The sequence below is a fragment of the Barbus barbus genome, assembly GCF_936440315.1.
Source record: "Barbus barbus genome assembly, chromosome: 42".
Taxonomy (NCBI): Eukaryota; Metazoa; Chordata; class Actinopteri; order Cypriniformes; family Cyprinidae; genus Barbus; species Barbus barbus.
The window spans coordinates 5,078,395-5,150,483 of record NC_136720.1 but is presented as its reverse complement, the minus strand read 5'-3'; the positions used below and the strand labels follow the sequence as shown (position 1 = coordinate 5,150,483).

At 37.7% G+C, this 72,089-nt stretch overlaps 1 protein-coding gene and 1 long non-coding RNA gene across 2 annotated transcripts in view; one reads left to right on the top strand and one right to left on the bottom strand.

The window, feature by feature from the left end:
• Positions 1-13,473: 13,473 nt before the first annotated feature.
• LOC306861352 (uncharacterized protein) lies at positions 13,474-30,133 on the top strand. Its single transcript, XM_079403570.1, has 4 exons — positions 13,474-13,533; positions 14,000-14,201; positions 22,371-23,281; positions 29,028-30,133. The coding sequence occupies exons 2-3, from the start codon at positions 14,036-14,038 to the stop codon at positions 23,228-23,230; spliced, it is 1,026 nt and encodes a 341-aa protein (XP_079259696.1). The 5' UTR covers positions 13,474-13,533; positions 14,000-14,035; the 3' UTR covers positions 23,231-23,281; positions 29,028-30,133.
• Positions 30,134-66,111: 35,978 nt separating this feature from the next.
• Positions 66,112-72,089, bottom strand: part of LOC306861075 — a 7,463-nt gene continuing 1,485 nt past the window's right edge. Inside the window, exons 3-4 of the long non-coding RNA XR_013783445.1 lie at positions 69,663-70,079; positions 66,112-68,372 (exon numbers count right to left, since the gene is read on the bottom strand). This is a non-coding gene — a long non-coding RNA (uncharacterized lncRNA). The remainder of the gene's footprint in view (positions 68,373-69,662; positions 70,080-72,089) is intronic.

Sequence of the window (72,089 nt, the reverse complement as noted above, 5' to 3'; positions counted from 1 at the left end):
GCGGTTCGTTTGTGGTGAGAAAGCAATCCAACCCAACGGACCAATGAATCAAGCGTTATCATAATTCATAACGGGAAATATGTTATATAAAAAGCAGCAGTCAGTGTCTTTTGTGTCTAGCAGGCGAGCGCTTTGAGTTCCCAGAAAAGCCAAGTCAAGTCAAGTCAACTTTATTTATATAGCGTTTTTTACAATGTAAATTGTGTCAAAGCAACTGCACAATATCAAAAAAGGAAAATAGTGTGTCAATAATGTAAAATGAAAAGATAAAAAAAAGTGCTATATAAATGTAACAAATTATTATTTTGTTAATGCAAGTGAGAATTTGTGAAAAACTTTGATTTTGTTAGTGAGAATATTTGTTATTGCAGTTGAAAACCAAATAGCACCTCTTCATATTAAAATGTTGTGGAATTAATTACTCTTGTAATTGCTCTCCGCGCATTACAAGAATGCTGTCCTGACGAAGCCTCGATTCCCTCTGGCTGTAACTGCATTTTATATATATCTCTCACTTGCATTCACATATATATATATATATATATATATATATATATATTTAAAGTCGTGACGTATTGTCAAGTATGGTGACCCATACTCGAAATTGGTGCTCTGCGTTTAACCCATCCAAGTGCACACACACAGCAGTGAGTAGTGAACAAATGCACACACACACACACACACACACACACACACACACACACCGTGAACACACACCCGGAGCAGTGGGCAGCCATGCTGCAGCGCCCGGGGAGCAATTGGGGGTTCGGTGCCTTGCTCAAGGGCACCTCAGTCGTGGTATTGAGGGTGGAGAGAGCGCTGTACATTCACTCCCCCCACCTACAACCCGAACCCACAACCTTTCGATTACGAGTCCAACTCTCTAACCATTAGGCCACGACTTCCCACGACTTCCCACGATATATATATATATATAAAATTATATTTATATTATATTAGAGAGGAATGACAGCTACATTCGTTTTGCGTTTGCCAGGACAGCTATAAAGCCGCAAGAAGCCCGCTGAGCAAACTTGTCAATCCATCTTGATGAATGACGCAGAGGAACGTAAACAACGAGCTTTACTCACATGTGACTTGCATAAACACAGTTTGGTACGCTTTGCGATGTTGCCGTGTGAAAGCGAACCGAACCAAGAAGAAAATGCAACAATGTAACAAATGAATCCCTGTTTCGGAACAAAGCAAACGTTCTACATGTCTGAAAGCACCCTAAGGCACACCTGTGCAATAATCATGCTGTCTAATCAGCATCTTGATATGCCACACCTGTGAGGTGGATGGATTATCTCGGCAAAGGAGAAGTGCTCACTAACACAGATTTAGACAGATTTGTGAACAATATTTGAGAGAAATAGACCTTTTGTGTACATAGAAAAAGTCTTAGATCTTTGAGTTCAGCTCATGAACAATGGGGGCAAAAACAAAAGTGTTGCGTTTATAATTTTGTTCAGTGTGTGTATGTATGTATGTATATATATATATATATATATATATATAATATATATCATCATGCACACATACACACACATATATTCAGATTGACGGGTTATCGGTCCATACACAACTAGAGATGTTTCTGTGTCTGTAAAGGCATCTCTCTCACTGACTACTTCGTCCCGATCAGATTCAAAATGGTCAAAACATGATCTACATATATATGATCTACATATATTTAGGGTTGAGAACCAGAAGGGCGTAAGTGACATTTCACCAACTTTACAGGAGAGCCAAAACAAACAATTTTACCACAGTTTGATCTGACTTTGTGTACTGATTTCAATTGTTTATAATACAAATTTGTACACTCATGGATGACAGTACTTTTGACAGTAGAAAGAGCTCATTAAGAGCTTTCATTTGATGTATATGTCTCTATTTCACCAAAAATGTCACTTACGCCCTTCTGGTTTTCAACCCTCGATATCTACATTTTCTCTGATCCTTCCATATCTACATTTTCTCTGATCCTTCCATTTATGCCGATTGTCTTGTATTCGGACCCGCAAGACCCGGAAGTCCCGTAACTCATTCAGGACATGCGCTAGGGCTTTCCTTACCATAATATATAATATATGAAGAAAGGCTTCTTCTCCTGCTATTGTTGTTTGCACTGCTTGCCACATGTACAGTTTATCTCTCTGTCGGCGATGAGGGATTCACATGTGATAAATGGAGGGAAATAGTTAGGCTGACAGAGAAGATTTTAGAACTAGAGACACGCATCCAAACTTTAGTTGAAGATAGTAAGAATGTGAGGGCTTGGATGCGACTAGCTCAGGGAGTCCTGTACATTGTTCGGTTCCGGCATTAGAGCCCATGCAGCAGGGCAACTGGGTCTAGTCGAGGGTCAAAACACCGCTCTTCCGTTCCGATCAGAACATCAAACAGGTTCTCCCCACTCAGTGAGGCACCCACTGAGAAACCTGATGAAAGTGCTCTAGTTATTGGCGATTCTATTATACGGAACGTGAAAACAGAGACACCAGCCACCATAGTCCATTGTTTACAGGGAGCCAGAGCGCCTGATATCTTGGCAAATTTAAAAGTGCTGGCTAATGCTAAACGTAAATTCAGTAAGATTGGCGCTAATGATGTTCGATTTCACCAGTCGGAGATCACTAAAAATAATGTTAAAGAGGTGTGTGAACTTGCAAGTACGATGTCAGACACTGTAATATGCTCTGGCCCGCTCCCTGCTTACCGGGGTGATGAGATGCATAGCAGACTGTCGTCACTCAATGGCTGATGTCTAAGTGGTGCCCGCAGAATAACAGACTTTATAGACAATTGGACGAGTTTTTGGGGCAGACCTGACCTGTTGAAAAGAGATGGTCTTTATCCCTCCTGGGGTGATGCCGATCTTCTCTCTAGAAATATGGCACATAGTCTTAGAGTTCGTATTTGACTAACTGGGGCCCAGGTCAGGAAGCAGACAGACTGGCTAAACCGACCGTCTGCTAGCCGCCTCACGTCACAGAAGTCAGTTAATTCTCAGCACATAGAGACTCCTTCACCTAGATATCACACTATAGAGACTGTGTCTGTTCTCCGGACTAGAAAATACAGAAAACATCCAAACCAAATTAAGAGTAACAATTTAATTGATGTTCACAAATAAAACATGTTTACAATACAGAGAAACAATTGATAAAAGGTTGGCTTACTGAATATCAGGTCCCTTTCTACAAAAGCACTTTTTGTAAATGATTTGATCAATGATAATAATCAGATTTGCTCTGTTTGACAGAAACATGGCTAAAACCAGATGAATACATTACTTTAAATGAGTCCACCCCCCAAGGTTATTGCTATAAAAATGAGCCACGTCCAAAAGGTAAAGGGGGAGGTGTTGCTACAATTTATAGCAATATTCTCAGTATTTCTCAGAGGGCAGGCTTTAAGTATAACTCGTTTGAAGTTATGGTGCTGCGTATAACATTATCTAGAGAAAAAAGTATTCATGATAAATCCCCTGTGATGTTTGTACTGGCTACTGTATACAGGCCACCAGGGCACCATACAGACTTTATTAAAGAATTTGCTGATTTTCTATCTGAGTTAGTACTGGCTGCAGATAAAGTCTTAATTGTTGGCTTAATTGATATTTTAATACCCATGTCGATAATGAAAAAGATGCATTAGGATCAGCATTCAGAGACATTCTGAACTCTATTGGGGTTAGACAACACGCTTCAGGACCTACTTATTGTCGAAATCATACTCTAGATTTAATACTGTCACATGGAATTGATGTTAGTGGTGTTGAAATTCTGCAGCAAAGCGAAGATATCTCAGATCATTATCTAGTCTTGTAACAAGGAGTAGAATTTACAGTTTTAGCTATATGGAGTTTACACAAGTATGGTAGAACCATTACTTCTACCACAAAAGACTGCTTTGTAAGTAATCTTCCTGAATTATCTCAATTCCTCAGCATATCCAATAGCTCAGAACAACTTGATGATGTAACAGAAACTATGGACTCTCTCTTTTCTAGCACTTTAGATACAGTTGCTCCTTTACGCTTAAGGAAGATCAAAGAAAACAGTCTGACTCCGTGGTATAACGAGCACACTCGCACCCTAAAGAGAGCAGCCTGGAAAATGGAGCCCAGCTGGAGGAAAACAAAACTACAGGTATTTTGTATAGCTTGGCGGGAAAGTACCCTATCCTACAGAAAAGCATTAAAAACTGCTAGATCTGATTACTTTTTGTCTCTTCTAGAAGAAAACAAACATAACCCCCGGTATTTAATTAAATTAACGAAAAATAAAGCATCAACAGGTGTTGGCATTTTCCGAGAGCACAGCAGTAATGACTTTATGAACTACTTTACTTCCAAGATCGATACTATCAGCGATAAAATTGTAATCATGCAGCCGTCAGCTACAGTAACGCATCAGATAGTGCACTATAGATCCCCTGAGGAACAATTCCACTCATTCTCTATTATAGGAGAGGAAAGATTTGATAAACTTAGTTGAATCATCTAAACCAGTGGTCTCAAACTCAGTTCCTGGAGGGCCACAGCTCTTCAGAGTTTAGCTCCAACCAGCTCCAAATCACACCTGCTTGGAAGTTTCTAGTGATCCTGAAGACCTTGATTAGCTGGATCAGGTGTGTTTGGTTAGGGTTGGAGCTAAACTGTGCAGAGCTGTGGCCCTCCAGGATTGAGTTTGAGACCAATGATCTAAACCAACAACATGTATGTTAGAGCCTATTCCAGTTAAACTACTAAAAGAGCTGCTTCCAGAAGTCATAGATCCTCTTTTGGCAATTATTAATTCATCATTGCCATTAGGATATGTCCCCAAAACCTTCAAATTGGCTGTTATTAAGCCTCTCATTAAAACACCACAACTTGACCCCAAAGATCTAGTTAATTACAGACCGATCTCAAATCTCCCTTTTCTGCCAAAGATACTAGAAAAGGTAGCATCCTCACAATTATATTCCTTCTTAGAGAAAAATGGTATCTGTGAGGAATTCCAGTCAGGATTTAGACCGTATAATAATACTGAGACTGCTCTCATTAGAGTTACAAATGACCTGCTTCTATCATCTGATCGTGGTTGTATCTCTTTATTAGTTCTACTGGATCTTAGCGCTGCGTTCGACACTATCGACTACAACATTCTTTTAAATAGACTAGAACACTTTGTTGGCATTAGTGGAAGTGCATTAGCATGGTTCAAATCATACTTATCTGAACGCCATAAGTTCGTAGCAGTGAATGAAGAGGTATCATATCGATCACAAGTGCAGTACGGAGTACCTCAAGGCTCAGTACTAGGGCCGTCACTTTTTACGCTTTACATGTTACCCTTGGGAAATATTATCAGGAGACATGGTGTTAGCTTTCACTGTTATGCTGATGATACTCAGCTCTATATTTCTTCACGGCCTGGTGAAACACACCAAATTGAGAAACTAACGGAATGCATAGTCGATATAAAAAACTGGATGACGAGTAACTTCTTACTGCTAAATTCTTAAAAAACAGAGGTGTTAATTATCAGACCTAAGAACCCCACATGTAATAACCTAGAACACTATCTAACACTTGATGGCTGCTCTGTCATTTCTTCTTCATCTGTTAGGAACCTAGGTGTGCTGTTTGATAGCAATCTTTCAATTGAAAGCCATGTTTCTAGCATCTGTAAAACTGCATTTTTCTATCTCAAAAACATATCTAAATTGCGACCTATGCTCTCAACGTCAAATGCAGAAATGCTAATTCATGCGTTTATGACCTCAAGGTTAGACTATTGTAATGCTTTATTGGGTGGTTGTTCTGCACGAACAAACTACAGTTGGTCCAAAATGTAGCAGCTAGAGTCCTTACTAGATCCAGGAAGTATGACCATATTAGCCCGGTTCTGTCAACACTGCACTGGCTCCCCATCAAACATCGTATAGATTTTAAAATCGTGTTAATTACTTATAAAGCCCTGAATGGCTTAGCTCCTCAGTACTTGAGCAAGCTCTTATCACATTATAGTCCTCCACGTCTGCTGCGTTCTCAAAACCCTGGCCGTTTGATAATACCTAGAATATCAAAATCGACTGCGGGCGGCAGATCCTTTTCCTATTTAGCACCCAAACTCCGGAACAATCTATCTAACACTGTTCGGGAGGCAGACACACTCTGTCAGTTTAAATCTAGATTAAAGACGCATTTCATTAACCTGGCTTACACATAACACACTAATACACTTCTATTATTCAAATCCGTTAAAGGATTGTTAGGCTGCATTAATTAGATCAACCGGAACCGGGAACACTCAACACACAATGTACTTGTTACATCGTAAGAAGAATGGCATCTACGCTAATATTTGCCTGTTTCTTTCTTATTCTGTTTCTCAGTCCGTGTCCGGATCAGATGGTGGATCAGTGCCGGGAGATGATGTCTGCGGCCCTGATTGTCGACTTAAAATACAATAAAAATACAAATAAAATAGCTAAAAATATAATAAAATACCTAACTACATAATACTATTATTGTTTTAATAAATTTTTCATTAAAACAATAAGTACACAATGAATAAACAATAATATCCTGGCCAGAGGAGAACTGGCCCCCCGACTGAGCCTGGTTTCTCCCAAGGTTTTTTCTCCATTCTGTCACAGAGGGAGTTTTGGTTCCTTGCCGCTGTTGCCTCTGGCTTGCTCAGTTGGGGACACTTGATTTCTAGTGATTATCGTCAATTTGATTTCGCAGATACTATTTAAACTAAACTGATCTAGACAATGACACCACTGAATTCAATAATGAAATGCCTTTAACTGAAAATGTAATGTTTAATCTTATTATTATACATTACTGACACTCTATCCTCCTATTTGATACTGTTAAGTGCTTTGACACAATCTGTATTGTTAAAAGCGCTATATAAATAAAGGTGACTTGACTTGACTATAGCACCTAAAGCAGTATAGTACGGACTTTCCTCCATCTCATCCGTTCTCTTTTTTCAGTCTCTCCTGACACTTTGCTGCATACAGGGTTTGTGTAACCTGCGTTGGTCCTGTTAGCAGCACATAAAGCAAAACTTTTATTCAAATTCTGAATTATTTATAGCAGAAAGCGAGTAAAAAGTGCTTCTATATGATCACTAAAAAGCTGTCACTCACTTCAATTTATTGCAGTCTCACCATGTTCCGTTAAAATCAATGAAGCTCTGAAATGCAAATAATATCTTATTTATATCGTGTCTACGTGTGGCGTTTAGCATTGAGTGAATTATGATTGTCTCACGCTGAATGCTTGAGAGTTGACAGCCCTAGATTATGTATTTATACCTGTATTACTATCGTAATATATTATTATATCTTATATTGACCATTTGCATACACAAGCATTATCCGACTCGCTCCGCAGGTTTACAAGCCACTTTTTTCCTGCGTTTTTCAGTCAATTTCTTGACTTTTCCCTCCTTATGAACAACACATTTCGTACATGATAAAAGCTCCTTGTGTTTTCTCGGTTTGACCGATTTGAACATTCATAAACAACGCAAAACTACCATTCAGGGCTTTATAGGTAATTAGCAAGATCTTAAACTGTATACCATGTTTAATAGGGAGCCAGTGCAGTGTTGACAGAACCGGGCTAATATGGTCATACCTCCTGGTTCTAGTAAGAACTCTAGCTGCTGCATTTTGAACCAGCTGGAGTTTGTATATACCACCCAATAAAACATTACAATAATCTAGCCCCGAGGTCATGAATGCATGTATTGTTTCTGCATTTGACATTGCAAATAGGTTGTAATTTAGATATTTTTTTAACATGGAAAAATGCAGTTTTACAAATACTAGAAACATGTTTTTCGAAGGAAAGATTGCTATCAAAAAGTACGCCTAGGTTCCTAACCGAATTTTCAGAACATTTTACATTTACAATTTACTTTTTGACTATTCTCTCAGTTTTAGCAGAATATATTCACTTTGGATTTTGTATCAATTTGCGATCTTTTCTTTTAATTTTAATATCTGCCATTTTAATCATTTGTAATTGTTACCACTTATGATTTATGATAATTGTTTTTAATAAAATATAATTTCAGGGAAAGACTTTGTCTGCTAGGATCTCTCTTGCATCATTTAATCACTACATTTCTAGCATACTTCCTAAATACATGTTTATTTTCTATCTAAGGCATATCAATAAATTTGTTAATGGGTGATTCTCTGAATTGGGTGCCTTTTGGGTCATACCTTTTTTTTTTATATACCTTAAATAGTTATATTTCTGATAATTTCATGTGATAGTGGATTAGTCAAACCTTTAAGAAAATACATTTTCCCACCTCAGGCATGAAATTCTAATCGATATTGAGTGTTTTTTCTTACTGAAAGTTGTTTTGGAGTTCAACCCCGTCACAGACCACTTGGACCCTGTTTAAATATGATTTAAAAAGATTTTCAAGTAAATTTTTGTAGAAGCTTTTCAATGAGATGTCCCTTGTTTGATATCATTTATTGCATGTAGAATTTTATTTTTAAATACTCACCATTTGAATATCAAATCAGGTCATGAAAACTGCATCTAACATTGGTCTTCATATCTTATCACAAAATATGCATTAACATTAGGATTTAATTAGGCTTTCATATTTTTTCCGACTGTCCTGTAAATTCTGCACACAGCAAAACAAACATTGACCTAATTTGTCTTCTTATCACGAAAATATTAATAAAAACTGTCAAATAACAGGGTTGAACTCTGCATAACGGGGTTGAAAATGATAACAGGGTTGAAGTGATGATCATTATTTCAATATAGTATGGATTTCTTACCTGTAAAATTAATGATATCACATTCAATAACATTTCATTTTATTAAAGTTGGCAAAAACAAACAAACATTTTAGTAAGTATTTAACATTAAATCAAAAGCATTAAGCATTAATTAATCCCTAACATCAATCAATCTTTCCATTTGGTCCAAAAAAATCCCTTATAAACACAACATAGGCTATGGAAAACTACCTTGCTGGGATCTCATTTTGATTAAAACTTGTTTTTAGTGCTTAACATTAAATTCGTGAGTTTTTAACATTAACATGAACTTTGAAAACAGGACTGTAAGATGTCCATTAATTCATTCTTTATTCAGAAAGCCTGGCCCAAACATCTTTTTGAATTTCCATGTGCCGTGTTGTCACAGGCTTAGGAGGTGGGATGAGCTCAAGCACATCATCAAAAACATACCAAAGCACATCCTCACGAGCAGGCCAAAAGAACCTGTTTGGCCCGACACGGTGCATGCATTTTACTTGCACATGCGTTTCATCCATCGCAAGTATTATTCCTGGGAACAAATCTTTATCATAAGTGAGCACACACCACTGCCCTAGCACCTCTGGGTCTTCCCAATGGATTCGTGTCTGCCTCTGTGACACGGCATCTGGCACCTTCTTAACAAAGCAGAAATTATTTGTGTTCCAACACTCGCATTGTAACTGCTTCTGGGTCGAGCACATACAGCTGACATCACGAGACAGTATCTCTCCTGGAGCAAGAGTTACCACCTGATGTATACGCATGGTTGCTGGGACTGCTGGTAAGTTTGATGGCATCCTCTCAAGTGCCTGCTCAACAGTACAATAGTGTTCTCGTTATAATGTTATATACAATGAGGTCAATAAGTATTTTATCACCCTGTGATTTTGCAAATTCTCTTACTTAGAAATCATGGAGGGGTCTACAATTTTCAGCATAGGTGCATTTCCACTGTGAGAGACAGAATCTAAAAATAAAAATCCAGAAAATCACATTGTATGATTTTTTAACAATTTATTTGTGAATTACTGTGTCAAATAAGTATTTATTATTTAAGTATTTATTTATTATATTTATATTAAGTATTTATGTACCAAGGGTGAAATTGTGTCTCTTTCCCTGAAGTCTGGGTGTTTTCTGAAATATTAGTACTTTGGTTTTGTTAGGATTAATAGTCAGGGCCCAGGTCTGACAGAACTTGTGCAGGATGTCCAGGTTCTGCTGTAGACCCTCTTCTGTTGGAGACAGCAGAACCAGATCATCTGCAAACAGCAAGAACTTAATGTTGGAGTCATGTAGTGTGAGGCCAGGTGCTGCTGATTGTTCCAGGAGTTTTGCCAATTCATTAATGTAGATATTGAAGAGGGTCGGTGAGAGTGGACAGCCCTGCCCTTGAGTGAAGAACTCTGTTCGTTTATTTCCAGTTTTAATTGCGCATTGATTGTTTGAATACATTGTTTTTATAATATTGTATGTTTTACCCCCAATACCTGATTCTAGAAGTTTTGACAGCAGACCTTCATGTCAAATTGAATCAAAGGCCTTTTGGAAATCTACAAAGCAAGCAAATATGTTGGTTTTGTTTTGGTTAATGTATTTGTCGATCGGGGTGTTTAGGGTGAAGATGTGGTCTGTTGTTCTATAATTTGGTAAGAATCCAATCTGGCTTTTGCTGAGGACATTGTGCTCTGTAAGGAAGTGTACAAGTCTTGTGTTGATGATCTTGCAGAACAGCTTCCCCAGATTACTGCTTACACAGATGCCTCTGTAATTGTTTGGGTCTGATTTGTCTCCACTCTTGAATATGGGCGTTATGAGTCCTCGGTTCCAGCTTTCAGGGAAATGACCAACACTCAGAACCAAGTTGAACAGTTTTAGTAGAGCCGATCTTAATTTGTGCTCTGTGTTCTTGAGCATTTCGTTGAGGATGCCATCTGGACCACTTGCTTTTTTGTTTTTTAGGGCCTGGATTTGATAAATCAGTTCATTTTCTGTAATGGGGTAGTCTAATGGGTTTTGATATTTACCAATTGTATGTTCCATATGAATCATTTTTTCATATTTTTGGGTTTGTTCTGGGGTCATTATAATTTCACTATAAAGTTGTTTAAAGTGATTTTTCCAGGTGTCTCCGTTTTGTATGGCTGCTTGTTCATGATGTTTTTTACGCAGGTAATTCCAGTTGTCCCAGAAATTGTTTGAATTTGTGGATTCCTCAATAGTTTTTAGCTGATTTTTGATGTACTGTTCTCTCTTTTTTCTGAGTGTACTTTTATACTGTTTAAGTTCTTCACAATATTGATGGCGTAAATCTGCATTGTTTGGTTGTCTATGTTTTTGATTTGATAATTGTCTTAATTTTTTCCTTATGGTTTTACAGCCTAAATCAAACCATTTTTCAATTTCCTGTTCTGACCATCTCTGCAGCCTATACTTTTTGACAATCTTTCCCACAGTAACCTTGGCTAAGATTTGCTTATCTTTTTCATTTCTGGCATTCTGGTATTTTCTCTTGATGTCAGAAATGAGTGCTTCATGAAGTAGTAATGTTTTTCTGATTCTGCTGTTCACAGGACAGTTCTTCACCAGTTCACGGACTTTGGATCTTGGAGAATCATTTTGTTTTGCTGATCGCTGAAGCCTCTTTTTGTACTTTTCTTTAAGTTTCCTCTCCTTTGTGAGTGCATGTTGGAGTTGTGCTATCTCTTTGTGCAGTTTGTATCTTGCTCTTCGGGATTGTTTCTTTCCCTCCAAATAATTAATAAATAATTCCCAAAACTACAGCCAACATTTAAAATCTCACATGGACAAACCCCTATATACACTTACAGATACAGTATACACTTACTCTCTTCTAACACACACTAACTTACACTCAACTTCATCTAATCTAAATTAACTCCTTACAGCTGACCTCGAGGACCCAGATCTAGGTTGCTCTGCATTTTGATCATCCGGACTTTGTGGAGGGGTATCGCTATTCCTCAAAGCTTCCCTCTTCTTCTGTCTTTTTTTTAGCATCCCTCCACATCTTTCGCTTATGTCGTTTAGCTCTGTCACCCAGATTGCTTATTTTTTTCTTTTTCCCTATCTCTGTGTCCCTTTTCCACCTTTCACGCTCACTCCTGAGATATATTTCCCTTCTCTCTGCGTCTGCATCCCTTCTTGCTCTGTACTGTCTTTGCCTCTCTGCTGCTGTTTTTGCCATTGGGATGTCTGAAAATATTGAACATAAAATACCATAATTGATTATTTCTGACAGTTCACATTACAATACAACAAGTCTACAATTGAGTAATCTACTAAGAAGTGTCAAACTTTCAACCCTGTCACAACGATTCAACCCTGTTATAATAAAAAATGCGACGGGGTTGAAGTTTTTGGCTAACAGTAGCTAAAACAGTTAGCTTAGCTAAGACAGTAGCACCACATGGCATTTAGGACATCATAAAATTTTAATGTTTTGCAAAACTATTATTTAATTCTTCTTAAACCGTTGTTTACTATCATTTAGTCATATAACAGAGTTGAAATGTTGAGCCTGACAATCTTAATCTGACAGTGAAAAACATGAAATATAGGTAAGAAAAGATACTGACACTTGCCTTTCTTTGCAGCATGTTCTTCAAGAGACTTGTGTGATGTCACTGCCTGGATGTGATGCCACAGGGATTGATCCATTATTTTTATAGGGGGGTAAATAGTATGGCGTGACGGGGTTGAAAACAAACTGGAGGACGTGTATAAATATTGCAATTTCATATATAATTAATGCATTTTTATATATATATGTATATTTTAGTTAAAGTAGACCAACATATGATTATATTAGCAGCAACATTTTGGTATAAATTGCACTTTTTATTTGTTTGATATTCAATGAAAATGTAATGATGGTTAGTGAGGACATGCAAACATGCTTGTTGTCTACTACTTAGGCAACCCATTATATTTAAATTAAAATAAAAAAAGCAATTGTGTTGCATTATAATGCAAAGGCACCTGGTTCTATTAATTGAAAGCGTTAAAATGCATTTTGTGATTTCCTTCAATTGAAAATCTTTGAAGTAAGTTTGGGGGACTTGAAGGGCACCCAATTCAGAGAATCACCCTAATGCTCTTTTCCTTGAAAAAACAAAATTAAAATAAAAGACAAATTTGTTAACTGTGTTTTCATGAAAATTATGTTTGTAAATCAATTTCCAATAACTGAAATCTGAGAGCTTACTAGGTAACATATTATAATCACATTTTAGAACATATTACAAATTTTAATAATCTGGGGAAATGTAAATCACAATTCATTAACATTTACAAGAAATAGTTTGAATAATTTTAATAAAGGATTTTCATTCAGACGATCACAATCAACTGTTTATACTCACTGTCATGGACCTTTAATGAAATCCACTTTAACCAAATAAAGCTGAAATCTGATATATTGTCTTTATATTCTGAGATGGATTAAGATGAATACATTGACATAAGGATTGTGTTGCAGTTAATAAATTAAATTGATAAAGCTCTCTGCAACCTGGATGTTTTGGGCTTTTGATAGCTCTGCAATTTCATCACTTCAATTCATCCTCTACCGTATTAAACTTGTTTTCTAATGTGAAATTAATATGGTTTTAGCGAAAAAGACTTTTATTTTGGTCTGGTGATGTGACGTCATAAGGCTGCGCCGCGCGCCCTTGTCTGTGGTTCTGCTGAAGAAAGGTGTGTGCTTTTTAACTATTTAAAGTGTTTCAATCAACTGAATTGTATATAAAACATTGAAATTAATTATTAACTAGAGTAACACTGCTTTATCTAGTGATATTAATGAAGGGTAGGCTATTTTATGCGTTTCATGAATCAGTTTATTTTGAAACTCAGTCAATTGCACAATTATTAATTGTTTTGACTCGAGAACAACAAACATACATGTGTAATGACAACTTTTAACTGCAAATGTTTTCATGAAAATGAAATATAACCTACAAATCAGTAAATACCAAATAATACAACATTAATACATTTCATTAAATTGAATGCTAGTTGTTGTTGTTGGTCACATCAGGTCATTTACTGTAACTGATTCCTTTAGTAGTGTGCAGAGAGATTTAGTTTGCTTTTCTTACGGCTTTTGAAAATGCAGTTTGTATTTGATTTTTCTTTCTGTTTGTTCTCGTCTTAAACACAGATAACCCCAAGAGATCCACGAGACACTGTTATAAAGATGGAGTTTATTAAAGAGGAGAGTGAAGACATTGAAGAAACATTCAATGTTAAACATGAAGATGCTGAGGAACAAACAAAGATATCATTTATTAAAGAGGAGAGTGAAGAGATGAAGATTGAAGAGACATTCAGAGTCAAACATGAAGATACTGAGGAACAAACAGGTTGGTTTTATTATCAAAGCTGAACTCACTTATTTGAATTCTACAGAAAAGGAATTATATTTTTGAAGAATGTCATGAGTGTTGTAATAAAATGAGAGAATGAGCTTTATTGGCCAGGTATGTTTACACACACGAGGAATTTGTTATAGCGACAGAAGCTCCACAGTGCAGCAGAGAGACAGATAACAAAATAATATACAATACAAATAGGCAATGTACAAAATAGCAAAACACAATATATAATAGACAATTATGCATGTACAGGTCTGATATGTGCAAATTTTGAAATGGGGAAAAAAAAGTATGTGTGGTGATTAAATAATGTATAATAGTGTTGTGTGTTCCACGTTTAGTGTCGAGTGTCCATGAGATGGATTGCCTGAAGGAAGAAAGTCATTCTGGCTGACAGAGCTCTGTAGTGTCGACCAGACGGTAACAGTTCAAAGAGGGAGTGTGCTGGATTTGAGGGATCCAGAGTGATTTTACCAGCCCTTTTGCTCACTTTGGATTAGAGGTCTTCTCGGGTCCTAAAATCCGTACCCGAACCGACCCAAATAACTTCTTACCCGAACCCGACGTGCATAATTTTTTTAAAAAGATAAACCCGACCCGAATGAAATTAGACCCAAGTCCAGGCCAACCCGACCGCATTGACGTATGCACAGCCTGCACCCCCGCATCGGTCCGGAAAAATCCCGGGATCCTGCTGACTGATTTGGTCGCTGCTCCGTTACTTTCATTCAGTTTATTTACTTATTTATTAGCCTATTACTTTATATCTTTGCCTGCCTGATGAATACATGTTATTTCTGAGTTTGGCTTTCAATTGTAACTAGTGGATTTGAAATATAAACGTGATAGTTTCATAAAAATTTAATCGATAGGTTAATAAGTCATGGATTTGCTTGTCTGCAACGTTATTTACCTGATCTCTGGTGAAGGGCTTCTGCACACAAAAAAGAAAAGCCTTGCATTGACACGTAGCGTAAAGAAGTGAGTGGATCTCTTATCTATAAGATGGATTTCTGAGGTTACAAACTTATAATTTATGTAGTGCTGTCAAAATTAGCGCGTTAACGCAGGTGATTAATTTTTTCAGTTTAACGCGTTAAAAATATTTAACGGCGTTAACACAGGGGCGGGGCTAGTGTTGGCCACCCCACTCACAACTGCTGCCTCTGTCTCTTTTTTCTTGCTAATTTAGTCACAGAACGTCTTTACGAGCATTTCAAATAGGAGATGTTTCAGACGCGTGCTTCAACTTCACTTCAGCGTCAGGAGTGAGTCAAAGGAGCGCGGAAACTGTACTGTACTGAACAAAGGCGCTGCCGCACGCTGTAGCCTTTATCGTTTCATATCAAAGCGCGAAAGAAACGATGTGCATGCAATGTCGTGGTCAGTTAAGTCATGAAGGTGATTAAAACTGCCTTAAAACTGTGCTTGCGTGAAATATATGAGTCACATTTAAGAACATGTCTCTGAAATGGTTTTCAAAACTGTCCTGCACTTTCTCACTCATCTAACACACTCGTCAGATCATTAATAGAGACTTTAAGACCTGAAGTGGGTCAGAAAATGTAAAGTGAGTGTAAAGAGAGAAAACACGATGCGTGTCCGATCCGCCTCGGCAGCTCTTAAAGAAAAAGCAGCCAAAATAACCTATTAACCCAGCTGCTGTGATGTCTGTTCATCAAAGAACAAAAAAAAAAAGGAAATCAATAACTTTATAGCTTTAAGGACTCATCTGTATTTAATTTAGAATTTAGTGTTTGATAACTTTATTCAATTTCTGTATATTTCCTACTTGCTGAAGGGGATAGGTAGCTAAATATGACATTGGTTATACTGTGTTTATGAGAAAATTGTTTAAAGTTCACTTAAATAAGAAGTTATTTTTATTAGTCTAATAAATATTCAAATTGATGGCTTTCAATTATACTGTAATGTTGAATGGCAATAGTCAATGGTTAAATATCAGGGAAAAAAATATTATTTTATAGAGACATCAATATTGGTGTCAGTGATACTGGCCTTCATTCATTAAAAAGATGCCATTAATCAAATATAAAAAATATACCGTCTTTGTTGTTTCTACATTAATTTGAAGATTAAATGTGAAATTATTGCAATATAAAAGTAGATTTAAAAAGTTTAATGTTAGGTGGGATTAATCGCGATTAATTTCAGGAAAAAATTGTGATTAATTAGTTAATTTTTTTTAATCGATTGACAGCACTAAATTTATGTAATAAATACAAAAGAATTCGGGTCTAATCGGGTACATTTGGGAAAATCACATTTATTTTAATTACCTGAGACCCGAGGCTGCTAATACCGAACCCGACCTGTGTCCGAGGCACTTGTAGAAGTTTTGGACCCGAACCTGTTCGGGTCTCAGGTCGGACCTCGGGTTTTCGGATCCAAGTGGACCCGTGAAGACCTCTACTCTGGATGAGTACAGTTCTTGGAGAGTGGGGAGGGTTTTGTAGCAATGATTCGCTCAGCAGTCCGGACTACCCTCCGCATCTTCTGAGGTCAGATTTGGTAGCTGAGCTGAACCAGACAGTTATTGAAGTGCAGAGGACGGATTCAATGATGGCAGAGTAGAACGGTTTTAGCAGCTCCTGTGGCAGGTCCAACTTCCAACTTGTCCCGAAGTCCACGATCATCTCCACAGTTTTGAGCATGTTAAGCTCCAGGTTATTAAAGGTGCCATAGAATGAAAAACTGTCTTTACCCTGGCATATTTAAATAATAACAGTTCTGTACATGGAAATGACATACAGTGAGCCTCAAACACCATAGTTTCCTCCTTCATATGTAAATCTCGTGATTAAAAAAGACCACTGAAAAACAGGCGAATCAGAACATAACACCGACTGTGACGCAACAGTCGGGATCACTACGCCCCCAACATTTGCATAAACCCGCCCTTGTTCTAAGCCGCCGAACCATCAGAAGCTCTGCAGGTATTGTAAATAAACAAGCGCGGACAACAGCGAAAATAACAAAATAAATGTTATGTTCCAGGCCGTGCAGGGGGTGTGAAGTGCAGGGATGGGTTGGTGTCTGTATTCAGAAAGGCACAGAAAGCAAATAACGCGAGCCACTAAAGGGACATGGTTAGCTCCTTGCTAGCGGTAGCCTGTTACAGTACATAAGATTTCACTCTCAGTAAGGAGAGATGAGGATGATGGCGAATGACTTACAGATCCTGAGCACCACTGACAAGCATCTGATCTTGTGAAATGTGTGGTAAGTACTGTTGCTTCATAATGTAAACATAGTTTGTGTGATCGCGTCTCTTGAAAGTGAAACTATAACGCGATCGATGGATCGTTCAAAAGCAGTTTCAATGCCTCGCATATTAATAACGGCTCCCTGATGCCCGCGTTTTTAAGAGAACAATTTAAAATACTGTATCAATGCATTCTATGGCACCTTTAAGACTGCACCACAGAGTCTTTAGAGGTGCAGTCGTTGGTGTAGAGGGAGAAGAGCAGTGGGGAGAGAACGCAGCCCTGAGGACCTCCAGTGCTGATGGTGCGGGTGCTGGATGAGAATTTTCCCAGCCTCACTAGCTGCTGCCTGTCTGTCAGGAAGCTGTTGATCCACTGACAGATGGAGGTGGGGACGGAGAGCTGTGTCCGTTTATTCTGAAGGGTGTCCAGGATGATGGTGTTAAAAGCGCAGCTGAAGTCTACAAACAGGATCCTCACATAAGTCCCTGGTCTGTCCAGATGCTGCAGGATGAAGTGCAGTCCCATGTTGACTGCATCATCCACAGACCTGTTTGCTCTGTAGGCAAACTGCAGGGGGTCCAGTGGAGGCCTTCAGATAAGCCAAAACCAGTCTTTCAAATGATTTCATGGCCACGGATGTTAGAGCCACAGGCCTGTAGTCATTAAGTCCAATAATTTGGGGTTTCTTTGGGACGGGGATGATGGTGGAGCGTTTGAAGCATGAGGGGACTTCACACAGCTCCAGTGATTTGTTGAAGATCTGTGTGCACATGGGGGCCAGCTGGTCAGCAAAGGTTTTTTCCTCCTTTTGTTCTTTCTGAAGACCTGGCACACGTCATCTTCATTTATTTTCAATGCAGGTGTGGGGGAGAGGGGGGTTGCTGGAGGTGTTAATGGTTGCGTGGAGAGGTGTTCAGGGCGGGTGTGGGGTGTTTTTTCAAACCTACAGTAAAACTCATTGAAATCGTCTGCCAGTTGTTGATTCTCCAGAGTGCTGAGGGATGGTGTCTTGTATCGGGTGATGTCTTTCATACATTTCCACGCTGAAGCAGAATCACTGGAAGATAATTTGTTCCTTAGCTTGCTAGAATAATTCCTCTTTGCCACTCTGATCTCCTTTTCCAGTGTGTATTTGGCCTGTTTATACAAGACTTTATCCCCCTTTCTGTAAGCATCTTCTTTGGCCTGACAGATCTGTCTGAGTTTTGCAGTGAACCACGGTTTGTCGTTGTTGTAGGTTAAATGAGTCCTGGGGGCTGTTCCATAAAAGACGCTAAGAAAAGCGGGGATTAAAGTCCAAAACCTGACTTGAAATAACCTAACAAATCAATCGGGACTAAAGCGGTTCCATAAACGACAATTCAAGTTCACGCAATCTGACTAATGCTATCCAGGTTCAGTGAGTCAGGATAATGTGACGTACACGCTTATTCTGAAGCAGCCCTTAATGTCGATCATGGATCAAATCGATCCACCATAGCAAACAGCGAATATTTGTGCTGTTTAACGCATTTGAAACATTGTGTTTTCCTCAGTGCATAACTGATACGTCACAGGTATATTATTACATCTGTAAATGTCAGAAAGCCATGCAAATATATCCATTTAGCTGTCAGGAGTGGGCGGAGCTTATGCGAGAGAACGAGCGCTGCGGCGCGCATGCGCGCTACACAGACGGAGCAGAATAGAATACTAGAGCAAGAATTCTGAATAAAATATACATTCTGCTAAAATATTTTTTGTTGGACATTAAATGTGACCCATTGAATTTTACTACATATAAGTGTATTTTTATGATAGCAGCAACTGTTAATCACTAGCTCAAATGAGTTAAATGTGTGTTCCTCTTATCAGTTAAAATGTACTCTGATTTCTATTATAAATTTACATTTTTAATTCAGTGATTTTAACTTTTGATTGTGTTTTTATGCTTTAATGCTTTAAAGATCCATTTTAGATTGTAATGTTCTAATAACCATAAAAGGTACAGCTGTCATAAATTCAGAGAGAAAGGCTGCATGGCTAGAAACTTCTGATCAACTGCATGCACAAGTAGCAACTATGTTAAAACGTCATTTGCCTACATTTTGGGCACAATACATTAAATACAGTTGGTTGTAGCCTATTTTTTATTTATTTGATTATTTAAGGTGTATTTTCTGTATACTTTTATTTTTGGACCGATAATGAATTAAACTGACTGTATGTGAGAGAGTCAGTGGTAATATGGATGCGTTCCTATTGGTCAGCGTTAGAGGAGCTCAGCTTAGCCTGACAGTTAGCCTGCTCCGGACCAGGTTAGTTTCCCAGCATAAGTTGCCGGGGTAACTGAGTTTGAACTTTTTTAAGTTTGATTTATGAAACCGAATCTACCAAAAATAAGCCTGACTAACCGAAATAAGCCTGGCTTATACTCTAATCTTGGTTTATGGAACAGCCCCCTGGTAGGAATGCAAATATCCTCACAGAAACTAATATATGGTAGTCTCTGTGAGCTCGTCCAGATCGTTTGCAGCAGCTTCAAAAACAGTCCAATCAGTACGTTCGAAACAGGCTTGTAAAACCCGCTCTGTTTCATTAGTTAATCTTTTAACAGATCTTAATACAGGCTTAGCAGATTTAAGTTTTTGCTTGTAGGTCGGTATAAAATGAACCAAACAGTGATCAGATAGACATAAAGCTGCCTGTGGGACAGAGTGATATGCCTCTTTTATTGCTGCATAACAATGATCCAATATATTACTGTCTCTGGTGGGACATGTGATGTGCTGTCTGTATTTTGGCAGTTCGGGGTAGAGATTTGCTTTATTAAAGTCCCCGAGAATGATTAAAACAGAGTTTTGTTCTGTGTCTGTGATCTGATTAGCCAGTTTCTGTAAAGCTGACCTCGCGTTCGCTTGCGGAGGAATGTAGACACACGAGAATGAACGAGCAGAACTCCCGTTGCGAATAGAACGGCTTGCAGTTAATGAAGAGTGTTTCTAAGTCTGATCAGCACATCTTCTTTAACACAGTTGCATCTGTACACTTTTCATTGATGTAAAAGCATGTCCCGCTGCCGTGCAATTTCCCTATTGATTCCGCGTCCCGATCTACTCTGATCAACTGAAAGTTTGGTAGATGTAGCATGCTGTCCGGTATGGCGTCATTCAGCCAGGTTTCCGTGAAACACAGAGGAGCAGAGTTTGAAAAAAAACTTGTTTGTCCGGGAGAGTAGAAGTTCGTCCGTTTTGTTGGGTAGAGAGCGGAGATTCGCTAGATGGATGCTAGGCAACGGGGTTCTTAATCCCCGCTGACGAAGCTTCACGAACGCGCCGGCTCGCTTCCCCCGTCTGTGCGTCCTGTAGCGTCTAAACGGCTCCACTAACTACAATGTCCAGCAAAATGTCAGAGTAATCAAAATTTGGTAAAAGATTTTGTGGTGTGTTCTGCCGAATATTCAGCAGTTCATCCCTGGTAAAACTGATCGTGTTTGAGAAACAAAAAACAGGAAAAACTAACAAATACAGTAAAAACACTGAAGAGCCAAGCACTGTAGCTGCCATCTGCGGCGCCATCTTAGATCGATGTCTAAAAGTAAAATAAAAGTGATTTTATTTGACATGGAGCGGGTTGCCTCATGTGGACAAACATGTTGAGATCACATGACCCATTACCTTGAAACACACAAAAATCAAGGGTAACGTTAGTTCTGGCAGGTCACGTGAGTCAAGCTTGCATCAGCTGATTCTCAGCTGATCACGTCTACATATAGGAATATGACACCTATCACAGCATTCTTATAAAAGCTCTATTCACTATTATTCAGCAGCTTTATCCACTTTATTATGCGGAATTACCCTCCTCCATCCCCAACTCCTCCTTTTATCACAGTCAGGACCTGGCTTCTGACATTCCTGATGAATCAGACTCCCTAATCTTGAGTAATGTGTTGCACTAAATGTAATTAAGTACATTAATGATATCTGCTTTGTTCTGTTACCCTAGGGGGTTATTATTATTGCTGCTCTCCCTGCTCTCATCCATGCTAGGCTGCATGGATGGGCAGGGAGTTTTTGCCCAGAACAGAACCATATCGCCAAACAAAACTGTATGCTAAGTGTCTGTCGTTTGACAATAGACAATAGTCATTTGACATCTGACAGAACTAATATTATACAATAAACTGCTATTTTTTATCATCACATCGAATAATGGGAAGAGGTTTTGAGACTACATTTAACACCTCCTTTAATAGCTTAGTGCATTTAATGATCTGCATGATGTTGGTTTTGATGTTTGTTCTTTGTGCCATTAAAAATGGGCAGAGGCTATTTGCACTAAATGTAAACAGCATATTTTCTTAGCGATAGATGCTAAGTGCAAATAGTAATGGATTCTATTTACGCTGTCAAAATAGCAGGATTTTCTGCTATTTATTCTACTTATTGCAAATACCGGCAATTATCTGCACCTCAGTATTGTAGTACATTTATAAAACATTATGCAATAACTTGAGTATAAATTTCAATTCAAATTATTAAATGGATGCCACCTTATATTGGTACAATAAAGACCTCCCTACACGTATCCTAACCCTACCCGATTTTATATTTTGTTATTTTACCCTACTCGGTTTTGCTTTATTTTCAACTTTTTTTTAATTATTATTATTATTTATTTTTTTAAATAAATGCTTTTCTGATGTGATTTGAAAAGGGAGAAGAAAAAAAAAGTTTGCCTAAAGGCGGATTCGAACCCGGGTCGATCGCGTCAGAATGAGTAGGCATATTTCACACATTTTACCATCAGCGCCACAGGAGCTGACGACAGTTTACAGTCTTATGTAATGTTGACCAGTCCAATCACACACGTTGGTGGGTGGAGTTGGTGTAAAAAGACACTGTTAAAAATTGGGTTAATTTGGATTTTTCTTTTTTTGCATTAGACCTGAAGACACTGAAAGAGGAGAGTCAAGAACTCAATGAAAAGGAAAATAATGTTCAGCATGAGAAATATGATTTTGTGACTGGAGAAAAATCATTTAGTTGCACACATACTGGAAAGACTTCACGGAAAAGAGCTCAAAAGACAGCAAACAGAAGTTATTTCGCCTGCCAACAGTGTGGGAAAAGTTTCAACAGAAAAGGAAACCTTGAAGACCACATGAGAGTTCACACTGGAGAAAAGCCTTACATCTGCCAACAGTGTGAGAAAAGTTTCAACAAAAAGGGAAACCTTGAAGTCCACATGAGAGTTCACACTGGAGAAAAGCCTTTCACCTGCAAACAGTGTGGAAAGAGTTTCATTCAAAAATCAAAGCTTAGATACCATATGAGAGTTCACACTGGAAAGAAACCCTTTGTCTGCCAACAGTGTGGAAAGAGATTTACTGAAAAAGGAAACCTTAATCTTCACATGAGAATTCACTCTGGAGAGAAGCCTTTCACCTGCAAACTGTGTGGAAAGAGTTTCATTCAAAAAGTACACCTTAAAAACCACATGAAAATTCACACGGGAGAGAAACCTTTCACATGTTCTCAATGTGGAAAAAGTTTTACACATAAACATAACCTTGATCTCCACATGAGAATTCATACTGGAGAGAAACATTTCACCTGCCAACAGTGTGGAAAGAGCTTCAACAGAAAGGAATTCCTTGAAGTCCACATGAGAGTTCACACTGGAGAAAAGCCTTACACCTGCCAACAGTGTGGAAAGAGTTTCATTCGAAAAGGAAACCTTACATACCATCTGAGAGTTCACACTGGAGAGAAACCCTGTCTGCCAACAGTGTGGAAAGAGTAACTGAAAAAGAAGTATTCAGAGTCAAACATGAAGATACTAAGGATCAAACAGGTTGGTTTTCATTCTCAAAAGCTGAACTCACTCATTTGATCCTTATTAAAATGTCCACAGAATACAGAAAACTAGTGTTAATATTTTTCTGTTACTAAATGGGTGGAGATTTTTGGTGGCTGTTCTTTTGGCTTGTCCATTTTAAGGGCCCTATTATACAAAATACACTTTTACATGGTGTTTGGACAAATGTGTGTTGGCAATGTGTGAACACTAGGGCTGTGTATCACCAGCAAAGTCACAATACGATACGGGACTGCACTAAATTTCACCTCAGAAGAATTTAGTGAAGCAGCGGTTTATTAAACACTGCATACTATAGGGCCATTGCTAACTATAGACAGAGCAGGCAGTTGAACTCTGCATTATGAAGGGCCTCCATAACTGTATAATAGTACAATATAGGAAAATGTTTAATGTTTCGGAGTGTCTATTTACACTAAGTACAAATAGCCCGCCTTGTTGGCAAAGGCTATTTACACTAACTTCGTCCACCAACTTGATTGGGATAGAGAACACTGAAAAAAGACGCTTGTTTTACATCAGTTTCAGTGGCGTTGATGGTAAGGCGCATGCATTTTGACGCGGTCGACCACAGTTCAAACCCGCCTTTTGCCAAACTTTTTTTTTCTCCCTTTTCAAATCTCATATCGCATTGGAAATGCATTTATTTTAAATAAAAATGAAATAATCAAAAAGTTGAATATAAAGTATCAGGTAGGGTTAGGGTAGGTGTAGGGAGGGCTTTGTCCCAATAAGGTGACATCCATTTAATAATTTGAATTAAAACCATAATTTACACTCAATACATTACTGCGTACTGTTTTATAATGTACTACTATACTGAGGTGCAGATAATTGCCACTATTTGCAATTAGTAGTATATAAATAGAAGAAACTCTTGCTATTTTAACAGTGTAAACAGAATCTATAGATATTTGCACTTAGCAGTATCTTTTAACAATATGCTATTTTCACAGTTTAAATTAGAGGTCGACCGATTAATCGGCCGATTTTTGGCATTTTTAAATGAATCTGCATCGGCCGATTGCGCTGCAAATTAGGCCGATTAATATACAGGCGCGTCTGCAAGCAACACGTGATGCTGCGTCGTGCGGCAAGCAGATTGCCATTCCACTGGCACAACAGATAACCCTGTGATGTCCCCCTCTGCCTGTTAACGTTTTGAAGAGAGAACTACCTGGTAGGGCTGTGCAATTAATCGAAATCGAATCGCAATCACGATTTGAGACGTTGCGATTTGCTATTTTGCAAAGCCTGCGATGTGGACGCGATATTACTCTGTTCCAGAGCATATGCACGACTGCCAGCCTTGAGTGACAGTCTTGCTAACCAACAGAGTGAGCGCACCTTCTCCCCGATCAGCACTGCTCTAGCCAACTGCGTAAACACCCACCGTTTAAAAAGGGTCAGATCGAAAGTTAGGCAAATTAAAACTATATATATATATATATATATATATATATATATATATATATATATATATATATATATATATATATATTAGTGCTGTCAATCGATTTAAAAAAATTAACTAATTAATCAAAAATTTTTCCTGAAATTAATCGCGATTAATCCCACCTAACATTAAACTTTTTAAATCTACTTTTATATTGCAATTTCACATTTAATCTTCAAATTAATGTAGAAACAGCATAAAGACGGTATATTTTTAATATTTGATTAATGGCATCTTTTTAATGAATGAAGGCCAGTATCACTGACACCAATATTGATGTCTCTATAAAATAATTATTTTTTCCCTAATATTTAACCAATGACTATTGCCATTCAACATTACAGTATAATTGAGAGCCATCAATTTTAATATGTATTAGACTTTAATAAAAATAACTTCTAATTTAAGTGAACTTCAAACAATTTTCTCATAAACACAGTATAACCAATGTCATATTTAGCTACCTATACCCTTCAGCAAGTAGGAAATATACAGAAATTGAATAAAGTTATCAAACACTAAATTCTAAATTAAATACAGATGAGTCCTTAAAGCTATAAAGTTATTGATTTCCTTTTTTTTTTGTTCTTTGATGAACAGACATCACAGCAGCTGGGTTAATAGGTTATTTTGGCTGCTTTTTCTTTAAGAGCTGCCGAGGCGGATCGGACACGCATCGTGTTTTCTCTCTTTACACTCACTTTACATTTTCTGACCCACTTCAGGTCTTAAAGTCTCTATTAATGATCTGACGAGTGTGTTAGATGAGTGAGAAAGTGCAGGACAGTTTTGAAAACCATTTCAGAGACATGTTCTTAAATGTGACTCATATATTTCACGCAAGCACAGTTTTAAGGCAGTTTTAATCACCTTCATGACTTGACTGACCACGACATTGCATGCACATCGTTTCTTTCGCGCTTTGATATGAAATGATAAAGGCTACAGCGTGCGGCAGCGCCTTTGTTCAGTACAGTAGTTTCCGCGCTCCTTTGACTCACGCCTGACGCTGAAGTGAAGTTGAAGCACGCGTCTGAAACATCTCCTATTTGAAATGCTCCTAAAGACGTTCTGTGACTAAATTAGCAAGAAAAAAAAGACAGAGGCAGCAGTTGTGAGTGGGGTGGCCAACACTAGCCCCGCCCCTGTGTTAACGCCGTTAAATATTTTTAACGCGCTAATTTTAATGCATGTTCGCTAATTCAGAAGACCGTGTACACAGCCCGTGTCTCTGAATGCTTCTCATACTCGCTCCGCTCTGCCCCACGCTGCGCGTCTCACGGACGAGCCGTTTACACGCAGCCTGTCTCGTAATGCTCTTTTATACTCGCGGTCTCGCGTCCGGTTCTGCTCCGGAAGTCTCTTACGAGCGCATCTGGCAATATATACGAGGCCTGACGCACGCGCGCAAACTGTGTCAACTCGCGCCTGGCTCCGTGTTTAAAACGAATGTAAATTAAGTCTTTAACTGTTTGTTAATTTCACTTGAATGAAATGAAACATTCAGCACATTTTCCATTTGTTTTTAAAATCCCAAAATACTTAATGAATAAATCAGCCCGTGTAACATGTAATACTTTAATAATTGATTAAAGAAATAGTTAGAAAATCTTTTCTGCGAAATTCAGTAATTCTGTGAAGTACTGGTGTATCTCAATAAATTAGAATGTCGTGAAAAAGTTCATTTATTTCAGTAATTCAACTCAAATTGTGAAACTCGTGTATTAAATAAATTTAATGCACACAGACTGAAGTAGTTTAAGTTTTTGGTTCTTTTAATTGTGATGATTTAGGCTCATATTTAACAAAAACCCACCAATTCACTCTCAACAAATTAGAATACTCCATAAGACCAAAACTATATATGGTTGAAGTGACAATAAAGCCTACTTGAACTTGAACCTAGTGTTCCAGAGATAACAACTTTTGCAAAAACGCTTATAACTTTTGAAAAAAATACTCAAAATTGTTATTTTTATATCCTTTTATTCCCTGGATTATGCTGATTCTGACGATATCTCGTTTGTCATTTTCCATGAATGGGCCTGTCCGCCATACTTAAGTAAATGAAAAACAGTTTTCCGGCTAATCCTCCAACAAATTTTGTCCACAAGTGAATCAGATGATCTTTGGACTGAGCCACACCTGACTGAATGGATTTTTTTTTAAATTCGCTACCGATCTTGAGAAATACCTCTCAGTAAGAAGACTGTGCCTTTGCTTGTAGACATGCTAGTTAGCTTAGCATGCTATCTGAAACCTCTGCAGCCTGGTGAATGTGCATGAGCATCTATCCAAAACTCCTCATGTCATGGGTTTGAAACTCAAGTGTGACACATGCCCAGACTGCAAGAGGTACTGTAGCGAGAAATGATGCAGAAGTTGGTTCTGTTTCAGGCACTGAGCTTTTCCAAGTATGATTTTATCTGAAGATGTTAACTGCAGCAGCAGTGTGAACCCCATGTTCCCTGTGATGCAAACAAGATGGACGACAAGCACTTGATCTGGAGACTGTGGGTTTGATTCCCATGTGGTGCAACTTTATAAAATTGTGTGTAATTTTGTGTTGTTTTGATTACTTTATCCGGCTCAGCATTGCACTAATCTTTCTTCCTCTTGCATTAGAATGACGTTTTTTCATGTATTCATTCTCATCTTTTGTTCATTTTGAGATCATTCTCATAGGAACTTCTGTACCTATCTTTTTTGTGTACATTTTATTTCTCCTCTTTGTGCTCAACCAGCACTTGTGCTTTGAAAACAGCAGCAGGTAGATTTATGCTTTCAGTTTGAATAGAAATCTTATACAGTATGTCGATCTAAAATGGTTGACAGCTGTTAATGCACAATTACCATGTTGGTACGCAAATGCGCACTCTGAATTCATTTACAAGGTGCATTTTTTATTTTGGTCATGCATGCGGACCACTTACGTGCACCCCTGTTTATAAACAATGAGACCAGGTTTCGCTTTAATGCAGCATTAAGTCACTGATGTAAATAAAAAAAGAAACCGAGAAAGAGTGAGAAATCACCCACTGTTCTGTTCTTCTTGCTGATTAACTTTTGTAGCTTTCTTTTATATTCAAAGTTTATACATTTACAAATTATACTCTGTGAATATTGTTTTAAATTCACTATTTTTAAAAAGCCTAATGTTAAAAATCATGGTTTTCAATGACACTTTAATGCTGAATGGCTAAATTTGAAGGGAAAATGCGTTTCATAAAGACACCAGTTGCTGTATTTGTATCAATGATACTGGCCTTCACTAAAGGGGACATATAATGCTACGTGCTCTTTTACAAGTTGTTTTAACTGAAATGTGTGTTGGCAGTGTGTGTACACAACCACCCTATAATGAGATATATTTTTAAAATCTACTAAAATCTTTACCCCTTTCTCAAATCGAGCCTATCTGAAGATGCCTGTCTGTGTGACTTCACACGGACGAAGGCCCTCCCACGATAGTTTGATTGACAGTAGCATTTTAGCACAGACTGCACTGGTGTCTTACCTCAGACCGGCCCTGAGTGAGCTGTCATCAGTTGTTTCACCGCCAGAGCAGATGAAGACAAGAATGACTCCTAAGCGATTGAGGTGTTTTGTTGTTGGATGTAATAATGAATACAGCAGTCGTCATTTACTCCCATCATCTGAGCCGTTGAAGAGGATTACGTTTGGTTCTGAAGGGAATGTGCCCTCGATCTACCTAAATGTTCGCGAGAATCATTCATGATCCAGCTTCTCCAACAGAAGCAGCGAGTACAAGATTTTTAAAATAAATCTTGCAAATAGCCTTTCCTAATAATGTGCTAATTAGCAAGTTTCACGATGAATGTGGCTAAAGTAAATGTCGGAAGAGAGGGGCGGGGTCAGCAGAGCTCATTAACATTTAAGGAGAACGACACAATACGGCTTGCTCTGAAAAGAGTTGTTTTTGACAGGTTTAAAAAGGTGTTATTTACACTACCAATGAGAAATTTGAACTAAACTGTTACAGATTTTCATTAAGACTCTAAAGAATATCAACTTGTGGAAAATGGGCATCATATGACCCCTTTAAAATATGTTTAAATGGCATATTTTTACCTAGTAGCCTTTTTTTAAATACACAATCTTTATTTCTACATTATTTTGTGAAATATGACAATGTTAATATACTATTTAAATAGGCAATTCATTTCTGAAAATAATGACAGCACTACTGTCAATTGGATGCCTGTTGCTTTGTGCCATTAAACTTGTATTTGTCTCGTATCTCAGACCTGATGGCGCTGAAAGAGTCAAGAATTGAATGAAACAGATGAGAAAGATCAAAATGAGAAACGGCATGCTTTCAAACCTGGAGAAAAATTGATTGATTGCTCACAGAATGAAAAGAATTCAACGCCGAGAAAAAAAAAAAAAAAAAAACTACAACCCTCAATTGCCACATGAGAATTCATACTGGAAAGAGACCTTACACCTGCCAACAGTGTGGAGACATTTTCAATCGAAAAGAAGCCACATGAGAGAGAAACCTTTCACCTGCAAACTGTGTGGGAAGAGCTTCACACATCAAGAAAACTTTGACTCGCATGAGAATTCACACTGGAGAGAGGCCGTTCATATGGGTTCAGTGTGGAAAGAGTTTTATATATAAAGAAAGCCTTAATTATCACATGAGGATTCATTCAAGAGAAAACCATTTTAAATATCATTGCACTGTTTCACAGACACATCACCTTAAGAATCATGTTAAAATTCACATCAGAGACAAGCCTTTTATGTGCCATCACTAATAAACAATGCAAACCTTGAGAATCACATAAGAGCTCACACAGGAGAGAAACCTTTCACCTGCCCTCAGCGTGGAAAGAGCTTCACAGTACAAAGGAACCTATAGATTCATAAGAGTTCACACAGGAGAGATTCACATATGTGAGTTTAAGGCGACCGTTATTTTAGAACGTTTCCCCTTACTGTCTCCATGGCGACGCGTCATGATTGTCACGTGACACACTGCGACCACAATAACACGGTATGACAGATGGATTGCTTTTATTTCGTTTTCCTTTTTTATTTAATATATTCACAAACTTGCTTATGTCATGGACAATCTGATATTCCAATTCACAAATGTGTGTAAATGAGTGTGTTTTGTTGTTTAAACACCTTTATAAATGATCTTGATTTGTAACGTGAGACGGGCGCCGCCATGTTTGTTCACGCCACAGGTTCAGAGAGTCCTGTCAGTCGGATTTACATCAAATTCATCAGTTTCTCCCGAAATACATGTAAGTGGCCGGTGAACTGGGTGAAGAAAAGAGTGAACCTTACAGTTACTTGCACTGTGTGTATCTGATATGAATAAAACACATCGGCAAATTAAATTTGAATGGATTGTTATTGTTGCTTCCATAGACAGCTGTGTGTGATGTACAAGCTCTAAATGTACTGTTTTACTAGTACTTGTGTATTTAAATGTCTGAAACCCAAAATATGCATTATGTGGTTAAGAACACTGCATAGTTGTGATAATATGACAATTACAGTGCACGTCTCTCTGGCTTAGTGCCAGGTGCGCGAAACCACAGTTTGAATTTGGCAGCTATGCCACGTCTCCAAACGTTCTACATCCCATATGTGGGACTGTACCGCTCCAAAGATAATCCCAGATGTTGTGTTAGCACGTTTTATTGCAGTGAACCATTTTAGTCGTCGATCGGGATCCTAGGAATACGATAAAATGATTCCCTCTTTGCTTTATGGGAAAATCGCCTGTGTGTGTATATAGAAAAATGCATATTTTCAATTAAAGATAACATAGATTTAATATGGGCTGTTTTTGGTGCTCTACACTTTTTTTTATTGGTCATTTTGTGTGTTTTACCAGTAAGATAGGCTATAAGGTTAACCCTCTGGGGTTCTTCATTTATGGGTCACACTCAGGACCTTCGGGTCAAAAATGACCCGGAGGGCGGGATTCAGGTATACTTTTTTTCAGTAAAATCAATCAAATGTATTTTTGTGCAATAATATTTTTTCTTTCTTTTATTGGTGTTTTGAGAGGATTTTATGATTAGAATGAATATTTATGCAATAATTATGATCCATTTTTTCCCATTGAATATAATAGAAAATTTATATATGTAATTTTTTTTTTTTTTTAATGCTGTATTTTATTTTAAAGTACAGCCAAGGCCTATAGAAAACTATTTTTGAAATTAGATTGGTGCCATCTGGTGGACAAATTAATCATTTTTATCATGCAATAGCACATTTTTACCACTACAGAGAATTTACAGCTCTCTGTAGAAAGGCTTGTGAATTCTAGTGATTTTTGCACATATTTGCCTATTTATTTCAGGTTGTGGATTTTAATATATAATCACAGATTCTCAAAGACTATTCAAGTGCCAGTTTTACTTTATAATACAGTCAAACCTGAACATTGCATTAGAAAGAGAACAAATGGAAAGCATTTTGTTACCCATTGTTTTAATTCTAACTTAATAAAAATGCAATTCTTTCAATCATAACAGTTTTATTAACCTTTTATTATAAACATTTCCATTAAAATTATTTTTTGCAATTCAATGTGTTCACAGTAACTCTTCAAAATTGCCAACAGCAATTATGAACAAAAAACAAAAATAACAGCAAACGTATAATAATTATCAAACAGTACATGTAAATGGAAAATAGAAAAATAAAAAAAGTGTTTTAAATATCATCATAACTAAATATTTACATATTGTTATGTGCATATTATATACATTGAACAGTAACTCTTATTCAAAATTGGCAACGGCAATTATGAACAAAACTAACAGTTATCAAACTAAATTATCAAAACAGTAAATTAGAGAAATAAAAAAAATCATCCTAAATATATTTACATATTATTTACAAACTAATTACCGATCACAGTTGTCACATCACAATAGAGTGTCCCATACAAATTGGAATGTGGCACTTTGAGCAAACGATGCCTGTTTTCAAATCGTGTGGTAAGCACTTTCTGCATCATCTTCTTTTGGCGGGGGAGGGACCAGACGTGGAGGAAACTGCTTCCTCGTCACATTCCTGCACTTTCCTCAGAAGTTGCAGAGAGGCTGGGGTGCGTGGAATGTGCCGCCTTGATTGAATGAAGGGGAACACGAGCGCTCTTCCTAGGTCCTGCCTCCTCATGTAGTTGTCCCCCTGTCTCCAAATGGGATTTATTTCCCTCCAGATGACAAAGGCATTGTATGCCGATACATCTAGCATATTGTAGAAGACTGCCATGGGCCAGCGAGCTGTCTTCCTCCAGCAGGTATATGTTGCAACAATCTGGAATATCACAAAAAAGCATACACAAACATTTAGTATTACTGCTGACGTCCGGTGATAGTTCAATTCTCTTTACATGTTTTAATGGTATACCTACAATAAAAAAACAGGACATTTACTATTACTTAATAGGGTCTCCATTATTAAATAGGTTATTGCACACGGACAGCATAAAAACTGCAAATATGAACTAAATCCATAAAATAACATATACTGGCATCTCATTACCCAGACTTTGTCCTGTAATTAAAAAAACTAAACATTTATAAAACAAAATTGTTCAATATTATACCAACAGCAAACAATTACATTTATTTGTAGTTAACTGTGTACCTACAGTGACCTTTTAAAAAACAAACAAAATACTGTGAGAAAAAGTGTTTTTTATTAACTTATTGACCATAGGATATGCCTCAAAAAAATGTCATTGTTTTAGATGAAAGAAAAAAAATTACATGAAACTTCATAACATCCTTAACAGTTGGGATATGAACATAAACTTGAAAATAAGCAAAAACACAATACAGTTCAGGAATAGAGTGCAGATCAACATGAGGTTTCTTAAGTACAAAATTATTGTACATTTTAGACACAGAACTAAGACATAACAGAGCCTAACGGAGGGTTATGTTGAGTGAAGCCTTGTTTAAATCCTTGGTTAAATTGAAAATACACAAAAAGGTACCTTTTAAAAGGCATTCAGAGAGAATGGCAACTGTCATATTGACGTAGAAAGGTCAGGGTCCTGCTCATGGGTGTGCTGGCTGTCTAATGTGTAATCCTGAAGGTAGATTGGTCATAAGAAAAAGAACACTGTCAATGTTTATGACTCTTGTCATAAATTAATCAATTACTGTTCTGACATAATTTATATTATAAAAGATAGATTTTTATTGTGGAAAGACAGAGACTGGGAGAAAGATGAACAGAGAGAGAGAAAGTGTGAAAATCAAAAGGGAGTGTGTAATGACCTTTAAATCTTCCAAGGATTCTGAAAGTCACTCAGATCTGACAGGAATCCAAGCAGTTTTGGTGGAATGCTGTATTGTTTTGTGCCCTTTTTTCTGCTTTAGACCCACGTTCTGGATTTATACCCAACAGGCTCCTGTGCTCTCTTGAGGTACATGATGTTCAGCACATAGAAAAAAATGTAAAGCACAAATTTAAGCTAAACTGCTTAAATAAATAGTTTTTTTACAGCCTCGTTTGGTCTCCTTCCCTAACAGCGTTATGTTACACGGCCCCTGCTTACAGCTGTTTAGCGTCATTACGAACGTGAGATTAGTGTTGTTCCTCAGTCAAATGACAAAATTCAGTATACAAACAAGAACACAAACGACAAATTATATTTAAAAAGAGCCTTTACACGACTAAACGACACCATTAACACAGCCGTCTCGACTCGACCAAACTAACGTCACTAGACAATAGTTACGAACTTCAACGGTTATTGTATACATATTAAAGCAAGAAAACATAAATTGCCATTTGAATAATTACGTTACCTTTTCAACTCAACGTGGAGCTTGTAGCTTGAAGAGAGACACAGAGGGGGAGGTTCAAGTTCGAAGTTCCCGCCTAACGTTAGATTAAAAAAAAATACTGACAATAAAACTGTAAATTCACAGACACTCACCAACTGCCACAAACATTGGGGCTGTTGGCATAAATAACTTTACAAAAAAAAGAATCGCTCACAGAAAGCTTCTCAGTTTGTAAACTTATGGAAAAAATCATCAGTCCTTTAATCTCCCAAACCAAGTGGTGTTGTGAACACTAGTTAACTCCATATAGTATTTCACATGACCAACAAAGACAATATCTCATTTAAACAGTCAAATTGCAGTGATAATGTTTCATAAAAAGACTTACCGCTCAAACAGGTGAATAAAACGTGCTGTAACGGCCACCAGAAGTAGTCGGAGCGGAGATCAAGATCCCATAATGCGAAGCGAAAATGTAAATAGACGGAAAAACACGTGAATCACGGACTACGGACAATTTCTGGTAAAATTTACGGTCATACAACTGTTAATACACGGATATTTTTTACAGTGCAACGTGCGTGCACGTGCACACACACACACACACACACACACACACACACACACACACACACACACACACACACACACACACACACCGGAGCAGTGGGCAGCCATTTATGCTGCGGCGCCCGGGGAGCAGTTGGGGGTTCGGTGCCTTGCTCAAGGGCACCTCAGTCGTGGTATTGAGGGTGGAGAGAGCGCTGAACATTCACTCCCCCCACCTACAATCCCTGCCGGCCCGAGACTCGAACCCGCAACCTTTGGATTGCGAGTCCGACTCTCTAACCATTAGGCCACGACTTCCCTGTATCTATGACAGACCTAAACCAGACAATGTGTCAGCACAAAAACACATTTAGCAAAATATTGACCAAAATTCCACCATTTCAGGAACCAGAAGGAAAAAAGCTTATAAATAATAGTTAATTTAATAAGGCTGAGATTTAATTTTTAAAAAGGTTATTTAATTACTCAAATTTTTGCCTTCTTTCTCCGGTGTGACTTTGGCTGTGTCCAAATTCAGGGTCTGCATCCTTCGGAGTACTCATTTGAAGGATGTTACGTCACAGCGCCGCGACGAAGGCTGTCCAAATTCGTAGGATCCTTCAAATGCGGCCCACAAATACGTCCTCCTTTTCCCCGAATTGGAAGGATGGGTGTGGTGGATCCTTTCCCGTCCTACCTATCCCATAATTCTTTTCGGCAGAGCGTAATGGCGGACGAAGCGAGCGGTAGCGGAGTGGGAGAGGAGTTTCTCTGACAAAACAAGCTAAAGTTTATGCTTCGGCTCAATGAATTTGTAGGAGAAATTAGTAGAATACTTAAAAACAAATAAAAATAGGCTATAAGGGCTTACCTGGATGTGACTGTCTTGTAGTCTGATATAAAAAACTCTCCGACAACGAGCAAAGAAAGTATTTAATTTATTTAATTGCTTTATTTCTTCCAAAAGAATTAAAATGAGGAGAATAACTCTTTGTTTGTCCATTTTCCCGCTTCTTGCTTGGCGCTGTCACGGTTGCTAGGCGACAGGATATGAGCAACGGGTAAGGGAGGGAACTGAAAGAAGGGTAGGCTGTCCAAATTCACATACACCGACTTCCGGGTTTTGCGGACGTCGGAGGATCCCTCCTCCTTCAACCGGGTAGGAAGGATCCTAAGGAGGATGCAGACCCTGAATTTGGACACAGCCTTTGTATCTAGCAAAGACCCAGCTCTTTTTTTAACTTCAACCCTTTTTATCTTCTTCTTTAACTTCTTTCCACACCTGTTTGTTACCTGAAGTAACATTGTTTCAAAATCCATCAAATGAACTATAAATATCCAACCTGTTTTCACAGAAATTGTGCATGCTAGCCTGTGATGAATCCTTCTGTATTGCATTTGATTTCGAAGGCCTCTAAGCGATTAACACTTTCCTGCTGTACACTACATGCCTTCTGTTGTCTTTTCGATAGTTTATACTCTAGAGGGCCTTTTAGTATCATTGTAAAAAATGTTCCCCTTTCATTTGAATAAAATCATGTTAAATGTATGAAATATGATCCATCGGGGGCAATATTCATGAAACAAAAATTCTTAATTCTTAACAGACATCTTATACAAATATAAATGTGTATATTTACATCATTAAAAAATAATGTCTTAAGTTGTAAATAATGGCTAATATGCCCTTACTATATGTTCAGATAATCATTATTTACATGCGTGTTCATGCTTAACTGTTGCATAACTGTGAACAAGTTAATCATAAATTACTAGTTTATTTATGCTTAATTCAGGCCCTTAAATTGTTAAGTTAATCATTAATTACTACTGTGTTTTTGCTCAACTGATGCTTAATTGTGAACAAATTATCCATTAATTAATGCTTAAGTAATGCATTATTCTGGACCCTTAAAATAAAGTGTTACCCACATTTTAAAATGAATGAAATCAGTAATAATGGGATGTAGTGATTAGTTTTAGCATTCATATAGCGTTGTAATTAGGGATGTGCGGGTCTAGTCGACTAAATGGTACAGCTCCTACTTGAGATGCACCGATGAATTTCACTATCGGCTGATTTTAAACTTATATAATGTAATTAACATAAAGGAATAAGACGACGCATGGCATAGGCTACACCAGAATGTTTAGCAAACACTGAGGAATCAAATAAATAAAGAACATTTAAAGAAAGCATCCATAGCGTAATGTGAATGACACCTTTCAATGTCCATTGCACTAGTGTTTATATATCTTAATGTATCGCTTATTCATATCCATTTGTAATTATGTTCATAGTGTACATACATTTACTGTACAACCCATCTGTATAGTATGTTCATATCACCCATCTGTATATCATACTGATAAAATGTGTAAATTATGTCCATAGTACTGCCTTATCTGTATATTCTGTACATATGTAACATATTGTAGGCACTGTATATCCTGTACCTCTTCTGGTTAGATGCTAACTGCATTTCGTTGCCCTGTACCTTACACGTGCAATGACAATAAAGTTGAATCTAATCTAATTTAATGGCTCACTAAAAAATCCCATTCACAATCCTATTTAAATCTTCCTATTTACGAAGCTGTTTTATAGGCTATAGACAAAATCTATGATCTGTTTTTTTTTTTTAGGAAAAAAAAAAAAAGATGTTAAGATGTAATGTACATCCAGCCTGTTACTTATGTTTTAATCCATTCCCATGTTTAAAACAGTTTTTTCCTGTAATTAAATTCTATAATAAGATAAGTCGTATGTACCATGTAGGATATCAGAGACCGAATCAGACAAATTTAAGATTCGATCAGAACATAGAAACATGAGGAGCTGAAATTCCACAGAGAGGCCCCAAGAAAACAGAACAATGTCATAAATTTGATTCTGGCGCCACTAGTCTGAAGCAAGCGAACCAACCAACTCTTTCACAAAACAGCTTGCAACATTAAAACAAAGGAATACTAATTGGTAATTCCAACCAGGAAGGAGATCGTCAAATTTGGGGGCAAGTAATCAAGATTGATGGTCAAAGAGATGGCCGTCACATGTAAATCTGTGATAGAAATCACGAGCTACAGACTTTCTTGGGCGGGCCTCCCCCATACAAGACAAAGATTTAGACTGAAATTCCTTATTTTCATGTCTTCACGTTCTCCATAGAACTACACAGAGACTTTCTTTTTCATATGCACCTAAAATCATCCTAAAAGGACATTTCTATGCACAACCCCATATTATGTATGTAACCCACACATTAGACTATCATGTTTTAAGCACATATTATGTATGTCTTTTTAATAACTATTGAAGGACTTTAAGGGTTATTCGTGTTTGGTATGTATGAGTTTGAAAAATCATGCTTTAAATGTTTCTTCCAATCAATTCTTTGTCAAATGTATCATAGTCTTGTTATAGAAATCATGTTCAAAAGTATACTTTGCAAGAGCCTGTAAAGTTCAGACACGGGACTGATCAGATAACATGTTGTTTTATTGATTGGGTGGAGGAACAGAGCAACACCCCTAGCTAAGATCATTTCTAATTGGTCAAGACAAGCATTGGGATGCGTCCAGAAGCCGAGTTTAAAATTCAGGACACCATCAAATCTCTTAGTTCTCTTCTCTGTTTGCTTTTGCCACCACGTTTTGACGCTGCTCTTTGAGCGCCATTCCAGCATGCTTCGGCCTGCAAGCCAGCTGCTACCATGATAAGAAGAAAAACCACCTAGTCTCGTTACATCCTTTTATTCTTTCATTTTAGTTTCTTTCCGTTGAGTTTCGTGTTCAAAAGTTACGTTTGCCGCAAAGTCCAGTTAGACTGCACCCGCTTCAAACTTCAACTAGCAACTGAAACCATCTCCAGCCAACGCCCAACGATTGGCTTCCCAAGACGTCACTACAAAGACTATTGTACTTCCAGCCAATCAGCAACCTACAAGGACAATGACAAAAGGGAATCCCTTAGTGTAATTTAAAGGGAAAAATTGAGGCTAAAATTTATATTAAATGCACCAATTCAGTTAGAACCTGGAGGTTACTTGCATATAAATTTTAGCCTCAATTTTTCCCTTTAAATTACATATTACGTTTCCGTTAGAACCATGACACATAAGGAAATATGTAACACAGATATTACAAAACCATACAAATCAAGTATCTCTTTTTGATAAAAGTCAGGGGTATTCAATTAAAGCTCCAAGAGGCACAGGCTCCATATTTTCTTCCAAGCAGTGGTCCGGACAAAAAATAATAATAACAAAAAATATATTTTTTTTGCATTGTTACATTTAGATACATGTGAGGCCATGTGACAAAAAACACTGTTTCTGTTCAGGGTTTTTCTCCTGAAATATGATTTAAATATATTATAAGCATTACTAACAATGTCTAAAATAATCAAAACATTCTCATCTTGAGCAGAAAAGAAAGATAACCAGCCGTTTCAAAGTTCTATCCTAGCCATCTAACAACAATTTTCCCAATTATAATTACATGTCTTTTGAAATGTTCTTAGCCTACAGATTAATAATGCTGAATGTAGATCAGAAACATCATCACATTTGGCTTGAACAGTAAGAGTCATAGGTTATAATGAAAGATAAATAGATAGTAAGAAAAATAACTAGAATTTGCAGCATTGTTTCTGTTTTTGTCAAAATAACCGCGTCATCCGCAGCTCTTAAACTTGGCGCCGGCACGCATCCGGAGAGAGAGAGAGAAAGCACACGGAGCTGAAAGGGCTTGAATTAAGCACGTTTGGCTTTAGATAAAAATGCTATAGCGCTGAAAGATATTTGCCATAAACGACACTTGTTATGTGATCCGCTCCGTTGTTTTGACGCGCTGCTCACTTAAAATGGTGCTCTTACGGCTCGGATGGATGCCGGGGTGTGGATACAGTCCGCCTTTTGAATATCAGTTATATAAGTATTTAAGGATAAAAGACTCGAGTTGCTTTTAAAATATTCACAAGTCCTTTTCCTCGAGTCAAGTCTGAAGTCTATAAATATACGACTCGAGTCCAAGTCATTAACGCATACGTGAGATGGGCACTCGAGGTAGTTTGGAGGCTAATCAAAGCCAGCAAATGTCAATCATGTCATACACTACAACCTGCTGCTGCGGTGGTCCGCGATCTCCACGCCGTCTATTCCTCTAAACGAAGACCCACTTCGGTGGTGGTGCGGGATTTCCAGGCTCTTTTCAAAACGGTCTGATTGCTTGTAATTATCTCTCTGCATGCCTGTGACTTCAGTTCGAGCACTTTTTTTTTTTCAAGTGCAGAATCGCCTCTAGTCCCATCTTTCACCAGACCACGTTAACATGTTAAATTCACTGAACAATGCGCATGGTCTAAGTAAAATGAGCATGGTTTTATTTTTAGACAATATAGCCAACATGAAGTACATTCATGAAGTACGTTCGTAGCACACATCCCTAGTTGTAGACATGCATGTTCTGTAAATCTGCAGTGAAACTATATGTATTGTGAAAAGCGCTGTACAAATAAATATGAAAAAGAAATTTGCATAGATATACAGACTGACCCAGTAATTCAAGTGAAATGTCAACTAATCAGCTCCTCGGACATCTTAGCAACAAACCATGATAAGTACGTAAGTGACACTGTTTGTCTAGCTTCAGTTTAACCAAACATAAGACTGATGTCATCCATTGTATGAACAAATGATCGCAAACTTTCCGCTAAGGAGTTAATTGTAAGCATCCAGACTGCGATACATTTAACGTTACCGCCATCACTCGTGTAAATGCACGCAGCATCAACCAGAGCCGCTTTGAGCTGTACGGAAGACTACTTTTAATGTGCTTTGTGGGTTTGCGCCTCAGTCATATTTTAAGGGTATTCCAATGACCGCTTATTTGAAAAAAAAGTTGAAATACCTTAACGGTAACGTTTTTGCTAGACTTAAATAGTATGGGCTTGTTTTGACAGATCTCAGATTTGAAGATGGCGCTACCGGAAATGCTTCAGGACCAGACTTGCGCAGTAGCGTTCCAACGCCGTTGTTATTGTTTACGTCCTTGAAATGGTCTGTTGTAATTGATGCTTGTATCATTTCACCTGATAAATGGATATTAAATTATCCTGGTTTTTATGTTTGTGTTTCCCAATTTCACAGGAGCATTTTTGTGATGTTGCAAGTGAGAGTGGATATCTTGCTCGGCTCAAAACTGCAGAGAAACGCATCTCGTCGCGCTGAAAACAAAGAATGAGACTAATCTCTATAAGGAGGTCCAAGCGCCATTAGCAAATACTTTGTTCAGTGGGCATTAACATGCATTCAGCGTGGATGGTAAGTAATGGGATGCTGTTGTTTAAGCTGATTAATAGCAATTCTGCTAAGAAATTGCAATTCAGATATTATATCTGCACATATTATGATTTTTCTGAGACGAATTGCTTTATAAGCTTTCACAAGCAGTGAGGTGTCATCAGATGAAGGAGATTTTACATGCGCATGCTTTTAAGGATAGGTGCATATAGGATAAGGTTATGATGATTTTACATTTTTTACCTTGGAACAACACTGATTGTAATGTTCTGATATGATAAGGTTATCCTTGCAATCCAAGATGGTACAATGTTGCCTGAGAGCAACAGCTGGATATTAAATATGAGGTATGCAGTACATTAAAAACGATATAAAACTGTCTGTTCAAAGAAACTGATGTTAACAATCAGTATATTATTTTTTCTGAATGAAAGTGTTAAATGTTTAAATTTGTCCATTGTGGTACAATGTTGGCTCGAGACAACAAACGTTACAAAAATAAAAAAGTAATGAAAATGTTTATTGATATTGTTATAGTGTCCAATTTTTTCACAAATACTTTTTCCCCCTCACTGATAGCATATCACATATGATGCTGCCTAATCCTAAATTGTGTGACAGTGAAATGATTTTCATGAGACAAGAAACATCAACGTAATTACTGCAGTGTTTCCTCTTTCTAATTGCCATGTATTTCTGTCTAGTCCATAAATCAACTAATCTAATCGATAAATAAATACAATCTAGCTATGCCTGTACCACCATTTCAAATTGAACATGCTGATTTATCATGATTTTTAGGGGCCAAGCACCACAGGTGCGTAGGCACCTATTGTGTTTGTTGGCGTTATTATTCGTTTTAGGGGCCAAGCACCGTATGTTTTTAGGCACCTATTGTAATCGTTAGTGTTCTTATTCTTCTTCCATGTCAGTTTGGTGATAGCGCCACCTATTGGTCAAGAGTAATAAACCAATCAATGATTAATAAATGTCCAAAAATGCTAAGAACTGTTGATTGCATTAGCCTATTGTAATGAAACTGGTCTCAAATTATTTCTTCGGTCATGCCGACAACATGCATACCAATTATGTCGTAGAAAGCCGAACTTCCTGTCCGCAATTTTGATTTATGTTGAAAACCTACATTTTCGAACTCCTCCTCAACCGTTTCTCAGATTTTAACCAAAATCGAATCATATCATCTTCAAGTTATGGATTTTGTGTTGATAGACAAAACGATTTTCGCATACCACAACAACGAATTTGAGGCATGATGCCAAAATGATCTTTTGTATTTATAATAATTGTTTCTTTTTTTTTGTAGAATGTATGCAATTGTAGAATTTTCAGAGGAGGGAACCTGTGAAATGGTACCAGACATCTGGTTGTTTAGGAAAGATGAGGTATTAAATTCTGTCTCGCTTGTATCAACAACATACATTAAAGGGTTACTCCACCCCAAAATGAAAATTGTCATTAACGCTGTTTACACAACATTCAGTGGATGGCGCTACAGTGACACAGATGAGACAAACTGATGAATAAAGTCGTTATTTTTATTTTCTTTGTGTACAAAAAGTGTTCTCGAACTAAGCTTTTACGGGTTTGTAACGATATGGGGTAAGTGATTAATGACAATTTTCATTATATTGACAATTTTCAATATTTATATCATAACTCAATAATTGTACTATTTTAATGCAGGTACAATACAGTTACTGGCCACAAATGAACGCAACTAAAGAAATACAAAAGCTCGAACTGCCCGATAAAGAAAATTGGACCGTGCACAGGGTGTTTGCTAAAACAGGTATTTCCGTTTACTTTATACAACCATTCAAAAAAGAACATTTGTGCAACAACTGTAAAGGAATGCTAAATTGTACTCACCATAGTTTTGCTTCAGATGACTATGAAACAGCTAAAAAGTGGTCAAAAAAAGCAGCGGTGCAATCTTCGCTTGAGAGCTGTGATGACGCCCCCAAAAGGAAAAGACGACCAGTGTGTCTCAGCAGCTCTGATGAAGGTACGAACCGGAGTAGGTGAAAAGTTCACAAGTAAAGGACAAGAGTAATAGGACTAGAAATAATTTGTTTTATTTCTTTAAAGATATTTCTTCACTACCTCGCCCCCCAAAAGAAGAGCCGGTTGGATTTCAAAACCACTGGTAGGCCTTTATTAAAGGAACAGTTTTAATTATTATTCTTTTACTTTACCACTTGTGTACATTTTCATATAAAAAGGTGTCAGAATAACAACATTTCAGTAGTCATTCCCAATACTAGTTTACTTCATGATTTTCCATTGTTTTTTTTTTATTAATTAACTTTTACTATTACAACAGTGGAACCTCAGCTGCCCGTTCCACCAGAAAATAAAAAATTACCTAACAAGCAAACCACCTTCAATCAATCAATAAAGACGCCATCAAGATGTGAAGAGCTTCCCACTCCTGATGTGCCAATAAGACCAGCTCCTCCCAGAGACACCCTGAAAAATGGTAGTTTTTTATTGTAATTATAATGCATAGCCCCATTCTATTAATTAGCATTAGGTTGCATTAACTAAGGCTGTGTTTACACTTGGCATTAACATGCAACCTGTATTCGGATGTTGTCCACTGTAAAGAGTCCACTGAAGGCGAGCGTAGTGATGAACCCAAGTGCAGTTTATTTACAAGGTCCAAAATCCAAACATAGTCCAAACAGTAGTGATGTGCGGATCGATACTAAAGTATCGATATTTACGATCCCAACGTCTCCTGCTCTAGTATCGATTCTCATATAAAAAGATCGATATTTAAACTCAGTCATTTGGAGTGAGTGTTTATGTTATCATAAGTAACTTGCTGTCACCAGAAAAGTAATTATATCCGTTTAGGGGAAGGAACTACTTCTCCTTCCGCCGGTCAGTTGTGTGTGCACTGCGGCTCTGTGACGCAGCCGGCCGCTGCAGCCATAGATATATATAGGATGACTAGATGTGTTACGTCTAGAGCGTCCGCACAGGTCGGCCATCTTACCACAGGCTGGCTTTCTGGCGGGATCAGTCGAACCTGAGGTAAACGGAGGTAACCTGAGGTAAGGTAAGTGACCTGCACAAACGTTAATACTCTTATCTCGCTTAAATCTTGATGGATTTACAAACTGTTTGTTTTCTTACAAACATTATTAACGTGGTTATAATTCTGGATGCTTGAAGATGTTGAAATTGCAGCTTTTCTCCTCGAAAAAAAAACGGACTTAATTCGATTTAACTGAATTTACACATGATTTCCTGTCTGGTCGGTTTGTTAAAACATCTTACATTATGATTTCTACAGGAAATTGCTGACAAGATGCCAGACTTTTGTGCCGCCTGTAACCGCCGTTGTCTCGAAACGAGAACCCGAGGGATCACCTTTCACCTGTAGGATATTACAATATTATGAATTATTTTTAGGATAATCGTTAGTTACTTAGTGGAAGTATGTACATATTACATAATAGTATTGCTAGATTGTTGTTGACACAAGGTTTAGAATATTTTGTTTACATAATCACTGAATGTTTGAATATAGTTTTTAGTGTGTTTATCTTATTCTTGAATTACATACATACATACATACAGTTACCCCCAACATATGATAATCTAGGTGTTTACTTGTGTCCTTGGCCTTAAATGGAAAGATGGATTTTAAATGTTGACAATAATTTATATATCTGGGTACATTTCTCACTTTTTTAAGGTTTCCCAAATCCAGAGAGAGGAGGAGGAAGTGGGAAGTTGCCCTAAGAAGGGACTGACAGGACACTGATCTGCAGTGAGCACTTCAAGACCGAGGACTTCGACAGAACTGTGCGGATTAAAGATGGTGTTGTGCCATCCATTTCCCAGCACATCTTCAAAGGGTATGTGTATGTGTATCACTGACCAAAAATAATTTCAATATACACGTGATTAAATGTGATTTGTTTTTGTTTCTCCAAGGTATATCATTTGTTGTTTATTACAGCACATTTTAGACACTCAAAACTACTTTATTTTAGTCAGTAGCAATAAGAAGCACAACAACTTCGAGACAACTAGAAGACAACCTGCCAATGGACTTGATGCCTGATGTAAGTATTTGCAAGTGAAATGTCACAACTAATGATAGCAGCATATAGGTAAGGGTTCAAAGCCCCCCTTGGTTCTTGGAATTGGACAAGCACCAGGGAGTTCTTGATAAAAGCCAGGGGGTACTTGCTCACTTTGAAGATGGAGGATGGCACACCCCTTTACCGAACAAAGAGGTCTTTTAATATAGTGACTGTTCAATTAGTGATGCACTGACACCATTTGTAGTCACCAATACCCAGTACAAATTCTTAATTATAATTAAATTATCAGAATGACACTGCTGATTTAGAAAAGAAGGGTTTATTTTAGTCTTCGTTAGATGTGTACAAGTTGTCAATTTACAAATCATTAAACTATCTAAGGTAAAACTCTACCGGCTTCAGTGCATCCCTCAAGTCCATGACCTAAGTTCAACAGATGTTCTGTTTTCTTCTTTATCTACTATCTTCTGCATCGAGTTCAGAAGATGCTCTTTTCTGTCTCTGCGAGTTCATAAAGTGGTACGTATTATGTATTATTCATATGATGCTATCTTTCTCCAATGTGTTCAAATTTGCCTGTGTTCCAATTCTCTTGTATTCAGTTTTTTTCTTTCCAGATGACGGTGTCAAATGGTATTGCATGGTCTGCAGGTTATGTTTTGAATTAGTTCAAGAAGGTTTAGTGTCCTAAAAGTAATTTTAAGGATCTTAAACCTCACACTGATTTTATTTTAAGTCAGGGATGCAAACGAGTTAGCTTAAAGCCCCCCAGATTTGTTTCTGCCCTGAGAAGTGCTGCTTTGGGAGCATTCACTATTTTTACTTTATACTGTTAGTTTGCATCCCTACTTTCTTGTGTCCTGTTTTCGCAGAATCATCTTAGTAATACAATATTTGCTTTTGAAGGTACCTCTCTGTCCTGGGCTTCATCATAAACATTGACACGTGGATATCGATGGTTCCTGTGCTGCTTGAAGGCCAGCGATATGTCCTGACCTACAGATTCAGCCAGGACCACTTGGAACTCCTGTTTAACTCCATCAGAGCATCCGGTAGGGTTCATCATTTATATTTACCAGCTGCAACACTAAGTGATACCAAGTTTTAGCAAATTGTTGTATTATTGCATTGTTGTATAATTTTTCAGTTTGTCAGTCCATGTTTTTTTTTTTTTTTTTTCTGGTCAAATATGTTTTCTGAAGACATATACATTATCTGAAAGTGTCACAAACTACTTTGAGTATTTAGAAAAATGTGTTTTACTATCTGTTTGCAGAATTTATACTGCATTTACACTGATGATACCTGTATATCGTGTATTTTTTTAAGGTGGCTGGAATAACAACCCCAATGCCAGCCAGTTTAAGTATATATTTAGAAAGCTGATGGCCCGGTGCGGACTTGTGAAGCCATGCAGAGGCAATGTTACAGCACAGGATGAGACCGAGACCCTACCAGCGGTTATCGACACCTCTACAAGCCTGTCAGCTGTAGATATGTCCTCTGCAGCAGGAGGAGAAGATCTTCCCTCTCCGTTTGCTGACATTCCTGCATCGGTACATGACCACAGTTACCTTCCCGTCCGCTTCAGTGGTCTTGTGGACAATGCTCTCGTATACATTTCAGGTAAAGGCTGACTGAAAGCCGATTTAGCCTATAACCGATAATGCCAATAGTCAAATCGGTGGGAAAATAATCTGACCATAGTTCAAAAAGAGAGTTGTACCCTTAATTCCCCCATTCTTATTGATTATTATTATAAGTTACGATGTTATTATACTAACTCAAATTTCAGGATTTGTTGTGCGAAGGGCTCTGAAGAAGCTGTCCTGTGACGTCTGCCGTGCCAGCCTGGTGACAGACGCTGCATCTGCCATCAAGGACCAGAGTTACCACCTGCTGTCTCTGAAAAACAATGGAGGCCTGGTGATTCCCTCAGAGGGAACAGTGAGGGTCGTCAGGGCAGCAGAGTGGGTCATTCGCTAGGCATCAGCGAGTTTCAAACGATCACAGCCCATCAAACAGCTGGAGGTCATGTACATTGTACGGAAGAGGATCGGGAGAATTGGCAAACTAAAGATTTTGTTTTGGAAACGGTGATTTTCCATGGACAGCATACTGCTGATAATATCAGCTCAGAACTTAAACGAATAACAGATGAGTGGGGCCTAACTGATAAGGTGATGGCAGTTGTGACATACAACGGGGCAAATATGGAGGCTGCAGTACACAAGGCTGGGTGGAGGCATTATCCTTTTTTTGCCCACACTCTGAATTTAGTTGTAAAGGACAGTCTAAAAGCGGTCCCTGAAGTGGTGCAGATCCTGGGAAAATGCAGCACAATTGTGTCATTTTTTCACCATAGCACTAAGGCCACAGAGAAGCTTAGGGCTGTTCAACAGCAGATGAAAATAGCAGAACACAAGTTGATCCAGTCTGTAGAAACCCGCTGGAATTCAGTTTTCTACATGCTGGACAGGCTGCATGAACAACATGAAGCTGTGACCACAGTCCTCTGTCTTCTAGGCAGGAGTGAATTGTGCATTAATGTGGGAGAATTATCACTCATCACTCAAACTGTTGATGCTCTGAGGCCCTTTGAGGAAATGACAAGGGAGATATAATCAGAAAAATATGTTTCAGTCTCTAAAGTGATTCCTCTCGTGTCTCTTCTTCAAAGAGCCTGTAAGCATCAAGGCAGCTCCGTTGCCACACAGCTGGCACAGCAATGCCAGCGTAGATTCTCTAGCTGCTAGTACATTTCTGGAAGCTAGGTTTAAACACCTTGGATTTCAAGACAAAAACAATGCTGAGGGAATGAAAAAAGACTTTCCTCTGAGCTGAAGGAAGTCTACCAGACAGTAGAGTCCACTCCCACTGCAACTCCAAGCTCTGCATTGGCACCTACTTCTAACTCTGCCTCAGTGCCTAGCTCCCAGAGTCCTGCACTTGCCCCAGACTCAGCTGCAACAAAAGTAGGGTTATGGGCAGATTTTGACACGCAAGTTGCGTCTTCCTAACATCACCGGTCAGCTACCACAGATGTAATAATTGAAATGCGTCGTTACTCAGAGGAAAAACTGATTCCCAGAGACAAGGATCCACTTGTTTGGTGGCAAGAGCATCATCAAACCTTCCCAGGCTTAAGCAAACTTGTTGTAAAGTACTTGGGAATTGTTGCTACTTCTGTACCTGCAGAGCGGATGTTTTCAAAGGCAGGGGAGGTAGTGAGCAAAGAAACGGAGCAGACTCAAGGGGAAAACTGTAAACGCTCTTATTCCTAAACAAAAACCTGTGAATAAGGACAGTTTTCAGAACAGGCTCAGGTTTAATATTCTCAGGGGAGCCTATTTTCATTAAATTTTTTTGTAAACATGAATGTTTTGTGAAAACAATTTTCAAGGGCGCCTGATTTACATGTGTTGTAAAGAACAGCAAAAAGTGGATTTTTTATGTGTGTAATTTTCAACCTGTTTTACAAGTCTCTGAGATTTTCTTTATAATTAAATAATATGAGAGTAGTTTATTGTCTTGTCATTATGCAGCTATAATTAGGAAATTGGTAAGCCTACAGCCTACTTTTTTACTTTACTTTAAACTAGTTGTCACATCACACTACAAATGAAATACGTAAAAAGTATCGGTATCGGCAATACCAGCATGGGTATTACTTGGTATCGGATCGAATAGGAATTAAGTGGTATCGCACATCACTACCAAACAGACGAAGACTTGACTTGACATGAACCAGACTAAACTCACCGACAGCAGGTTACAACATCAATACACGACAAGGATCAATGACAAAAACATGGCTACTTATAACAAACAATCAGGGTCACATGACATGGACAAACCAATGGGAAACAAGACACATGACCTGGACAACCAATCAGAACGTGACACATTCAACAAGGGAACCAATAGCAGGAATACATGAGGAACCACAAACAGGAACCATGACTAACTTCAAAATAAAATTGACCGCACTTCCTCCTGTTACATCACTTCAGGTTTAGGCATTTTCAGAAGTGGAAGTAAAATTTTCCAACCAAAAACAACTCCAGAAGCCTCTGTAGCGTATTTATAAGCATATGTTAAATCTAGTTCCTATATTTTTCTATATATTGACTCGCTGTGTCTCTAACCTGCAATATGCACTTTAATGGTTACACTTACCTTCGCTATCAATCTCCATTGTTGATTCTCCTTCGTGACTCTATGACATTTTTGTTTCTGATCATACCAGATTAATGTTGGGAAATTTAATTTTGGTATCTTTAGATTAAGGCAAATTTGTATCTGGATACTTTACATCAGTCGTGAACCCTGTGTCTCACCTGGTTGCCTGTTGATGGCAATATTAAACAAAGTTGCCCGGCAACATTACATTTACATTTAGTCATTTAGCAGACACTTTTATCCAAAAGCGACTTACAAATGAGGACAAAAGAAGCAATCAATTGTAGTATAAAAACAACTAAAAACAGATCCAAAACTAAAAGCTAAAACTTTATTAATACTGCATATACACATTAAAAAAATAAAAAGGACAAATGCATACAACAAAATTTAAAAACTTAACATTTAAATAAAAACAGATTTAACAGAAGCAAAACCGTGCATGCTTGATTTAAGGGAAAACAACTATTTAAATATGAATTCTACGTGTCTCGGTGTTATGAATGGCGCAGACGCATGGTTTTGTTTTGAAATTGAAGAGATGAGCCTTGGAGTGTGTGGCGCCATGAATGAACTCCTCTCCCTGGAAGAAAAGATAAAAGACGATGCCTTCAGGAAGAAAGTGGTGTGTTACTGGTGAACGGTCCGTGAAACGCTTAACAAATTTATGTTAATTAACAAAAAATATCAACTGAACAATTTAGAAGATGTATTCCATCTTGCAGACACATCATTTAAGCCTCGTTGGAGGTCCAAACCCTGGGGAAAACACCCGGCGGGTAATGAGGGCAGTGGCCTCCTACGCCGTTTGGAAGGAATTCAGCCTAAAGGGGAAAAAAGGGAAGAGACCTCTCCAAAACATGAATATTATGAAAATCATAATAAGTAAGTACAATACTTCAGTGAATCCAAATTACCAGTACTTTTTAAAGTATTGCTTCATAATTACGGGACTTCATTTTACAGAGGCAGTGATGAGGTCCAATCCTGGGATCCAGCAAGCCAAAGTGGAAGACATTGTAGCAGACATGCTAAAACATGCCCCAGCAAGGTGTCAGAATGTAAGTTTCTCTTCTAGTTCGATCTTCAGGGTCCTAAAATGTAAAAATCTATTTGACAACACACACGCTGCAAATGCTCACAAACACAACCAAAGTAACGCACTGCAAATAGAAAAAACGCCTGCAAATTAAGAAAACAACCTTCGTCAATTTGACAACACACATGCTGCAAATGCTCACAAACACAACCAAACACTGCAAATCAAATTTATTTGGTTGTGTTGTGAGTATTTGCACCACCTGCTGTCAAACTGATGAAGATGTAATCTTGATTTGCAGGTGCTTTTTCTATTTGCATGTGTTTTCTGAATTTGCAGCGTGTTGAGCTCTCGCGGCCACCGTAGGCTATCACACAGAAGTCAGAATTATTATACCTTAGACATCTGATATTCATAACAAAAGACATAAGATATTAAGTGAAAGATATGATGCATGATTACTCACATAGTTTGCATGAACGCACAACATCTCCGCAGAGAACATGCGCCGTCTCATATCCCGCCATCAGCAACAACTGTCAAAAACAGACCGTCAGAAACCGCTATCTGCATTCAGTTCCGGAACCTTATGTTTATTATTATATATGATTACTATAATATTCTAAATATGATGGTTTCATTATAAAATGTGTTGCTTATTATCAGACACCCAGCTAAAATTATATCGACTATCTGAATCTTACATTTCTTTTCAAAAAAGGAAAAGTCACCATTATTTTTTATATTGTGCTTTTAGCAAAAAAATAATGCAACTTTTTGCCCCAAATGTCAAACTTTTACATATTTTTCAGTCATAAACAAATAACAAATAAGCTCTCTAACCAGCTCTACTGCTCATGTTTTGAACTGGTTCAATATGTCTGGTCTCAATTGCCAACAAATGTTTTTGTTTGTTTGTCCGTTTGCTTTAAATGTGAAATTTGTTGCATGAAAACTAAAACATTATTTTCATTTTCAGCAGAAGGACCAGAGAAAGGCTGTGCAGCTGCAAAATGATGATGACGAGACACTCCTTCTTTTTGAAAATTAATAAGGCTTTAATCATTTGTTAAACAGAGTCCAAAGTTAAGTTAAGAATTTAATTCGAGTAATTTGAAAGCTGAGACTTCTTATCAGAAGTAATAAAGCTCAAAGCCTGTTGTGATTATTAATTGATGTGTTCAGTTTTCTGTGCTCATGACTTGGCAACACTTAGCATGGTTAAAGAATGGGTGTAATGTTCAAAATGTTTTGGTTTAGTATTTGTAGAAAGGAACACTGAATAAATGTTGATTCATAAATGCATTGTGTTTTTGTGTATTTCCTATAAGAATTTAATGTTTTTGAATTGGTTTGCATTGCATGTATGTAATGAATGTATTCACTATAAATCCCCTATAATTAGATTACTATTAGATTTTATAAGGTTTCATTTTTGCACCAAAGATGAGTTCTATGTGTATTTCAAGGTAATGTCGGAGCACATCCTCAGGACCCCGACTAAAGGTGAGGTGTAAATATGTGTATTTTGGTCGTTAGGACATACTTGGTACGTTGCTGCGACCAATATGATCCGGTACTGTCACGTCCTCACAACGTGTCAGTTTGGTCGTTAGGACGTTCTCAGCACGTTCCAGTGACGTAACAAATAACGTTGCCACGACGTATATGGGAATCACAAAGTTACGTCGCTGGAACATTATTTGGTACGTCGCAGCGACGTATATGGTCCGGTCCAGTAACGTCGTCACGCCGTAACTGTGTTAGCTTGATTTGCCTTGACACTGTGACATTTTAATTGTTGCAAGAACGTTTTTTTTTACATATATTGGAAACACTGATTGTAAAGACATTTTATTGCAGGGAAAAATATTTACAATGTTTCAATTAAAATAAATAAATGTAAACGTGTTTGTGTGTTTACTTTTTTCATATTTTTACCTGAAACCTGTTGAATGTCTTGTGGTGGCTTCTGCCAGTGCTATGAGGAATCATTCTCAGAGTCTTGGGGTTTTGATGCCAGAATTTAGATGATATTATTAGAGACAATAAAACCGAGAGACCCTGCAGGGAATCTCCCGAATCTGTGTTCGTACCCTCTTATATACAGTTTTTCCCCCTAAGGCATGTTCAATACATTTCCTATATCGTTATTGTTTACCTTTTTTTGGCTATGTCTCTGTCTGTTTCCTAGAGCAGACAATAAGCCCCAATTTATGTTGTGTTAAAGGAAGAGACCCTATCATGTCAAAACAGGATGTGCAGCTTTACCTTAAACCATACGTCTGCACATTCCATTCTTCTGCAGGACTCTACACACACAGGCAGATACAATTTTATAATAGTAGAATAAATACATTAATGGCTATATTCACATTGGTTACACTTGATTAATTTATATTTTGATTAATAAAACTCTTCTACAGTCTCTGCTGAGTTAACTTTGAACACCAACTTTGGTGTTCTCATCATCCATTCTGGTATTAAAATTTCACATTTGAAGAATTTGTTACTAACACTGTCAGTGTTAAAAATGTTAACACTTTCAAAAGGGTTAGTTTAAGACTTTACTTGTGGTATCCATATATACACTGGATGAGTGTTAATTTGAACTCAGAATCAGCTGCCAGCAGCTAATTATTTATAACTTTTACCAAAGCAGTCTCTGACTGTACTGTGATTAGCTCTCTCTCTCTATATATATATATATAAAGTATTGGAACAGTAAGGCCAATTCCTTTATTTTTGCTGTAGACTGAAAACATTTGGGTTTGACATCAAAAGATGAATATGGAATGAGAGATTAACATTTACAGGTATTTTCATCTGGATCTGATACACAACTTAGAAGAAGATAGCACCTTTTGTTTGAACCCACCCATTTTTCATGTTATCAAAAGTATTGGACCATGTGACTGACAGGTGTGTTTTGTTGCCCTGGTGTGTCCTATTAACTGATTATTCAAACAATAAATAGCACTGAATGTCTGTGCTCAGTTTCAGATCCATGCAGACTGCATTTATAGTTAGTTAGACGTCTACCCAACATGAAAACCAGAGAGGTGTCTGTGGGTGAAAAACGAGCAATTGTGAAGCTCAGAGAAGATGAAAAATCAATCAAACCATTGCACAAACACTGGCACTGGCAACAATCACTGTCCGCTGTTTTATTCACTGACACTCTGCCCTGGGAGTGGATGCACTAGCTCACAGCTGGCCAAAAGTACGCAAGTATGCCTTTCCTCCAGTGAAACTTCAGCCTCGCGTGCTTTGCAAATTCAGAGAGGAAAAGGAGTCTATTCTGTTAGTGGCACCGATATGGCCCAATCAGCCGTGGTTCCCAGAACTGGTGGAGATACTGATATTCTACTCTACTCACCTGGGATTTGGCACTTGTGCTTGACACTCTCACGGGACCCCCGTTCGAGCCAGGCACTTTCAGTTGACAACTCGTGTATTGAATTTGGGCTAGGTGATTACAGGCTCACCTTGAAGCCTAGAAAAGGTTATGTGCCTGAAGTGCCTTCGACTTCGGTTTAGTCACTCCTGCCACTTAATACACTCCTACTGTGCCCTGTACAGGCGGTGCGCACTTATATCGAGTGCTCTAGACAGTTCAGACTCTCAGAGCAGCTATTTATATGTTTTGGAGGATGCACAAAAGGCCTGCCTGTGTCCAAGCAAAGGCTGTCACACTGGATCGTTGATGCAATTACGTTGGCTTATAGCTCTAAGAGCGTGAAATGACCTATGGGAGTTCGGGCACACTCAACCCGCGGACTAGCGTCCTCCTGGGCCTGGGGAAATGGCATATTTATTCAGGGCATTTGTATGGCGGCAGGCTGGTCGTCACCCAGCACTTTCGCGAGGTTTTATAACCTAGATGTGTTGTCGCTTGCCTCACATGTGCTGTCAGTGCAAGCAGCGCACGCGCCTACTCAGCCTCAGTTATGATCTGAGATGTGCCTCCATGGTTTATCACGTCTTTTAGGACTTGATCACCATCATACGCATCGTAAAACATGATTTAATTGAAATGAAACAATTTCAACTAATCTATATGTGAAAGTGCCGAAGCCGCCGCCATTTCACATTCTCTGTTTCACCGGAGGTAACTGTCCCTGGTGTGATGCGGCATCTAGTCAGTGTATCTGAGAGACGCGTTCAGAATCAGCACACGGTCACTGTTTAATGGGCTTTGTTTTCAAGCGCCCAACTCACGGCATTCGCTGTTCTTCTGCTGGCGGTCATCAAACAGCGTTGCATTGATGCGGGCGCCCCCTTCTGGATTGAGGGTGAATTGGCTGTATTCGTTGTAAGGCCTCATGCACTGAACTGAGATGCCTGTACCGTGATGGTTCGGTACGAATACATGTACCGTGCCATCCTTAATAAATAAATAAATAAATATATATATATATATATATATATACACACACACACACACACACACACACACACAGTGCTAAATATCCTCAAATGAAAGCAAAAGCAATTGAAGATCTGGCAAACTATCCAACATGTTTTTGCAGCGTCGAGCAATGTAGCCAATCATAGACAAATCTGTTGATTTCTTGAATGTAATGGCCAATCAGAAATGTTTTAGTTTGTCAGAATTCACTCACTGCTGAAAGTGCTGGATCGGTTTTTATTAATTGCAGTTTTGCACGCTTGTGAATCATCTCATGACAAGTGCAGGCACGATCTAAATAAGATATATTGTGATATTATACAATATTATGACAGTCACTTGTTGTATATATATATTATATATATATATATATATACACTGTACAGTCTAGCCTCAGGTATTGTCTGTGGTTTCATGTAAATTTTCTAATACCAGTAAGGAGTGCTCCTAATTTCACTGTATGCAGAAAAATACGACAATAAAAGCTTTCAATTCAATTCAATTTAAAAGTTTTATTAAGAAATTTAAAACAAAGCTCAAAACATCATGACTTTCAACTATTGAAACAAAAATGATTAAATAACTTTTTTCCCAATGCAAATACAATCAGCAGACCATTAAAGTTGTTGATAAAAAAAAAAAGAAGTAAAGAATGCATTAATAAAAAGATAACATTTAAGTGTTACAGAATTTACACTTCAATTAAGAGACTACAGTCTTCTTCATACATTGATTTATTTGTGGCACCTGCCACGATATCAAAACTGAACGCCACAAATAGACTGGACTGGGATTGGGACCTGCTGCTGTACACAAACCCAACACAACAAGAAAAGTTAGCAAAGCTAATAGGTTTCTGCAGCACGAACACAAACATGTAGTAGGCCATCGTTATTGTTGTTGCCGTTATGTGAAGTAGTGGTGTCTGACTAGGGTAAAGATGTGGGGTGATGACTTTTTAATGACTTGATAAAATCTTTGTCATTATTTTATCTTTGTTATTAAAAAAATAAGAACAAAGATACACATTATAACTACACATAATATACAAATAAAACAAACAATGGCTTATTTTCAGGTACAATAGGTGTAGCAGATGCATTGAAGAAAATGAATGAACAAATCTAAAAATAAAACACTATATAGACTGATTCCAAAAGCAACTGTTTTACAACTGTTCTCAAGTCAAGAATAGTGAGCAAATAATGACAAATTTAATTTTGGGTGAACTAACCCTTTAATGACAGTCAGCTGCATGTTTAGTGTCCTGTCCCTTTAAGACCTGCATGCAGCTAATATACAGGCACGCATCCGTTTTTCTCTCAACTGTTTACTTTCATTTTAGAGATAACCAACTGAGTCTGTTTGTAAACCTTGTGTGTTTTGACAGTATTAGCGCAAAAGATAACTCCGTTCAGCAAACAGGTGTTGTTTGACAGGCTTTTCAGTGCGCACGTTTCGGGTGAATGCGGCGCTCAGAAAAGGCATACGTCAGACCAGCGAGTGAATAAAACATTTAACCAGCAAGGCTTTAAAGCACATGCAAATAATGTACTTCTGTGACTGCGAATAAGTGAAGTATCCAGTGAGAGTCACTCGATGTGAATGCATGTGGTGTTGTGCAGTACAGACAGAGACACCAGAACTGCAGCTGACAGAATGTACGCTGTATCGCGATACTACAATATTTCTTCAAAAGCAGATCGTGAAGACATTTTTATCATCCACAATCACAAATCATCATATCACACACCCCTACTTCATCGTTTCACAAAATATATGGATTGGCTGTACACACAAAAATGCAAAGGTGTCGTTTTCAGATTTATCCACTCTGGAACCCGGTTTCAAAAAAACAGTTGATGGAAAATGCTGGATCCATCTAGACTCTAGAGGAAACACCAATATCATACAAATTTTTTACATATACAGCTAAACGCATCTCCGGTTGTACGGGGCCTTACTGTGATAGTTTTTTGTATGCCTGTGTAGAGCAGATGAATGATTGAAGCGCTTCCCACATTCAGTGCAGTGATACGGTTTCTCTCCAAGTGTGGATCCTCTCATGTGTTTTCAGATGCACTAACTGATTATATCTCTTGTCACAGTGTGAACACTTATAAGGTTTCTCTCCAAGTGTGGATCCTCTCATGTATTTTCAGATGTGTTGATTGACTATATCTCTTGTCACAGTGTGAACACTTATAAGGTTTCTCTCCAGTGTGGATCCGATTGTGTCTTTTCAGATGTGTTGAATGACTGAATCTCTTGTCACAGTGTGAACACTTATAAGGTTTCACTCCAGTGTGGATCCTCTCATGTGATTTCAGGTGTCCTGAGTGACCGAATCTCGTGTCACAGTGTGAACACTTATAAGGTTTTACTCCAGTGTGGATGTTCATGTGATGCTTAAGTTGTGATGCGTGTGTGAAACAATTCCCACATTGATCACAAGTGTACGGTTTCTCTCCAGTATGAACTCTCATATGTGCCATAAGGTTTCCTTTTCCTGCAAAATTCTTCCCACACTGATTACATGTGTATGGTTTCTCTCCAGTGTGGATCCTCTCATGTGTTTTCAGGTGTCCTGACTGACTGAATCTCTTGTCACAGTGTGAACACTTATAAGGTTTCTCTCCAGTGTGGATCCTCTCATGTTTTTTCAGATCTGCTGGCCTATTGAATCTCGTGTCACAGTGTGAACACTTGTAAGGTTTTACTCCAGTGTGGATGTTCATGTGATGCTTAAGTTGTGATGCGTGTGTGAAACAATTCTCACACTGATCACAAGTGTACGGTTTCTCTCCAGTATGAACTCTCATATGTGCCATAAGGCTTCCTTTTCGTGCAAAATTCTTCCCACATTGATCACAAGTGAACAGTTTCTCTCCAGTATGAACTCTCATATGCTGTGTAAGGTTTCCTTTTCCTGCCAAACTCTTCCCGCACTGATCACAAGTGAACAGTTTCTCTCCAGTATGAACTCTCATGTGAACATCAAGATTATATTTGCTTGTCAAACTCTTTCCACACTGAGTGCAGGTGAAATATTTCTTGGCTCTTCTTTTTTTTAAATCTTTCTGTTTGGTTTGAGAGCAACTCAAAGGTTTTTCTCCAGTTTTGACATGATTTTTCTCAACTTCACTCCATTTTTTGTTCTCCACACTTTCTTCAATAAACTCTAAAATAAAAGCAAAAACAGATAACTTGTCAGTAACTTGAAAAAAAAAAAACAGGAATGTGAAAGTAGATAAATGTTTGTTCATTCTGATGCAATTTTATATACTAAACTTCCCTGAAAATATCATTTTTAAAACATATACACAAATCACATGGTTCTATAAAGGAGAACTATTCAATATGTTTGCTCAACTACAAAATTATCTAACATACATTTTGTTGAAAAAAGTGTATTATTCAAGAGCTCTAAAGATTGTTGTAATAGAAACTACTTGAAACTTTATAACTGTCAGTATTATTAAACTATTATTAAACACTGGTGTGGTCTATCATGTTTTTTCTTGATGACCGCAAAAAAAAATAAAAAATCAACGTTATTTTTGATCATACAGATAAGAATAAAGTATAATTTGAAACTGCAAAGGGGCTACTTTTATTTGTGTATGGTCATAACAACAAAACAATGTGCTTTTGTAAAATAAAGAAAATAAACAAGGTGCGCTGTCAGCTCCGCTTTTGATATGACAATCAACCATGTGAGATAATATATTAATATTAATAACGTGATCCTGAGAGTCTTACAGTGATTTCTCATTTGTATGAAAAAAGGGTGACCCTTAATTTATTTGTGCTATTTTTGTTTTCTATAATATTCTATAGTTTTATAGGAGGAGGTTTAATAGACTTGGCAATTTCACTTTTCAGAAGTTTGTAGGTACTTCTGAAACTGCTGAATATACGTCAGGATGCGCATGCGTCGTAAGACTCTGTCCACAATGGCGGCGAGCCTGGAAGATATGATGAAGAGGAGAATTGTTGAATAAAGTCTTTTTTTGGTTTTCTTTGTACACAAAAAGTATTCTCATAGCTTCGTAAAATTATGGTTGAACCCCTGATGTCACATGGACTATTTTACCGATGTCACTGGTGAGTTTTTATTGTCTTTACGTTTAATCATTCTTAACATTTAGCGGTAGCTGGAGTTATACGTTATACATTTTCTTTTGTGATTTTTATATTCATTTTGTATTTATCTACTTTTTTGACAAACCAAAAGGTAAAGAAAACAACAAAAACAGGTTTATTTTCACAATCTTCCTTGATCATATTTTCTTTGGGTGCCAATGTAAATCTGACTCTCCTGATCTCCCTCTCTAAAACGGCTGCTTTATATGCAACATCATAATAATAATAATAATAAATATAGCTGCAAGCAGCGATTACGGGGCCAAGCCCCTGAAGGGGCTGTAGCACAGTGCAGAGCGGGAAGATAAAAAAATTCAAAACAGCACAAATTGAATTAATGTGAAAAACTTTGGAATTATCGGCGAGAACGAACAGAAGTTCAAATGAAATGAATGCAGCACGGATAAAAACATTTATTTCTAATCCAGGAGCAATACAGATTCGTACAATGCTGATCTGAATAAGAAACGAGTGGAAACAGCACAACATTACACACAATTTTATAAAGTCGCACCACGCAGGACTCGAACCCACAACACAACAGGGTTCAGAGCCAGTGGCCTAGCAGAGTGCGCCCCTCAGTTGACACACATTCAACAGGCTGCAGAAGAGAAGTTTGGGTGCTCACAAAAGCATGACAGAATTGTAAACATTAGCATGCTAAACTAACTTAATATTAGCATAGTTTATGGTTAGCCTGATACCTGAAGAGCCACATTAGAAAGAATGGCAACAGGTTAGCATGCTAACCAATTAACATGCTAAGCTAACTAGCATAAATCAAGTACAGGCATGGTCTAATTTGGAGAGGTATTTCTCCGGAACGGTAGTGATTATCAAAAATCTGTTCCGTCATTTCTGTCCGGCTCGGTCCAAAGATCACATGATCAGATTTTGGACAAAATTGAACAACATTTGTAGAAAGAGTAGCAAAAAAATTGTTTTTCATTCAATTCAATATGGCTGACAGGCACATTCATGGAAAATGACAAATGAGACATCGTCAGAATTGGCAGAACCCAGGGAATTAACTGATATTAAAACAACATCATTTAGACAATGTTTTCTAAAGTTATAAGTGTTTTTGCAAGAATCGTTATATCTCTGGAACACTTGGTAGTGCTGTCTTTAACTTCTGTGGTACCTCCGGGACATGGTGTTGATGATCCCTACCGATGTTTGTGCAGATATGTCAAATGGTTCAAAAGATATAGCAATTTATGTCAAATTTCAAAATGGCGCACACACAGCCGATCCTGGCATAATTGACATTCACAGATTCAGCATGACCCATATATAAAAGGGATGCACGATATTGGATTTTTGCCGATATGCCGATCATTTTCAACTCATTTTGGCCAATACCGATACTGATATATGTGACCCGTGCTGGCAAAATGAGTCGGAATGCGCAAATTTAAAAACATATCTTATATTTCTTATATTTTCATATTATTTTCTGTTAAAATACCTTCAAAATGACATATGACTTGTTGGAATCGGACAAAAAATGAGCTACAGCTGTTTGAAAGCAATGGAGGCAGCAGATCTGATTTCGAGAAAAAAATCGAGTTAGAGATTCCAAAGCAAAAATCACCAAGCAACGTTGCATATTTTCCTCCAATTCTTTTCTTAATAATAATTACTATATTATTAATCACAATATAGCAATTTTTATTTTATCTTTGCTATTACAAATAAGAATAAAGATGCAAATAAACAGTAGCCTAGTTTAATCAAAAGCAGCGAGTGATCTTTTCTTTTAATGTATGATTAACATTGAGACAGATCTATATTAAGACCTACTGTAATGCATGGATCAAATATAATGTTACACATCAGATATTCCCCCAACCATTAAATAAACGTTCATGAAAGACACAACAGATTATGATTGTGTGAATCTCGCCAAGACATATTTCGCAATAATGTACTTTATAAGGGAGATTGCGCAGTCGCGGAAAGGCACAAATGTCAGTCAGCGCGATCGTTTTGTTTTCATCAGCATAGGTTTAAAAATCATATTTCACTGATTTGGACTCATGTCATCGAGAATTCGATATGAATATTCACAAAGCTGGAATGCTGCACTTTGCAACAATAGACCTAAAACTTGTGGCGAGAAGCAGCAGCAGTCAACCAAAAGCGAGCAAAGAAAAAGGTACTCCTCAGAAAACGTACAAATAAAGATAACTTTAGATGTTTGATTACTATTTCAGTGTATATATAAAATTAATTTACAAGGGTCATGTATGTAATAATTTTTTTCATGTAAGCTCAGACCTTTAAATAAAAATATACACATTATTTTATGACTTAAATTACTGCTTTATTTAATCAGAAACACAGTCTAAATGTTATTGGGGGTAGGTCAACAGCGCCCCCTACAGATTAAAACTCCTTACCGAACGGGCTTTAGGACCCAGGGAGGCTAACACTGCTGCCGCTGCACGTGCCATTACGATTACACCAAACACGACATTCTGTAGGTGCTTTCACTGATTAAATGCAGCGATCCAAAAAAGTTAATCTAATCATCATTCAGACAAAATCTTTCTTTTATTCGACAAAAACTCAAGATGGCACCGCGTATGGCTGCTGTGGTGTGGAATGCTTCCATTCTTTTATTGTTTTTGTTTGTTCTGTGTTTAGTCATTATCTTACTAACCAGAAACCAACTACTGAACATGAGGCAACACACACACACTGGATTTTTTTTCCGGTTTTTGATTATCCAGATGCTTTGTTAGATGTTCTAGTCGGACGGGCAGCGGTCCTAGTCAAACGCGCGCTCAGACGGAAAAGAGGGAAGCGCACCGGTGTCGTGCCGAATTCTGCACCCTGCCAGATTATGCATCCCCTAGTATTGGTAGGTTTAGGAATAGGTGTGGGGGAGGGGTTAGGATTAGGGGTGGGGTTGGGATTAGGCAATCAGGTAGCGATTTCAACGAGGGGATGCATAATCTGGCAGGGGTGCAGATTTCGGCACAACACCGGCACGCTGGTTAAGCTCCGCGAACACAGCTTCCAAACAGCGTCCCTAGTATCCATCTACAAAATCTCCGATCCCTTCTTAACAAAACGGATTAACTACTTCTCACCTGCACAAACAAGGATTTTTCTAACTCTATTGCATTGTGCTTCGCTGAAACCTGGCTGAGTGAAGCCATTCCGGACAACGCGCTTCATTTGCCGGGCTACCAGCTGTTCAGAGCGGATCGCATCACAGAGTTAACGGGGAAAACGAGAGGTGGTGGACTATGTTTCTACATAAATGAAGGTTGGTGTACAGATGTAACAACTCCGAAGAAGATGTGTTCTCCTAATTTAGAGGCGCTCTTCAAAAACTGTTCTACTCGCCGTGGGAGTTTTCCTCTTTCATTCTTGTGAACATGCCTCCGGACGCGTGCGTGAGGGCCGTGATTATATGATTTCTGCCATAATCGAGCAGCCCTAGCAAAAACTCTTAGTCTACCACATCCAGCTCTCAAACGTATTCTGAACAAGTTCTGTATTATTTTAGTGACTTAAAAGTTTTAGTTTTTCACCATGTTATTTTCTCTAAAACACAAACACGTAGGCTACATTCATGCTGCTCACATATTATTGTAGCCCAGTTTCTTCTGATTACAGTGTAATCAAACTTAAGTCTGTTTTTAAGATACTGAAAAAGCACAAATATCAGGGCATGTCAAAACTTCTTCAGGGCCCCAAAACCCCCTTAGACCCCAGAGGGTCAATGCTTCGTAAGCCTAATTTACCACAAACAGTCATTAAATATGAATAAAGACTAACCTCCTTGTTCCTCTTGTTTTATTCTGCAGGTTTCTGGTTCCTCGTGTTTTATTCTGCAGGTTTCTGGTTCCTCGTGTTTTATTCTGCAGGTTTCTGGTTCCTCGTGTTTTATTCTGCAGGTTTCTAGTTCCTCTTGTTTTATTCTCCGGGTTTCTGGTTCCTCGTGTTTTATTCTCCAGGTTTCTGGTTCCTCTTGTTTTATTCTCCAGGTTTCTAGTTCCTCTTGTTTTATTCTCCGGGTTTCTGGTTCCTCATGTTTTATTCTCCGGGTTTCTGGTTCCTCATGTTTTATTCTCCAGGTTTCTAGTTCCTCTTGTTTTATTCTCCAGGTTTCTAGTTCCTCTTGTTTTATTCTCCATGTTTCTGGTTCCTCATGTTTGGATTCTGGTTCAATCATGTTCTCCTCTCTCTCTTCTTTAACAAACATCACCTTCACAGCAGATCTCAGTTCAGATGATACTCCTCCAGATATTCCTGCTTGCTTCAACACTTATAAATAATTTCAACAACAGAGAGCATGGTGAAACTGAACTTCTTCCTCTGAGGTTTAATGGTGTTTGTCAAACAATCGTCAGTGTTTTTAGCGCCATCCGCTGGACTGGAGAGAAGTGAAGAGGAGGGAAAATAATACGGGGAAAATTATAATATAAGGTAAGCTCATTTGTTTTCTTTAAAAAAAATGTCGATCTGCACAAATAAATGAAAAGGAATTAAAACTATAGGCTTGCATGGTGTTTGATCAGCATCAACAGTCCTCATGATTGAGAATTAGAGGAGAAAAACGAGCGAATTTTTAGTCAAATATATCATTGAATATCACACAATATTGAAGCATGTAATATGCTAATTAAGATATATGGAAACACATGACAATGATAAGATGTAGTCTAATTAAAAATACTAATAAAATAGAATAAATCTAAATCAGCAATTGAACAACTGTTGATGACAAAATTGTTAAAGATCCAAAGGAAATAGCAAACTACAGGGCCAATTTTTATACGAATCTTTATAGTTCAAGGTATTCAGAGCAGACAGCATCCTCATTTCTAGACTCAGTTAATTATCTGAAAGTGATAGAATTTTTTTTGTGATAGCATTGATACTCCTGATTAAGTAAAAGAGCAATTAAGGGTTTGAAAAGCAATAAGTCCCGAGTGTGTGATGGACTTACAGCTGAGCTGTACAAATTATTTGCTGATGAACTTACTCCCTTTTTAACTCAGGTTTTTAGAGAAAGTATTGAAAAAGAGGCTTTACCTCCTACATTGATGCAAGGTATCATAACTTTAATTCCTAAACCTAAAAAAGATCTTACCAACTGGTGACCCATCACACTCCTTAACAATGACTATACAATTTCCACCATATTTGCTAAAAGACTTAAAAATTGGCCTGTTCTTGAACCTCTCAAAGTGTGAACTGATGTCCATCAAAGAATGTAATTTGTCAGAAATTTGAGAGATCAGGTATCTTATTTAGGTGTTATTATAACAGAAAGTGAATTAGAAAGATGCTCCTTAAATTTTAATTCATTAATTGAGAAAACTAAATATGATCTCTCATTGAAGGGAAGAATCTTGCTAGCCAAAGCTGAAGGTTTGTCAAGGTGAACATATGCTGCTCTCTCTTTAAATGTTGACACTGCCATTCTTAAAATATATATATTTTTTTTTTAGCTGACACTTTTATCCAAAGCGACTTACAATTGCTATATATGTCAGAGGTCGCACGCCTCTGGAGCAACTAGGGGTTAAGTGTCTTGCTCAGGGACACATTGGTGTCTCACAGTGGATTCGAACCCGGGTCTCTCACACCAAAGGCATGTGTCTTATCCACTGCGCCATCACCACCCATAATTGATACAATGCTTCTCAACTTTGTTTGGAAGAATAAAACTCATTTTATTAGAAAATCTGTACTGTAAAGGGGGTTTAAACTGTCTTGATTTCACCACTTTAAAATAAATTGGATAAAAAAACTGTATCATCTATATGGAATCTGATCCCTAATGTTTTTTTGTTTTTGTTTTCAAACTACAGTCATGGCCAAAAATATTGGCACCCTTGCAATTCTGTCAGAAAATGCAACACTTCTCTAAGAAAATTGTTCCTATTGCAAATGTGTTGGTATTCACATGCTTATTGTTTTTTTTGCACTGCAACAACACACAAAAAAAAAAAGAGAAGAAAAGTCAAACTTGATAAAACTCAAAAATGGACTGGACAAAATTATCGGCACCTTGTCAAAATTGTAAGGAATAATTGCTTTTCAAGCATGTGATGCTCCTGTAATTTGTATTTAGACACACCTCGAGACAAGCAATATAGTAATCACAGTTCATAGAAGGATGAGAATGGAAAGAAACTGACCATGAGTGTCCAGCGTTGTTCTCGTTAATTGAACCATCATATCCCCCTGCATCCAGCTGCAGTGGAGATGCATGGAATATTGTGACGAGGTCATTTTACTAGTTCTCCTATAGCATGAAAGAATCCATCCATTTGAAGAAATCAGGATTTTAGTTTTGACCCTTTTCATTGACCTGGCACTGCCATTCCAGAGGTTCGATGTCTGAAAGGAATCAAGTACAAAGGCCTTGAAGTGTGTGATTTTACAGTAAGCAAGGTCAAGTATGCATTGATAACCTAAAACAAAACAAATTGATTTACACAGTTGTACCCCTTATTCTGGGTACACACCACAAGATAATCGGGCTGATTTTGGGTCGATTTCTCCCCTTCTGACAATCCTAGGCAATGTCCCGATTATCTTGGTGGTTCTAAAGATGATCCTATCAGATTTTCCTGTGGTGTGAGGTGAGTTAAGAGTGACTGAATCTGCTCGGAAGAACATCGGAGGCGCCCCGATTACAAATCGTAAATATTCAAAAATCCACCACACACTATAGGAGCAAAACGGTTAAATCTAGATTTTTTTTCACATCTCATAAGATTTTTTTTAATCTTTTAGTGTGTGCCCAGCATTACAGTGCATTTATTCATGTCTAGAGAAAAACTTATTAAACCAAAATATTTCAGAATAACAATTATTATTATTATCCGATTGCATTAAGTGGACTAAATGGTCTTTGTTCAGGTCCAGTTTGCCTCCCTTTCTCTGCCTGCTCCGTACATTCTGCCGCAGTCCAACTTGGATCTCAATAGATATTCCCTTTTCCAATTTTTTCTTTTTAGTTTTATGTTGTACATTAGTAACACTGCCTTTAAAAAAAAATTCTTTGCCTTTCTCAAAAGCACTTTTTTTAGTCATCAGGGATTGTCCCAGACTTTAAATCGCACAACAAGAGGAACGTTTTTCTATCCATTTTTGGAATCCAGCTACCAAAATGTTTGGTTGATAGGCATGGCCTATTCATCAGAAGCTGTTATACTATTTAATATAATTATTTAACTCAACACCACAGCTCATATATGTTGCTTGACCAATTGGATTCATGTAGCTAAGCTAGTTAATAAAAATGTTAATTACTAATTTTAATGTTTAATTAGATGTTCCGCTCAGTGTGCAGGGAGGATTGCCAAACACAGTATTATAATATTTGTGTTTGTCTTTGGTTTGGACTGTTGTCGTTCTAATCATTGCTATAACCACATATCACATTTTTGATTTTCCAACTTGCATTAAACATACTTGTGTGCATGTAAACATACAAAAACATGAATTGAGGACATGTGAAAGCAGTTTCTTGAATTTAAACAAGTTAGATTCAGCTGAGTTTTACTTTGTCATTTATGTTTCTTTAATTTATTTAGTAATATCTTGTGTTTTAGCATCCAGAGAGAGCATGCATTCTGATAACACCTACAATGTGTAATGCATTGCTGCATGTATTTATGCATGAATAAAATGGGAAAAGTTGACTCTCTGGCTGTATGTGTGTGTGTGAGTGTGTATTAGTAGCTACTAGAAGCACAACCTTTTATGGGCAATGTATGCAAAATGACCTTTTTTTTTCTTTTGGTCTTGCTTCTCTTAAATTGCATTTTAGCTCTCAGAAAACACCCATTAACAACATCTCTCAGTTGCTAATTTTTTATTAAATTGTTGCAAGGCTCTTGACAAACACAAAACACCAGAGAACATTAAAAAATATATTTATTTGAACAAGCATCCAACAACATTTGAGTTTAATTGCAGTCGGTGAAAGTTATGATGCAGCAAAATACACAGACAAAAAACAATGAGGAACAACAGAAACGTGTCCTGGCTTATTATGTGAATAACATAAACAGCTGTACATCTAAACAGGGTGTATGAATATTCGGCTTTATTACCTTTTCGAAATAATTCATCAAACAAGAGCTGAAGAAAAGACAACACACTCAATTCACTTGTTTGTAGTTCAAAAGGCCACGCCCAACACAGAACAAGCTCATGAATATTCATACTAACCCCGCCCATTGGAACGGTTTTTCACGGGAACTGAATATTACACAACACCGTATTACAACATATTGCCCTTCCGTATAAAGGAGACATTTTCCTACACTAGTTTTCTGTATATGTTTTTATGCAGCTCATGTTTTTTTTTAACAGTAAAGGACGTTTATGACATGACAAGCAGGTATCGATCAGTCCATTATAAAACAGTCCAAATAGAATCAAAATCCATTTTAGATCACAATCGGAAGTTATTACAAGCACTCGATGATGATTTAAAGTGGGTTTTGAGCAAAAACGTTAATAATTACATACATTTTCAATGTAGCTTGATGCTAATTGTACCTCTAAATGTATTCTTGTAAGCATTATGGATATTTTGTATTTCTGATGAAGAAAAACAAGTCATTTATCTTAATTTAATGATGTATATTGAGCAGCAAACAATGTAAACCACATGAGATACATACGCTACATGAAGAAAAATTGCATTGTTGGTCGGCGCCCCCTAGCGTGCAGGTGTGAATTAGGCGAACATTAGTTTCGAAACCAACATTCGCGGGCGATTTGCCTCGCTTTTCCACATCGCGCTCAGTGCGGAAAGGCCTTTAGATGCATTTCAGGGGAAGGGTCCACAGATTCTCATAGTTGGCCCTTTGGTTGGGTGAGAGGGGCATAAGAGATTATTTGTTAAATATAACAAATAGTTCTGTTTCTGATCGGTCCAAACGCTACATTGTATTCTTTTCTATATTTCTAGACAAATATGAAAGCAGAATGAAAAATAAAATATGGTTAGTGATAAAAATAGAAAGAACACAGAAATGCAAAGACTGTGAATTAGCACATATGTGACCCTGGAGCACAAAACCAGTCAAAATTGCGATTTATACATCATCTGAAAGCTGAATAAACAAGCTTTCCAAGTCTGCAGCCAGATCCTTCTGGTAAAATGAGTGTAAATGCGCACGGGCTATTTTGAGCTGCAGGCAAAAAAATATTAAAAAGTGAAAAATGTAGATTTTAGTCTATTTTGAGGTTTTCACAAAAATGAGTTAATTAAACCCTAAGGAAGATTATGAAGGTGGACAATCAGATTTGGGCCACATTCAGCTTTAATGTTAACGTAGATAGATTTCACTGACTGCACATGTTGAATCACTGTTTGTCTGTCTTGAAATGTCTGAGAAGGGATGTACCGTCGACATTGGTCTGCATCTGTCGGTGCGGCGCGGATTGGCTTTAAGTGTGATGGCAACAGAAATTAAAGTCTGCGTGAACTGGAAGTTTGCGACCGTTTTTTGACGTACTTCCGAGAGAAACAGAATATCGAATGAAGAAAACAAATTGATTGGATGTAGTAAAGTAGGCGTTTCATTCAGAAATGAACAGACAGTTGGAGGGGCGTGGTTACGTCATGCTCATGCCCAAGCCGTCAAACTGACGTCATCAGAAAAGGCCCATCATTTTAGAGGAGTGGAGCATTTTCAGATTTAGATGAAAGATTAAGGCAAACTCATTTTTCTTGTGGATTGACTTGCATGGATGAATTGTTCACCACAAAAATAGCAATGAACGCTTACAAAATAAAGTCAATTTTGATTTCACGCGGACTTTAAACAATTAAATTACCTTCCTGCCGAGTGAATGCATGGGCTATTCTTTTAATTACTCCTATTTTTAATCCTCTTTCCACTCTCAGAGTACTGCAGTTTCTTTCCAGAATGTGTTTGCAAAAATGATGTTGAAACTCTGTCCACATTGATGGCAGGTGAAGTAGGCTAACTGTCGGATTTGGTCTGGTTTATATCATCGGTATGGACTGTTCTGCAGCCATGAAATCGGCTCCTATATAGATTTTTCTCTTTTATTTCTTGATTTTCTTTCAGTGCCATCAGGTCTAAAGTGAAAAAAGACAAATACAAGTTAAAAGCAATTTAATAGCTCATCAAAACCAAGATATAAACAGCAAAACCAACATCATGCAACAAAACTGTTTTTATAGACCAGTCCTGAATCTTCCATTCACGTCTAAAATATTAGTCCTCTTTATTAAGCAATGGTACTTGTGAACAGATTCAATTTGCATTTAACCCTTTAGGCTCCAGCAGATTTTGGAAAAAATGCTGGATTTTGACAATCAAGATTTCAAAAGCTTGTGGCTTGAAAGGGCTTAGAGATCTACTATAAATTAGAAAACTGTTGGGCATGACAGGGTGTAAATATACTCATCTTATTTGTATATTATGTCATCTTGAATTTCATAATATTCAGGAAATAGTAGATATTGGGTGTTTCTCAAACGGAGGCTGCATCCTTCCTAGTTCAGTCCTTCAGAGTCTTGTAGGCTAGACTCCTCCTCGGCATTAAATGCTAGAATAAGACGGTCTAGTAAGTGCGCGTGGCTACGTCACATATGTTCCCGCCCTCACAGTCACGAAAACACTAATAAAACTTAGTTTTGGAAAAACAGTTTGTATTACAAATCTTTATATTATTTGGCTATTAATGCAATACAATTAATCACAGCCGTCTACAATCTCCCTGTGGCTGTGTACGTTATTGTCAGTTTAGCGTTTAGTAAGTAATTTACACCAAAACAAAAGATAACATCTATCCTTTCATGTCCGAAAACGTTATTTTTGTCTTAGATTTCATAATAAATTCAGACAAGCTCGTTTTTCGTCAGTTTATTTTCATGGTTTAGAATCGAAGTACTACATGTCTGCCATCTAGTGGTAGGGAATACAAATCCATATTAGGAACTACAGTCTATTTCATGAAGTATGACGTCGCAATTTGACTTTGGCGCTTAGAGGGTTAAGCAAATCAATTATTCAAGTGATGCATGATCTTTTGGCATCTAATCATGAGTACATCTTTCTTCTAACACTAATAGCGCTTTTGACAACATAGATCGCAACATTGTTTTGGTTAGCTTGAGAACTTTGACATGAAGTCAGCACAACTGTCCAAGTTAGTACAGAGTATTACTGATGTTGTGGCTGTATCAACCAACTGTTAAGATCAACAAAAAACTCGTTAATGAAAATAAGCACCAATGGATTTCATTGTTTACTAATCATGTCTGCGGGCAATGTATGAAGAAAAAAAAAATCATCCCCGGTCATGTCACTTTCTAGTACTGAATAACATTTCTGTGGATCCCTCAGTTTGTAAGGACTCTCACCTGTGTGACGGTTGTTTTATGACTGAAACTCTCGTTTGAAAGGCCTCTCTCCAGTGTGAATCCTCAAGTGTGAGTTCAGATTTCCTGCTTGTAAGAAGCTATCTCCACACAGTTTGCAGATGAAAGACTTCTCTCCGGTGTGAACATACATGTGTTCTTTAAGGTTTCCTTTTTTAACGAAACTCTTTCCACACTGTTGACATGTGAAAGGCCTCTCTCCAGTGTGAATTCTCATGTGTACATGAAGGTTTCCTTTTTGTGTGAAAATCCTTCCACATTGATGGCAAGGGAAGTTTCTTTTAGATTTAGTCTTCCGAACCGACTTTGTTTCAGTCCGTATGAAATCATGTTTCTCGTAGTCATTTGTCTCTTCTATTTCTCTCAGTTCTTCTTTCTCCTCTTTCAGTGCCATCAGTTCTAAAGTGTAAAAGACAAATACATGTTAATGGCTCAAAGCAGCAGACATCAAAACCAACACAAGTACCAAAACTGGCTAATTATAGACCTGTCCTCTTCACTACGCTATGGAACTTGAACGATTTCTGTCAGGATTTAAGCATCATCTTAGGAAGTTTGTTTAAAAACAGATTTATTCAGTAATGAAACGACTGAAGTCTTTGATTGAGTCATTGAATCATTCATTCGAGAGTCGTTCAAAATGACTTATTTATTCAGTAAATAAAGGGTGATCTAATGGATTTTTTCGAAGGCTTGAGTCGTGCAGCAATATGCGTTCATGCTTCTCAAAAAAAAAAAAAATTCACTTTTTTTTTTTCAGCTAGCATAAAAACGGCCGATTGGTTTCCTGTTTCTGTGAAGGCCCTCCCTAAGAAATTCGCAATGGGCTCTGATTGGTTAGCTGGCCTAGTGTTTTGATTGGCTAAACTGCCTCTACTGCACGTCTACTCTAGATGTCCCGCCCCTCACCTCAGCGGCATGTGCTCTGGTTGTATTGTAAACAATGGCGTTGTCTATATTGCTTACCAGTTTGAGCCTGATTGAGACGCAGAGGATATTAGTGAAGAGGATCACACAGAACCTGTGCAAGCACGGCTTTTAATGGTAGCCCTATGTTTTTTGTTTGTTGTGGTCTCATACTTTTAGATACGCTGTTATTATGCTACTGCTTATGTTAGCTCTTAATATACGGTTTTATAATTATTAAAGCTACAGTACGGCAACCACATGCACGTCCATGTTTAACGCTCGTCATAGCTGTGTGAAAATTAGGGCTTTCACGATTATGAACGATTAAATTGTTTAAATCGCAATAACCGTGACTATTGTTATTGTTTTAGGGCTTTGCCGATTATCCCGATTTATTGTCTGTTTTTTATGGCTATTGTAATTAATTATGATGTTATCTTTTAGTCTTTAGTTATTATTTTGCAGTGTAAGATTACATAGAGCACTAGGGCTGTCACAATGGCTGAAAAACTAAATTCGAATTTTGTACCTAAATATAAAAAAAACAAAAAAAAGCTTTTGGCTTCTCTCCTGAGGCCACAAGAGGGCGCATCGAGCAAAAATATTCCTAATCCACGGTTCTTCAAAAGCATAAAACAACACGACTATCTTTGAAAAATGTGCATATTTAAAATAATGGTTAGCCATATATAATTAAGTTGCTTAAACGATTAGAAGCAAAAAAAGCACCATGTATATACACAGTTTAATACAAAGCACGGAAAACCAATCACAAAGAGTAACGTTACTTTTTACGTTTAAAAACATTAGATGCAGTGGAATGGGGAGAGACCCGTCCCGCCATAAATCTGAGACCCGTTTTTTCAAAGTTGAACTTGCAATAATTTTAAATGGCTTTCTAAATATCTGACTCTCTTTTGCGACACACGAGTGCAACAGTGATAGATGTCCCTCTGGAAAATGCGCAAAATATGCGTTCTGTGTGAACGGCTTGGTTTCAGTTTTGACGTAAACGACATCTCCGCATTGATGTTCTCTTTTTCCGCAGTATTTTGAATGAACAACGTAACAGTGGGTTCAACTGGATAGGTTGAAAAAAGCATCAAAATGCAATGACACCAACCTACATCATCGCATCTCGTGCGCTACTGATAAGGCTGCCTGACGCACACCTAAAATTTGAAGAAATTTTGTAGGCAATGCTATGCTAATTCTGTAAAAGACAATTTCCCCCTTTGCATAGAACTTTGAGCTTCGTAACTCTGCAGACAGGCAAATTTAAATCTAAAATGATGGCATAGTAATAGTATTTATTTTTACTATTATAAAAGGCCCCGTCCACACGGAGAGGTGTTTAGCTGTATACGCATAAATCTTGTATCGTATAGGCGTTTCGTCCCGACGGATCCGGCGTTTTGGGAGAGCGAAACCACTATGTTTTGAAACCGGGTCCCACGAGTTAATAAATCTGAAAACGCCACCCTTGCGTTTTCGTGTGGA

Excerpts from the sequence above, each read along its gene's own strand:
- LOC306861352 (XM_079403570.1), top strand. The coding sequence starts at position 14,036 with ATGGAGTTTATTAAAGAGGAGAGTGAAGACATTGAAGAAACATTCAAT. Across the intron at positions 14,202-22,370 it reads AGATACTGAGGAACAAACAG|ACCTGAAGACACTGAAAGAG; the intron begins GTTGGTTTTATT and ends TTTTTGCATTAG.